Source organism: Lotus japonicus, chromosome 1 (assembly GCF_012489685.1).
Source record: "Lotus japonicus ecotype B-129 chromosome 1, LjGifu_v1.2".
Taxonomy (NCBI): Eukaryota; Viridiplantae; Streptophyta; class Magnoliopsida; order Fabales; family Fabaceae; genus Lotus; species Lotus japonicus.
In genome coordinates this window covers 123,137,649-123,208,351 of record NC_080041.1, presented here as the reverse complement: position 1 = coordinate 123,208,351, position 70,703 = coordinate 123,137,649, and the positions used below count along the sequence as shown (strand labels likewise).

The 70,703-nt window shown below is 37.8% G+C and overlaps 6 protein-coding genes across 8 annotated transcripts in view; 1 reads left to right on the top strand and 5 right to left on the bottom strand.

The window, feature by feature from the left end:
* Window positions 1-6,143, bottom strand: part of LOC130730129 (glycosyltransferase-like At2g41451) — a 6,871-nt gene extending 728 nt beyond the window's left edge. The window contains exons 1-11 of the mRNA XM_057582038.1: window positions 5,578-6,143; window positions 5,227-5,376; window positions 5,081-5,133; window positions 3,798-3,906; window positions 3,547-3,681; window positions 3,372-3,416; window positions 2,389-2,576; window positions 1,438-1,579; window positions 904-950; window positions 150-237; window positions 1-31 (exon numbers count right to left, since the gene is read on the bottom strand). The exon at window positions 1-31 is cut by the window's left edge and continues 728 nt beyond it. Coding sequence (XP_057438021.1) covers window positions 1-31; window positions 150-237; window positions 904-950; window positions 1,438-1,579; window positions 2,389-2,576; window positions 3,372-3,416; window positions 3,547-3,681; window positions 3,798-3,906; window positions 5,081-5,133; window positions 5,227-5,376; window positions 5,578-5,919 — 1,330 coding nt within the window. The 5' untranslated portion in view covers window positions 5,920-6,143. The remainder of the gene's footprint in view (window positions 32-149; window positions 238-903; window positions 951-1,437; window positions 1,580-2,388; window positions 2,577-3,371; window positions 3,417-3,546; window positions 3,682-3,797; window positions 3,907-5,080; window positions 5,134-5,226; window positions 5,377-5,577) is intronic.
* A 17,480-nt stretch (window positions 6,144-23,623) lies between these two features.
* On the bottom strand, window positions 23,624-24,917 carry LOC130723564 (uncharacterized). The gene is made up of 2 exons (XM_057574672.1): window positions 24,029-24,917; window positions 23,624-23,921 (listed from the first exon to the last, which is right to left on the bottom strand). Exons 1-2 carry the CDS (start codon window positions 24,915-24,917, stop codon window positions 23,893-23,895), a joined length of 918 nt encoding a protein of 305 aa, XP_057430655.1. The 3' UTR covers window positions 23,624-23,892.
* Window positions 24,918-33,022: 8,105 nt separating this feature from the next.
* On the bottom strand, window positions 33,023-34,568 carry LOC130723547 (uncharacterized). Its single transcript, XM_057574650.1, has 2 exons — window positions 33,410-34,568; window positions 33,023-33,155 (listed from the first exon to the last, which is right to left on the bottom strand). Exons 1-2 carry the CDS (start codon window positions 34,566-34,568, stop codon window positions 33,130-33,132), a joined length of 1,185 nt encoding a protein of 394 aa, XP_057430633.1. The 3' UTR covers window positions 33,023-33,129.
* Window positions 34,569-35,439: 871 nt separating this feature from the next.
* LOC130730128 (uncharacterized) lies at window positions 35,440-47,859 on the bottom strand. 2 transcript variants are annotated; one of them, XM_057582037.1, is made up of 14 exons: window positions 47,555-47,859; window positions 47,365-47,466; window positions 47,217-47,273; window positions 46,900-46,961; window positions 46,617-46,714; window positions 46,431-46,482; window positions 45,800-45,892; window positions 45,078-45,188; window positions 39,016-39,355; window positions 38,443-38,894; window positions 38,043-38,152; window positions 36,910-36,968; window positions 36,643-36,830; window positions 35,440-35,990 (listed from the first exon to the last, which is right to left on the bottom strand). In XM_057582037.1, exons 1-14 carry the CDS (start codon window positions 47,592-47,594, stop codon window positions 35,802-35,804), a joined length of 1,953 nt encoding a protein of 650 aa, XP_057438020.1. In that variant the 5' UTR covers window positions 47,595-47,859; the 3' UTR covers window positions 35,440-35,801. The 2 variants fall into 2 exon arrangements, with proteins under 2 accessions (XP_057438020.1, XP_057438019.1); XM_057582036.1 differs by having other exon boundaries at window positions 35,441-35,990; window positions 47,211-47,273; window positions 47,555-47,857.
* Window positions 47,860-48,885: 1,026 nt separating this feature from the next.
* On the top strand, window positions 48,886-59,051 carry LOC130730126 (GTP-binding protein BRASSINAZOLE INSENSITIVE PALE GREEN 2, chloroplastic). Of its 2 annotated transcripts, XR_009016250.1 has the most exons (5): window positions 48,886-49,075; window positions 49,181-50,514; window positions 50,830-50,997; window positions 58,094-58,525; window positions 58,710-59,051. XR_009016250.1 is itself a non-coding variant. In XM_057582033.1 (4 exons), exons 1-4 carry the CDS (start codon window positions 48,964-48,966, stop codon window positions 58,457-58,459), a joined length of 1,980 nt encoding a protein of 659 aa, XP_057438016.1. In that variant the 5' UTR covers window positions 48,887-48,963; the 3' UTR covers window positions 58,460-59,051. The 2 variants fall into 2 exon arrangements, 1 of the variants encoding a protein (XP_057438016.1); XM_057582033.1 differs by having other exon boundaries at window positions 48,887-49,075; window positions 58,094-59,051.
* A 364-nt stretch (window positions 59,052-59,415) lies between these two features.
* On the bottom strand, window positions 59,416-61,235 carry LOC130730127 (protein EARLY RESPONSIVE TO DEHYDRATION 15). The gene is made up of 3 exons (XM_057582034.1): window positions 61,005-61,235; window positions 59,872-60,206; window positions 59,416-59,752 (listed from the first exon to the last, which is right to left on the bottom strand). Exons 2-3 carry the CDS (start codon window positions 60,173-60,175, stop codon window positions 59,697-59,699), a joined length of 360 nt encoding a protein of 119 aa, XP_057438017.1. The 5' UTR covers window positions 60,176-60,206; window positions 61,005-61,235; the 3' UTR covers window positions 59,416-59,696.
* Window positions 61,236-70,703: the final 9,468 nt, after the last annotated feature.

The following is a 70,703-nucleotide window of genomic DNA, read 5'->3' as shown; positions in this document are numbered from 1 at the left end:
CACCAGATTCCCTCAAACTTTGAATAATGACCTGCAAAGATAATTTTTTGGTGGTAAAGTTTACAATGTTTTCTCATAACTGTGCTGATGAAAACTAAATAAATTGCTTGGAGAGAAACCAGAAAGCAAATTTAGGCAAGTGAACATACCATGGGAGCATAAATGCGAGACAAAATTCCTTTCCTCATAAGCTTCATGTTAAGTGCTTTGTCACCCCATACAATGCGTTCCCGATACCTAAATGAAACAAAAAGAAACCATTTAAGAAGCAAAATAATTTCAGGTCTCAAGCCAAATGGAACATGCATGTTTGCCATGCTGTGGACTAAACATACAAGAAGAGGTATTATTATGTTCAAAACCAGAAAATAATTTTAGCAGAGTAAGAGCCACATATATGATTAATCTTATAACTTCAATCATAGCATTTTGATAAATATCACATTGCATCATATAGTATCTAATGTTCATTATTTCATGAAAAAATTTGTTATAAGTGTAAAATATTTTATCCATATAAGTATCTCATATACATCCAGTGAGTAACACCTAGTTCCAACATAACTTATCTGTTTTTTTTGTTGCTATATCCAACAAATTCTTACTCAAGAATCTGCCAACGAATCACCCAATAACAAGCAGTGATCTGTATAGATTTCAATTCATTCCCCTCGCGGCTCATGACTAAATTACACCTATGAATTCAGACAATTCCAAATTGTAGCCTTCTTCTGTTTATCGTGCCAAGTGCCAACTACACTATCTATTACTAACATATATTCAACAAAATGTTAAACTGCCCCCGCCCCCAAAAAAAAAAACAAAAAAAAAGGAAAAAATGAATACAAAGATCATTACTTGTAGAAAAAAATTAAATATTTATTTTCATATTCCTGAACTCACCACTGACGCATTTCTTCCTCGGTCGCAGTTGAAGCAATTATGAATGCCTGTCAGACATAGAACAGAGTTGTCAGAAAAAACACCAAAATGTACACACGCACAGCTTCACCTTCTAACATGATAGAAAGTAAAAAACAAAAATAAACTCGAATGTAAAAATCCCACTTGAATCTTTCTTTAGGCTAGCTTAGCTATCAAGAAAATAAAAAGAAGGAAGGGTGTATGAGAACTCAACTACTAGTAAACAAGGAAACTACTAATTATAAATGTAAGAAAGGACAGAAAATTCTGAGGATGGTCATATAACCATCACAGAAAATAACAAAACAAAACAAGACTTCTGCTCTGATTTAACCAGGTAAAGTGGGCACAAGGCCTTAAACACACATCAAATGTCAAACCCGTAGATGTACAAAATCTTTGGAATAGAAGAATGCAATCACAGATAAAACACATTAATCATCACTATGGATGAAACTAGTAATAGTTAGAACTAGAAGCAAAGAGAGCATGCAAAAGACGATAAAAACTTACTTGTCTGTCAAAATCCAACATGAAGCATCTTTTAACATCGTCTTTTGTCGGCTTGCAGCCACAACGATCACGTCTTGAAGTCAAATCAGAAAATTTGGTATAAGTGTAATGCAGAACAGCAACTTCTTCCAACTTGATCTCACTGTTAAAATATTTGGCATACAGATCATTGAATGGAGTCAATGGACAAAAACAATACATTATTCACTGTTAACATTATGGCTTTATACATTTTATTTGAATGGTTTGTATTAGAATTTGAGTTAGGCCTAACTCTACGGCAAAAGCTAGCTTGGTAGTGAGGACTGAGGATTGCTCTACCCAATATATGGACTTATTTGGCCATATCTCTAGTCAATGTGAGACACTGCGACTTCTCAACAACACCCTCAAGCTCAGGACTGGACATCTGGAGCGTAAAGGTCGCAGGACTGGACATTTGCGGGTCTTCCATTTTACAAGTGACACACTAAACAAATCCAGGATAGACTCTAATACCATATTAGAATTTGGGTTAGACCTAACTCTAGCCCAAAAGCTAGCCTAGGGGTGAGGATTGCTCTACCTAATATACAGACTTATTTGACCATAGATCTGGTCAATGTGGGACTTTTTCAACATTTTACAATTAAATGACACCAAGAAGCAGCTAATTACGTGAGAAAATAATCAAAACAGAAAAAGTCAACACATAAGAATAATGGCGGCCTGATCAAGATAGCATAACTTTCTTGCAGATTGGAAAGAATAGTTAATATAAGATCAGCAGTTCTGAACTTCTGATGGTTAGACTCTCAGCAGGTTAAGCGGTCGTACTATTAAACTCAAAATACATGTAGATTCAGTAATATCTCCTCTGAACTATAAATCAATGTTGGTTATAAATAAACATATATGCATGTGTGTTATCATATGCATGCTCATTAATTAAGACACGGAGAATCAACATACTTTGGTGTCTTCATATAGTTGTGCCATCTGTGTGCACCATTAGGACGGAGATGATCTTGAACCCTAGCAGCTGATTTCCCATTTCCATAAGTAAGAAAATAGTTTGGATTGCCACGAGTTGCTTCTCTGTAATTTCCAAAGTATACCTCCTTTGGAAGGTGGTCGAAGTTCTTCTTGAACATTGAAACCTATGACACCATTGCAACTTAAAACTATCAACAAATATACTAGGTTTCATAAAGGTAAAAAGTTGAACCCAGCAACAGAAAACCCACACAACATATAGCATGCTTGGAACTATGAATAGTAACAAGTTTCCCAAAAAGACAATTGGTTATGAAATAAGTATAAAGTGAGAAGCAACTCTTCTTAGCTTCTAGCATGCAGAATCGATTCTAGGTGATATATGAAAATCCAAACATGCTGATAGTAAAAACCTGGATCTGAAACAATGGCATTAACCCCAATAGATTATTTTCACTTTTGATTAAAGTATAAATTAAATTTTTCAAAAAAAAACTTACAACAACCACATTAAAATTTAATGTTTATTTCTAAATGACTGAATACACAATTCTACAAGACTAATCTCTACTTCTTCTCTCTTCAATAGACACAGTAAAAGGGCTCCTTGTAATGAAGGAAGTGTAAATACTAATTGATGCATCTGAGTCGGTCAAAGGTTCGTCGTAAGAAATATACAGAACTCTCTTATAAGATGAATGACTCTGCATGTGTCTGCTTTTGCATGTCTATATAAAATGGTGTACAAAAATATCGATAAGCTTATTTCTTGAAGAGAAAGTTTTAAAAGAAATGTTAGTAATTCATTTCAATGAATATTTTATTTTCCACAAAAAAATACGGCTCAACAAAGACAACAAACAGCTAACGGCCAATAGGACCTAAATCTACAACTATCTCCAGACAACATTAACTGAATCAGCTGTTTGAAAACTAAGAAAACCTATCCAAGCAAATACCTCACTGAAAGGATCCTTGATATCATCGCGCTCAACACTGCTCTCCTGAAACAAATAATATTTAATATTAAGTCAAAATAACAACGAATAGCAAACTCTAGAAGAATAAAACTTCTTGAACTAACTATATCGAATGGTATTAACTTCAGGATGCAAATAAGACTCTTGCACTCACATAATTTGGAAAAATAACCATATCAACATCTCCAGGCACATCAGATAGCAACTGTCTCAAAGAGTACTCTTGTGTTCCTGCTGGATGTATAAGTTCATCAGTGTCCAGATGTAAGATCCAATCCATGCCAGAATCCTGAGTAAAAAGATATTGTAAAGAGAATACTTATGTTCTTAAAATGATAAAACACATGATGAAGATATGCATATAAAGTATTCCAATAAAAAAAATCATAAATTCATAAGCCTTACCCTAGCCATGACAATAGCCATTTCCATGTTCAAAGATTGCTTCACAAACAATTCATAGTTGCATGGTTTGTAGAAGAAGCTCGCCAACCAAGTCTCATTCCATATTCGGCTGGTATATAAAAGAAAGAGAAAAAAGCAAATAAGGTATTAACATTCTATCAAACACTTAGAACAATACGGGGAGGGCCGGGAGGCTACAAAGTTTAGCATACAATTTTAAAATCCAAAAACTCAGTATTTGAGAATATTGAAAAAAAACTACTTAAACCAACACTTCAGGTTATGGAGGTGGGTGGTACATGATCTTAGATGCATAGGTTATAGCACAATTTAATATTCTAAATAAAATAGAGCAATTCATAATACTTGGCAACCACCAATGTGAGGCTGTTTTCGCAACTAGAACCCATGCCCACCAGGTCACAAAGCAGCAAACTTATCACTGCACCAAGGGCCCAAAGCTTACCTCCATATATTTTTTTTATTAATATGTGAATTACTGACAGGGTAGAAATAGCAAAGATCAATGGGTGTTTATGAAAAGAAAGAAAACTTAATGTATGGATAAACTAGAAACATTCATAAAAACAGTCTTATGTCCAGGTGATGATTACAAGACAGTGTATGGTAACTAACAAGAATAAAACATTAGGCTGCTTGCTCAACCAAGCCTTGGCCTAATGTCAAAGAATTATTCGACCAGCCTAGTTTAAGCTATAAAGCAAAGGTTCAATTGTTTAACGTTGGCTTCCATATCAAATAAGAAAAAATAATGAAGTTTTCGGTGAATAATATCTTAAGCACCTCCACACCTTTTTATGACAGTAACACCTTATCAGACTCGCAATTTATCGCATTTATTTTGAATTTCATCATGTCTAATTCCTAATAGGCACTTAGTTAACATTATAACTATTCCAAATACACAGGTTATTTGTTGGAAAGTTTGAACTCAAATCGCTGCCAAAGATCTGTAGTAACAAAGCAGACATAATTTGAATTTTGAACAGTAAACCAAGCCAGATCCAGAACGTGTGTCAAACTTAAAATACAGAAGAGCATGTTAGCATTGCAATATATTTTGAATAGTCCTCAATATACTTAAGTAAATTTTCTCATTGAAATTACAGAAAGATTTCAAATCCATATTCTACAGGTTTGTGTCAATCATCATAGTTAAAGACACTGTCACAATTGTAAACAGTCACCAGCTCAATCAAATCAACAAAAAAGGCTGTCTATTTAAAAGAAGAAAAAAAAAAGATCAAATTGAAAAGAATTACCTTTTAGCTTGCTGTTCTTCTAATTCTCTTGTTCTATATATAACTTTTACCCCCTGAAAGTTTTTAATCCATGATCAAAACTTGGCATAGATAAAACAAACTTGATCAACTGCGAATTCACCGGAATGGATTGGAGTTGGACTCACCGGAATGCTTTCTAAAACTCGCGACACGTTAGGCGATGCAGCCTTCCCCTCCACAAAAAGGAAGAAACTAGAGACTCCCATGACCTTATGATAGAAGATCCATGGCAGAGTCTGCTCCAATCCAGCTGAAGTACTCGTGGTAATACATATCTATCAGAAAAAGAACAAAACGTTTCAAAATTTCAACACAAATCAATAGAATAATCAAAAGGGGTAATCCAAAATCAGTGAAATCACAATTCCCAATTGACTCCAACAAAAAAGGGGGGCAACCATGAATCCATAACATTGCAATTTGAAAACTGAATCACGCAAGGGTTTAAGAATCGGAGACGCAGATCGGAACGTTACCTTGGGGGAGAGAACAAGATCGGAGGAGTAATCAGGTTTCCAGTCACGGAAGTAGGGGAAGGAAGGAGAGTGGGAGTTAGCGATGAGGGAAGCGCAATCGGGATGGGAATGGTGTTGTTGTTGTTGTTGTTGTTGTGGTTGTTGCTGTTGGTTGGAGAGGGACATTCCGGGGAACTGGTGGTGATCGGGTGACCAGCGGGTGAGGGGGTCGTCGGTGACGCCGCCGCGCCATTGGAGGAGGAAGGCGAAGGAGGCGAGGGTGAGGAGGAGGAGGATGAGGAGGTGGTGGAGGCGGGAAGAAGGAGAGCTATTGTGGTGGTGGCGTAAGTGTGCACCCGCCATGTGAGAGATGAAGAAGGTGCATGAAATGAATCAATGGAACAGAGAGATTGGTGATGATCGATGTTGTATATATATATATATATTGAAGAGGATGAAGATGAAGAAGAAGATGAAGAAGAAGACTCGAAACTGAAAAGAAAACGAGTTGAGAACAGAAGAATGCAATGGAGCCGTTTTGTCGTTGGTATTTTCAGTTCATAGATTTCAAGTTTTGGCTGTTTTTTTGTTTTTCTTTTCCTTTAATAAATTGATATATATATATATATATATATATATTGGGTTCTGTGAAATCGAGGTTGGATTGGGTTATGGAACACATGTGATTATGTAATTACTGACACGAGGTTGGAGGCTCCCTGCCTATTTTTGTAAAAATGCGTAGTTGTAATTTTTGAGTGACTGATGAATGTGTTTTATTTTCAAGGGTAACTCTTGACCTCATAGTTAGGATGAAGTGAGGAATCATCATAACATATTTCATGGTTAAATAAATGACTAAGTTAATGAAAGTTAGTTACAAGACAACCTAGCCAATACTTGACGGTCTCAATATTACTAGCATACACTTATTAATCATTATAAATGCAAGTTTGATCATTCTTTAAGCTAATCATTATTCATATTTTTTTCGATTCCTCCATCCTTAGAGAATTCTTTCTATTTTTTTTTTTTTACTTTCGCTTACTTGAGCATCTGAATGTCATTTGCAAATGTCTCCATTCTGTGGACTCACACTACTCTCCTTTGTGTTTTTCGTCTCTCTTACCATCGTTCGCTGCCACATTGGATTGAGGTAGCTCGATCACATTTTCTAGAAGCGAACTTCATGATGTGTGTAGAAATTATCTAAATCAATTCCCATCAACATGGAGAAAACTCCATTTCTCAAGCTATTATATCTTCACATCTTCTAGTAGCGCGATTGAATTTGGTGATCAACATAGAACCCTTGGAGAAACCAAGCTTTAATAAGAATCTAGAGCGGAATACGAGTTTGGTGACATATGAGTAGATTCAAAAATAATTTCTCAAAAGTGTAATTTATTTTTCTAATGTAAAAAAATATATGTCCGGTTGTAAGTGCAAAAGCTTGTGGAATCATGAGTTGCATGAATTTGGCAATTATAGACAATACTAATATAATATGAGGTTGTCTAAATGACCCTTGTTAAAAATTGGGTTAAATCACCCTTTGATGAGGTGTTCCAATGATATTATAACATATGTTTTTAAAAATTCCAACTCATTTTAATATTCTTTTTATTTAATATTTTCATAATAGTTATTTTATTAAATAATCTATTTGCACAATAAACCAATTAATTAGAATAACAACACATAACTCCTTTTTCCAAAAGAAATAATTAAGAACCCTAATCCCAATTCTTCCATGTTTTTAGAATCCGTTTTGATCGCTCTCTTCTGCTTGGCCTCTTTATTGAAGGCATTCACGAGATCTGGCGAAGACAATCAATGAGATCGCCAAAATTAATCTCAAATACAAAACTTAAGCTTGATACCATATTCAATATACCATATTCAATTATTGTTACCGTGCTGGAACAATTGCAAAGCGGTACTGATATGGTCGGATGAGAATTATATTAGACATAACAAATTGAAGTACTATTATTTTCTTAAACTTAAAAAAATTGATTCAATTGTTGTTCCACATGACAATTATTCTTATATTTTAAAACCATTTAGTGAGTTCAAAATAACCATTTAGTGCTGCGACTATGGCAGATTGGCCGCAGGTTAGAAAAAAATGGCAGAGCTTACCAAGCTTCCAAAATGTCGTAAGGGTTCGTAGGGTTTTTCTTTAAAAGGAGTTATGTGTTATTATCTTAATTGATTGGTTTATTGTGTAAATAGATTATTTAATAAAATGAATATTATGAAAATATAAAATAAAAAGAATATTGAAATGTGTTGGAATTTATAAAAACACATGTTACAATACTATTGGAACACTTCATCAAAAGGTGATTTAACCATATTTTTATCAAGGGTCATTTAGACAACCCCAATATAATATAGTTGCGTTTGTTAAAAAGGAAAGGGGAAACGTTAAAGGAAAAATATTTTCTATTATCAAACAGATATAGCTTATGGGTAGTATTTCGTGTATTTGATAATTTGATTTCAAGTTTAGAAAGAAACCAAAAATAAAGGTAAAAAGTATATCCTCCTGAATCATATAAGATGAGTCATCAATATCTAAACTTTATTTAGGTGAGGAAAAGGCCCATATGACTATGTACTCATACAGCTGGAGCATAATGCTGCAAAACTACTACAAATGGCATTGAATAAATGATTCAAAATTTCTTCTAAAAAAGTCCCTCATATATATGATTGATATCTTATGAGAATTTGGAAGACAAATAGCACTCCACTTTATTTGGGCAAACCTTATGTCTTTAGCACAATATGTACACCACACAGATGGATTTAGGAGATTTGAAGAAAGAAAAAATGCACACGTAAAATTGAAAACAACTTCCATATTTAATTTCATCCCCTCATAGATTGAGAGTATACAAACTAAAATCCTTTGCATCTAGTCAAAATTTTAGTTACTTAAAAAAAAAAAAGTCAATTTTAATTGGTTGGTTTTTTTTTTTTAACTTTCCTTAAGGAGATTCTTTGGCGCTTCTATCTAAAAGTGAGTTTTCGACGTTATATCCAATATCACATACATGTAAAATTAGCCGTGTTTTAAAATCTAAATATAGCCGAATTTATTTAGTGAAAAATGATATGTAGGGTGTATTTCATCTACTAATGATTTTGTAGAATTTTGACATACAATAATTTTGTAAGAATGTTTTCCTTTTTGCACATATCGACATAAGATATTACCGCCGGCTGTATATATATGGCAACAATATGTGCTGAAGATGGTGATGAATTCAAAGATGAGTTGTGAACTTTTTTTTTTTCTCGTTGAAGACAAATGTAAAACTTCCCTATTTAATTTGGGCTCGTGATAAGAAAAAAAGAAATGATATATAAGAAGATAGAGACAGAAAATTCCATATTAGATATTAATGTTGAATTGACTCATTGATATTTAATTGAAATAAAAGAAAAAGAAATCCATTTCCCCAATCAAACTGTGATTGTGCTAACTTGGTTAGTGTTCTTCAATCAGGAGGGAATGTGAGCACATTCTGGGATCAGGACGACATTCAGAGGGTGAAAGAGCTGATGGGGAATTTCCAGAGCTGTACGTTGGTTCAAGTAGCGCGGGAGAAGAATAACACGGCTGATACTCTAGCACGGGAAGCGGCTAAAGTTGGATCGCCTTTGCAAGTGTGGAAGAGGCCACCTTCATTTGTTTCTGCATCACTGTATTTAGATGCTTTGATTTAGTTTTTTCTTTGTCGTTAATTTTCCTCTTGTAACAAAAAAAAAAAAACTGGAGAATAATAGTAGCGGTCTACCGGGGTGGGGAGAATAATAGAAATCCATTTTGAGTTGTTAATTTCCCCAATCAAACTCGTATAGGTTTTTAATATAAAAAAGTAAAGTGATTTTTTGGTACATGAAAAAAGTAAAGTGTTTAATTTAAAGCCTTTTAATTTAATATTTTTAAATAAAAAATATTACTTGGAATATAATTTAGTAGTAATATGTAAAGATCTCATTTTTTTAATTTAATATTAATTAAATATAAATAAATAAATTATTCTAAAAATTAATTACTATTAGCTTCTGAATTATACTTAAAAATTAACTTCGGAATAAGTTAGACAACTCAAAATTAAACAACAAACTTAAAATAAATAAAAACTATCATAACACAAATTTTAATTAAATCTGACAAGCTTTAAGACTAGTTGTAGGGGTCCTTCGATTTCTCACATTTTCTTCGCCGATGATATCATGATGTTCTGTCAAGCAACCCTGGGCAGGTGAATCTAGTGGCCAATGCGATGAAGTTGTTCTACGACAGTTCTGGTTTAAAAATTAACACGAATAAAACAAAGGCTCTTGCTTCGAGAGGGGTACAACAGGAGGTGAGGGCTGAAATTTCTAGCATAGCTCCAATCCCCTTTGTTTCTAATTTGGGACGATACCTTAGCTTCCCTCTGCATGGTGGGCGAAACCATGGTGGTAGGTTTAACTTCATGCTAGAGAATGTTCATAAAAAGTTGGTGTCATGGAAAACGAACATGTTGAGTATGGCAGGACGAGTTTATTAATCTAAATTGATGAATTCAGCAATCTCTACCTATTCACTGCAGGCATTCTGGTTACCGAGAGGGATATTGGAGAAAATTGAGAAAATAATGAGAACGTTCATCTGGTCGCATAGAACGAGTCAACGTGGTTGGCATTTATTTGGTTGGGATAAGGTGGCAGAGTGTAAGGAGGTGGGAGGCTTGAGGATTGGGGATACGGTGTCGACAAATACGACCTTGCTCGAAAAACCATATGGCATATGATCCATAATTCGCAGAAACTCCGGGTGCAGGTTCCCACACACTAGTACCTAAGGGCGGGGTAATTTTGTGTTTCAGGTGGACCATCGTTGTTCTAACTCACCAGTTTGGAAGGGGATTCTTAGGGCTAGGGATGAGCTCCGAGAAGGGTTCCTTTATCGATTAGGAATGGAGAGACTTTTGTTTAGTATGAAGACTGGGGTGGGCTAGGTCCAGTGGCTAATTGGGTCCTTTATGTGAACATTTTAGACGCAGCGCTACGCCTGCAGGATTTGGTGAGGGCTAGATTCTGGGAATTGGAGCATCTTTTTCCGTTGGTTCCTAAGGCTCCAAAACAGCTTCTTCTGCAAATTAAACCAGCGACCGGGGGGACATCTTGATTTGGGGGAAAAACACGACAGAGTGTTATGTGAGTGAAGAAGGCTCATCATTGGTTACGGTCCCGAGGTAGTGAGGTTGTGAATACAGAGAACTGATCATAAGTATGGAAGTAACTGTTTCAGGAAATAGTGAGGTTCTTTATTTGGACTATCTTACATGAATCCCTGCAGGTAAATGAGTATCATTTTCCTGTCATATGTCGTCGTCCCCAGCTTGTCCGCATTCTGCGACGTTAGAAACCATCCTCCATTGTCTCCAGGGTTGTCCGCATTCGTTGGAAGTTTGGAGAAGGATGGGCTTTAATGGTTGGTCGGGTTTAGAAACCAAGAGGTTAAGAGGTGGATTATGAGTAGGGCCTAAGGTAGCCCCGAAATTAGGTTTGTTGAAACCTGGAGGTGTGTGAAAGTAGTGTAACAATATGATCTTTGAATCACCATCTTGGTCGATTGATGAAGCTTGTAGGAGAATTCAACATGATCATGATGAGTTTGTTGTTTCTGGATCTTAAAAGGTTGGATCGTGGAGGCAACCTCTTGTTGAGACCTTGGGGACCTCCTGAGTGTGGCAAGTTGAAACTTAATTTGGATGGGACCTATGGAGCCTCTGAGAACTGTATGAGAGGTGGCGATGTGGCACGTGACGAAGGAGGAAGCTGGCTATTCGGGTTTCACTCTTATGAGGTTGGAGGAAGTGATTTTCAGGCTGAAGTAATGGCTCTTAGAGATGGTCTCAAGGTGGCTTGGCTCAAGGGGTTAAACACATCACCTGAGATGTGGATTGCAGAGACTTGTTAGCAGCTTTGGAGGAAGTGGGGAGTGTTCGCTTCATGCCTATCCTCTCGGAGATCCAGGCTTGGCTGCAGAGAAATTGGACGGTGGAGCTCATTGGGATCAATAGAGAGATTAATGCAGTGGAAGATCACCTAGCATTCTTGGGAGCGAGTTGCCCTCATCCTGGGGTCACGATTTTAGAGTTGCATCATCCGGAGATTCACCATCTTCTTTTGAGGGATTCGCTAGGCATTCACTAGTTTGTTTTGTTTTTCTTGTAACTTTCTAGTGCATTTTTTTTTAATAATTATAATAGAAAAAGAAAGCTTCCAAATGATGTGGAGTGATAAGTAATCCGGTATTAAAGCGAAGACTCCTATAAATTTCCATTTTCATTTTGTTCCATCAGAATTGGAATAGAATCCACATAGAAGCAAATGATGTTAAGATTGTTAATTATAATTTCCTTCTCACTTGTTCTGCAGTAACAAAAGTAAAAATAAATTGTTCTCTTTCAGTGTTCCTCCCTAAAATTGGAAAGTAATTTCAAATCTTTTTTAATAATATTTTTAGATAATAAATGAAAAATATTTACTACTATTTATTATGTTTAAGAGATTAATTTCTATGCACCGACGGTGTAAATAAGTTTTACACCATCATTCAATCACATCTTTTCATTTTGTTAGCTCACAATTAATTTTGAATTTAATAATGAGAAAAAGTTTGATGCACCGACGGTGTAAAGTTTTTTTACACCGTCAACCAATCAGATTTCAAGGATGTGAGAAAATCTCTCTTTTCATTTAATTTCTTTAATTGACATGTCACATCCTTGAAATCTGATTAGTTGACGGTGTAAAAAAACTTTACACCATCGGTGCATCAAAATTAAACTCTTTAATAATATCTAAAATAGAAAATGGAAGGGTGTGATTAAATGATGGTGTAAAACTTTTTACACCGTCGGTGCATAGAAATTAATCTATAAGTTTAAAATGTATTTTAGACATTAATTTATATGCACTGATAATGTAAATAAGTTTTACATAGTCATTCAATCACATCATTTCATTTTGTTAGTCCATTATTTTTTTTTGGTACATCGGAAAGATAAATTGCATCAGTCAGGAATCGATCCCGGGACCTCCCCCACCCAACCCTATGTCCCCAGCTCCTACCACTTGAACTATCCTACAAGGACTGTTAGTCCATGATTAATGTTGAGTTTAATAATATTTAAAATAGAAAATAAAAGATTATGATTGAATGACTGTATAATTTTTTTTACACTGTCATTACATATAAATTAATCTCAATATTTATATTTTTATTTAATATTTTCTTTATGAAGTATATTGAAAGATGTATAAGAAGATATAACATCACTAATATTGAGAAGTGAAGTGTCACGTGTTAGGCTACACGTCCTTTACAAAGTTAATTAAATCCTTAAATTTATGTTGCGCGGTTTAGCAATTTACTACTTCATTCGTTCTAAAATTATTTTAGTTTTAGTTTTTTTTTTGTTTTATTCTAAAATTATTATTGTTTTATATATCCAATGCATTTATCACATTCTTTTCCACTCATGTCTTCATTTAATATTGTATCTCCCAACTGCTACATTTTATTTCCACCAATCATAATTCTCATCAATTAGTTGACCAATGATTTTCATTCCCTCTATTTCATATAACTGATCATAGTAAATAAGGGTATTTCAGTCAAATTATAACATTAATTAAAGAACTCTTAAACTTTGTGCATAATCTTAAACTACAATAATTTTGGAAGGGAGTGAGTAAGTTACTTAGTTGTTACTTCAAGATTTATACAAAGAATAAAGTAGACCAATATTTGGTGATTACTTTTTCATGAGTTTAGAGGAGAATGCACACAGTGTGCTGAAAATTAATTAATTGAATACCCAAAATTTGGCTGCTGTCAAAATTTACAAAATCAATTAAGGTGTTCACAAGTTTCTTCTTTTCTTTTCTTCATAGCAACTCTTTAATCAAGTTGCCTTTTTAAAAACTTCAAACTACAACCAGATGAAGTAATCTAGCTTTTCAAAAAAAAAAAAAAACAGATGAAGTAATCTAGTCAAAAAGAGTCTTCATGAACTACAGGAATGTCATCTTGGCATTCATGTCACTATTTGTTCGGCCTCTTGTTGGGAATAGTTCTTGTAACAAAGGGTGATTTAAGTATAAGAAGGCCTTTTAGATTTAAGATTCACAATGAGTCTGTGCGTTTTGGGTTAGTGGGATTTGATTCCTGAATAGTGAATAGCTTTTTGTTTAATTTGTTGCAATGGTTTTGCTGTGTTGGCTCTATATTTATTTTTTTAAAATCTATTTTGTACTATGGGTTGGAGTACTCCTTGTACTCCCTTTAAATACATTTTTACAGTTTTTTCCTATAAAAAAACAACATATGCTGCAAAATAAAGATCAAGCTAGAGGGAAAAAAAGGTAAGGGCTGTGAGCAGAGGATACACATCATTTCTTGTCCCATTAATATCTTCATCAATATATGAAAATTTATGAGTATTAATGTTTTTTTATAGGCAAATGTTAGTTGTTAGTAATGTTAGTAAATTAGCCATCTCTAGTCCAGGGTTCGAATTCTGAACCCTTCACCATTTATCTCACTCAGCCATTGAGTCCCTAAAATCAAAACAATAAACTTTAGATTGAAAAATAACTTGCAATTAGATGTTGGGTTTTCTTGCTAAGCATATAATTTTTTTTTTGAAAAACAGAAAAAGAAAAATTGGTGTGGCTAAAGCCACACCTAGCCTTCAAGTAGATCCTTCCATGCCTTCTAAGTCTGGATTTTCAGCCTATAAACTCTGAGAATCTACATAATGTAGAAAGCAGAACTTATTACAGTATATCTTACATCACCAAGCTAAATAGTGTGTAAAGAAATGGAAGAGCCTCTTAGGCCTTAGTTTAGTTACAGCATATATGTTTGGTAAATACTGCAGGATTGTGTGTATATGACCAAAATGGATGAGCCTTAGCTTTGTTACAACATGTTTGGTAAATAGTGTATATGGGCAAAATGGAAGAGCCTAACCTTAGTTACAGCTTTCGGCATGTTTGGTAAATACTGTAGGATTGTGTTACACCTTGGTGTTGATTTGTTGAAAATTTTGTATAAGAAGGAACAAGTGTTAGGGGAGCGGTGGCTGATTTCACGCTGTGGTGGACGGTGGTTGCAATTTTCCATAAAGGTTTCACAAGAGCATCGCAGGCTTCGAGTTCCAGAGAAAAGGAAAATAAGCAGGAGAAAGAAAAAGGGTGTTAAGTAAATGTACATTTAAAACTAATTATATCTGTGTCGTTTTTTTTTTAATATTATATCGGACGGTTGAAGATAAATTGCAACACGGTCCCACCGAAGCCAACACCTGTTTGGCGAAGTTTTACTTCTGTATGCATGTTCTCATTACTATATAAATACTCAAAAAACTTTTATTGTGGATTCTTATCTCTTACTACATTTTCTTTGCATTAATACCTTTAATAATAAAATTTAAAACTGAATAAAATTTCTTAAGTCATAATCTCTATTCAACTATCTACTAAATTGTAAAAGTCACTTTGAACCTTTGTATTAAATACATTAAATTAAAATATTAAAAATGAATAAAATTGTTTATGTCATTAGCTATTCAACTACCTACTAAATGTAAAACTCACTTGAAAGTTTGTTACAAATACATCATGAAATAAAAAATTAATTTTCTATTATACACATTAAAAAAAAAACAGATCAACAAAATTTCCAACGCAATAAGTTAATTAACTCTCAACTAATTTCAGTGTTTGTTGTATAAGGTAGAACAAAACAGAACACTTTAATTCTTTAAAAAAGTGTGAAATAAAAAAGAATGAGACAGACAATCTAAAAAAAAATTAGACTGATGTTTATCGACCAAAAAAATTACATTGATAAAGTACCCATAATTTACATGTGAACCATTTTAGTTATATAATGATAAAATATATTAAAATACTTTATTTAAATAAATATCTTAATAGAACACTTTATTTAAATATATATATATATATATATATATATTTGTGGATGCTTGATTTCCCTTTTGTATTGTCTCAGGTTCGAATTTTGTGGATGAAAACACCTCGTTGAGAGCGTGAACTGCACCATGATGTGAAAATTCTCAGCTCAAACATGATTGCCTATAAAGGATGATACATGTGAAGGAGGATACATGTAAGCACAAAAAAGAGTTAAAAATTATTTGTTTGTAGTAGGAAATATAACATGAGTTAATATAATGATTTAAAAACATTTTTTAAGAAATTAAAAATAAATTAGTCATAATATTTTTATTTTTTGATTTAATTAACGTGAAAAAATTCATTAAATACATTAAGTAAAAGCGTCCTACATTTGTATTAAAATACATGAAGCAATAGCAAAGATTTTAATTACTTTTTGATAATCTGGTTTTAATTTTCTGGATTTTGAAGAAGAGTGATGAAGAATATCATGAAGATGTGGAAAGAAGTTATGAAGATGATATTTTTCTGGTTTTCTAATTTTTTTATTAGGAATTGGACGGAAGACCAAAGTTGCTAACGGAGAACAACATTGGGTACTCAAATGCAATTAAAATTTGTTAGGGATCAACATTGTGGGAAATGTAAAAGTGAGGGACCAAATGTGCAATTAAGCCTAATAAAATAAAAAATCGAAAAAAAATTCTATAGTCAAAATCTATTCAACTACCTACATTAATTAATAATATTTATAAACTTGAAAATTGACTTAAATTTTGCCTTGGTGTAGAATATCAAGAATTAAACTTGATTTAGAATAAAATAATATTATCAATGAATAATTTAGATAAAATAGTTTAAATTTAAAAATGACACTATAAGGCATTTCTTTTTTGTTACACACTATGTGGCATTTACTATTAACTATAATGTATGTGTGTGTTATTTGAAAAAAAATCTCCATATAATTTTTTGATCTTATTATATATAGGTAAAAACGATTTGGAGGAAGCTTAATAGAGAAAAAAATTATGACCAAATTTGAATAAATTTAGTTAATCAATTTAAGTTATATCTTATTATAGGGGGCGCGTTTATTATGGACCACTTTTTTGTGCTCTATAGTTGCATCACCCTCCTTTTGACCTGCTATTGCAGGTTTTTCGGTTAAAAAAATACATTTTAATTAATCACAAAAATTAAAAACGATAAAATACAAAATTAGAAAAATAAACCCTAATTAGCTTCTTCTTCCCCCTTTCTTCATCTTCTTCCCCATCTCCCAAACTAAACATCATCAGAAAAAAAAAAAAAAAAAGCAAAGAAACAGAGTTAATTAAAAATGATAAAATACAAAATTAGAAAAATAAACCCAAAATTCTGAGTTCATGTTCTTTCACCACTCCTGCCCAAGCTTGAAGATGAGAAAAAATTTGAAAACTTCAAAATCAACACCTCACTTGTATGAAACGTAAACCAGAACTTGCAGGAGAGGAAGAAGGAAGAGCAGAGCAGGAGAGGAAGAAGGAAGAACCACCACATAAGGGTCTATATATGGAGGTGTGGGTTTTCATGGCGGTGATCTAGAATCCAGATCTGAACAATCTTTGATCTCACATTCTCACCCACACCATCAATCGTGAAAACAAATCAAAAAACAATCCTCGATCTCACCCACACCTTTGTTGGAGTTGATTGTCAAGTCCCACATTGCCCAAGTTTCTAAAATAAAGAAGGAGGTTAAAAATTAGCTATTGGAGAAGTCCCACATCGCTTAGTGTGGTGAAGCAAGGGGAAGACCAAGGCTATATATTGGACCTAGGTTCTTTGTTTTTAGATGCACCAGTCAGTAGCACTTTAAGCTTATATCTGACTTAGTTTAATATTTGCTTTGTGAGAGTGTGGTTGTACTGGGGCATTGGGGTGAGAGTGAGAGTGAGAGTGAGAGAAGTCTATGTGTTGTAACAATTTTCACATAGTGATATTTCTCTGGTTGTCGGTTTAGACAACGGTCGTGGTTTTTTCTCCGGTTTTGGAGTTTCCACGTAATTTTCTTGTGTTGTGATTGTGTTTTATTTTTTCTTCAGCTCTGTTGTTTCCCAACAACCTTCAACCGCGAAACCCATTTTTTTCAAATGGGCATTGTTGTTTTGGTTGGACTTTGATTCATGGGGCTGAATTTGGTGCTAAATCTGAGTTTGAAGATGGGTATGTGGATTGGATTGAGTTTCTATTTTGCTCTATGGTCTGAGGGATGGGAAAGCTGCAAGTGTTTGAAGGGTTGTCCACGGTGGAGGAAGGGAGAGGGTGGAGGAGAGTTCGAAGGTTGAGGTGGCTGGGAGGTCGGGGATGAATTCAGAATTTCAGGGTTTTTTATTTTGTGTTGTGTTTAACTAGATTAGATTAGTAGATTAGTAAATTAGTAAAAAATATGTATTGTGATTTTTTTTAAACCTATAGGTAAAAAAGGGGGTGGGGCAACTTTTCACAACTTTTTTGTGGTCCATAATAAATTTTTCCTTATTATAGTTGTAAAAGTTAAAATTACTTTATTGTTCTCGGTTTTGACAAGTGTAAACCAGTTTCGAAAATTGTAATTTACCCTCCCAAAATATGACTTTCTCGATAAAAGGTATACAAATATGTTCATACTCCCTCCGTTCCTAAATAACTTACACTATTTCTAGCTGAATTTTGTTCCTAATTATCTGCCACTTTACAAAGTTCAAGAGAGTATTAATTATACTTTACCAATTGTATCCTTCATTTATTGTTGGTTACTTGAAAAGTTTGGATTAATAAGAGAGATAAAGAGTATAATAGGAAGTTACATAGTAATTTTAATAAAATAAGAACATTAATTGCTTAAAGTGTCAGTTAAATAGGAACGAAGGGAGTACAAGTTATTTGATGGTATTAAAAACTTATTGCTTAATTTTTTTTTACAAATTGACTGAATTATTTTTCATATTATTAAATGAAAAAATCATAATTTTTTAAAATTATTCAATGTTAATTAATAAATATTAATCATTAAATTTGAGTAATATTAATTATTTATACAAAGAGAACTCTAATACTATTTACTAAAATGTTTTTTTTTAATCATTGAAATGTCTCAACACAATTCTTATATTTTATTTTATAATAAAAATATTTTAATATTTATGTATTAATTTAAACTATATTTAATTTTATATCTATTCTTAAAAATATTGTAAGTAAATCCGTGCAGCGTACGGGTATTATATCTAATATATTCTATTACAAAAATGTAACAATTATTTCTTGAATTTAACTACTCATAACTCATAATTGATTTAAAATCAAGCATTCAATCAGTGGACTATATTATTAGGAATCAGAAAAGGCTAAAGGTGGGCTGACATGGAGGGTGTGATCTAGTGAAATGATAATAAATTACTGATTGTCATTCTCAACGGGAAAGAATTTTGCTATTGAATTGAACGGACATCATACACAACAAATACAAAGCTGACCAGTCTGAGGTAAAAGCTACAAGATTAAAGACCATTCTTTTTCATTGAACTCTGTTCAAGAACACATTAAAAATCTAATAATAATATGCACATGATGGACTCAATAGTCAATAACGACATTTCCTCTGGTACAACAAGCAAAAAAAAAAAAATCCTGGTTTAAATATAGGAGTGACATGTACCACTAGGAAAATTACACTTGGATTATTTATTAATTATATAATGGACTTCTCGAAACTCTAGATCAACCCTTTAGATTTATTGTAGTTATAAACTAACCCCATAACCTTTTATTTTTCAAATTCAATCCTTAGATTAGGTGAAAAAATTGGATGTTGGTCTATGGTTTTAGGGTTCTATCTGTTCTTCTGATTTGGCTGCCTCACCTTCTGGGTTCGAATTGACCTCACGGTTCCCTTCGCCTATGGTTTTCCAATTGTGATCAATTCGCCTCACCTTCTGTGCGCAATTTAATGAATCTGCATCGTGTTCGTGGATCAAAGACGTCGTGAGCCGCCGGGTTGAACGACGATATCATCTTCTTCGGGGGGGATTTATTTCCGCAGTCTGCATCGTCGGCACGACGGTGAGGACGAATGAGTCACCCACTGGTGTGGTGGCCATTGGCAGTGGTGGTGTTGTTGATGAGATGGGAAGAGAAATTCTCGTGCGAGGAAAAGGGGGAAAAACTGAAAACCCTTGTGCAGAAAATTCTTTATGCCAATAAATATCAAATTTACCAAAATTCATACATGAATCAGGCATGGGTGGCTCTGATACCACTTGTAGGTTTCTAACAAATAAGGATTTGTTCCTAACCACATGCTTTTCTACCCATATAGAAAATAGGAGCATAATCCTAAACCACACTTTCTTAACCCATACCCGAAAAACATGATGAAGATCTAGAGCGGAAGCGTACCTGAATGAGCCATGGGAATCGCTGAAGGATCTGGGGTTGTGATCTTCCAATTGTAGATCACCCTTAGGGTTTCCTGATGTTCTTCTCTGATGGGGATGAGGAGAAGCTTTTCACGTTGTTGTGTTGTGTCTACAATTGGGGACCATAACCCTATAAGTAACTGCATCAGTTACAATTTTGTTTTCAATATTTCTAATTTGGCCCCCTCATCAAATTAGAATATTGCCTTATGGTATCCGCACAATACCTTTTCATAACACATATGCCCTTAGCCATAAGATCAATATTAAATAGACCACTTTAGTTTTGGCTAATTAAATAATGGCCCTAACACAATTAAAAGTTACATTTGTGACCCAAAATTCTAACAATCTCCCACTGGTCACATATGTAACTCTACACATGTGTTAGACTTTATGAGCTCAAAAATGCCATTATATACCTTAAGCATATCCAAATAATCTCGTCAATTAGCCATGCCAGTACATAGAACCAAAGTGATTTTCGTTATATCAATCATAACTAAACCCATCAATGATTACTAGTACTGACATAACTAAATGACATAGATTCATTATGAAATGTGCAACATGAAAATCACAAGAAGGTGGCCTGTACTTGTCAATTTTCAACTGGTCCTACTTTACTTTAGTGAGATCATTCAATAACCTTATTGTACAAAGCATAAATAACAGAATATCAAACTTTATAATTAACAAAAAAAAAAATATCCAAATACTAGAGTATGCATGCATAATACCAAACATAGAACACAAAATTTATATATGAGTCACTCCCACTAAACTAAGCATTCCTCACACTGCAAAACACCCATGTGAGCAGCGTGCTCATGAAAGACCTTAGGCGGAAGACCTTTTGTAAGAGGATCCGCTATCATGGAGTTTGTCCCTATGTGTTCTATAGAAATCTGTCCACTTTGTACCCTTTCCTTAACAACTAGGAACTTGATGTCAATATGTTTTGACTTGGTCGAGCTCCTATTATTGTTGGAAAATAAGACGGCTGATTTATTGTCACAGTATAACTTAAGCGGTCTTTCAATTCCTTCCACAATTCGCAGCCCAGTGACAAGATTCCTCAGCCAAATCCCATGGTTAGATGCCTCAAAACATGCTACAAATTCTGCTGCCATGGTGGATGAAGCTATGAGAGTTTGCTTGGCACTACGCCAAGAAACTGCACCACCAGCCAACATGTAGATATAGCCTGAAGTGGATCTCTTACTATCTTGGCATCCAGCAAAATCAGAGTCAGAATATCCAATGATCTCCAATTGGTTTGACCTCCTATATGTGAGCATATAATCTTTTGTTCTCTGTAAATACCTCATAACCCTTTTGGCTGCTTTCCAATGATCCATTCCTGGATTGCTCAAATATCTGCCTAACATCCCAACTATGAACGCTATATCTGGACGCGTACAAACTTGGGCATACATAAGACTCCCTACAGCTGATGCATAAGGAATCTTTTACATTTCCTGAATTTCTAAGTTTCCTTTTGGGCATTGACTGAGACTAAATTTGTCTCCCTTAGCAACTGGAGTATCCCCTGATGTACAATTCTGCATGCCAAACCTTTTAAGTACCTTTTCGATATAGCTCCTTTGTGACAATCCCAGAATACGAATCCGTCTCCTGAATTCCTAATACAAAGGAAGCGTCACCAAGATCTTTCATTTCAAATTTTCTTGATAGAAATCTCTTGGTTTCGTGCAACATGCCTATATCATTAGTGGCAAGCAGTATGTCATCAACATACAAAACCAGGAAAATATATTTGCTCCCACTGAATTTGTGATACACACAATCTTCAACAACATTCACCTCAAAACCGAATGAGAGAATTACTTCATGAAATTTGTGGTACCACTGACGAGATGCCTGCTTTAGTCCATAAATGGATTTTGTCAATTTGCAAACCGTATTCTTTGGGTCTCCTGACACAAAGTTTTCTGGTTGCACCATATAGATTGTCTCATCAATGTTTCCATTGAGAAACGCTGTCTTGACATCCATTTGATGGAGTTCCAAATCATAATGTGCAACAAGAGCCATGATTGTCCTAAAAGAGTCTTTCGATGAAACCGGAGAGAAAGTCTCTTTAAAGTCAATCCCTTCCTTTTGAGTATAACCCTTAGCCACAAGACGAGCCTTATACCTCTCCACATTACCATTAGAATCCCGCTTGGTCTTAAATATCCATTTGCAACCAATGGGTTTCACACCTTCCGGTAATGGGACAAGTTCCCAAACCTTATTGTCTTGCATGGACTTATACTCTTCCTTCATTGCTTCAATCCACTTTTCAGAGTTGGAATCCTGCATGGCTTGCTGGAAGTTGATTGGATCAGCTTCCATCATACCATTATTTTCCTCATGTTCTTGGAGAAAGACTATGTAATCATCTGGAATAACATTTCTCTTTTCTCTAGTGGATCTCCGCAAAGGTATTGGTTCTTGTAACACTTGTTCTTGAGGATCTTGAGTTTATTCTTCATGAACCACCATATCATCTTGAGTAGGAGGAGATTCAACAACAATGTCTTGTAGAGGTTCCGTACTTGCTTCATCAGAAGCAACTGCATGAATCAGTTTTGGAATTGTTACCGACTCTTCCTCTAAAGCAAAGTCCCTAATCTTGTTCTCCCCTCCAAACTCAATTTCCTCAAAGAACATGGCTGTTCCCGTCTCAAAAATTGTCTTTAATTTGGGATCATAAAATTTATAGCCCCTGGATCTTTCAGAATAACCAATAAAGTAGCTGCTCACTGTTCGGGATTCCAATTTCTTTTCATTTGGCCTATAAGGCCTTGCCTCAGCTGGACATCCCCATACATGAAAATGTTTCAAACTAGGCTTTCGCCCAGTCCAAAGCTCATAAGGTGTTTTGGCAGCTGCTTTAGTTGGCACTCTATTTAGAATGTAAGCTGCAGTCTTTAGTGCCTCTCCCCAGAGTGACTCTGGCAAAGTAGAATGACAAATCATACTCCTTACCATATCCTTAAGAGTCCGGTTTCGTCTTTCAGCCACACCATTCATGCTAGGTGACCCTGGCATGGTGTATTGTGGGACGATTCCACATTCCTCTAGGTATTTGGCAAAAGGCCCTGGACGTTGTTCACCTGAACCATCATATCTACCGTAATATTCACCACCACGGTCAGATTTGATACTCTTAATTCTTTTGTTGAGTTGGTTCTCAACTTCAGCCTTAAATGATTTGAACACATCCAGTGATTGAGACTTTTCATGTGTAAGAAATAAGTATGCATATCTCGAATAATCATCTATGAATGATATAAAATATTGTTGACCATTCCAAGAAGGTGTTGGAAATGGTCCACAAATATCCGTATGTATCAATTCCAAGACGCCTGTAGCTCTATATGCACCAAATTTCTTTGTTTTGGTATGTTTACCTTTAACGCATTCAACACAAACATCAAAGTTTGTGAAGTCAATGGAATCCAAAATTCCATCTGACACTAGCCGCTCAACTCTATTTTTAGAGATGTGACCTAGGCGCTTGTGCCATAATGCTCATGAATTGTTATTATCAATTTTACGCTTAGTACCACGTGATTCCACATTCAGGGATTCACTCTAGGTGGCTACAGTGCTCAGCAAATACAGATTATCATATCCAATAAGTGAACCGGTTCCAACAATATTTGAATTAAAAGACAACTCGGCTTTACTGTTTCCAAATGAACATGAATAACCTGATTTGTCCAAATTAGAAACTGAAATTAAATTTCGTCTAAATGACGGTACCACAAAAGTGTCTTTCAAATCCAAATAAAATCCAGTACACAATAATAATCTAAAATGCCCTATAGCTTCCACCTCCACCGTCTTGTCATCTCCAACATAGATGTATCTTTCAACATCATTTGGCTTCCGGTAGCTTAGGCAACCCTGCATTGAAACACTGATGTTAGTAGTTGCACCAGAGTCTAACCACCAAGTGTTTCTAGGTACTGAAGCTAAATTGACCTCAGAACAGACCAAAGCAAAAAATGTACCTTTCCTTGCACGCCAAGCGTGATATTTAGTACATTTCTTTTTCATATGCCCAGACACATTGCAAAAGTAACAGGTATCATCCTCTTTCTGTTTCTTTTGTGCTGGAGCATCAGCAGCTTCATTCTTGGGCTCAACAATTTTCTTTCTTTTGGCCTTGTCTTTAGAGGTGCTAACAAAATGAGCACTTTCTTTCCTTTCTTGCTTCAACCTTTCCTCTTCTTGCACACAAAATGAAATGAGCTCGTTAAGAGACCATTTCTCCTTTTGACAATTATAAGATATCTTAAACTGACTGAATTGTGCAGGGAGAGAAAGCAATACTAAATGAATGAGCAAGTCATCCGACAGCTCAAGCTTTAGCGCCTTAAGTTTTGAAGCAATATTTGACATGCCCATAATGTATTCCCTTATATTTCCTTTGCCCTGATATTTCATGGAAATCAAGTTCTGAAGAAGAGTACTTGTTTCCCCCTTATCGCTTTTTGCAAAGCGTTTTTCAATTTCAGCAAGGAAATCTTTGACACCTTTTATCTCTTCCGAGATAGTACCCCTAAAGACCTCAGAAATGCCGCACTTAATGATCGTAAGACTCATGCGATTGGAGCGATCCCACTTCTCATAATCTTTCCTCTGTTCAGAGGTACTAGATTCCGTAGGAGAAGCGGGTTTCTCCACCCTTAGTGCAAGGTCAAGATCCATGCAGCCAAGAACAATTTCCATGTTCTCTTTCCAGTCCTTAATATTTGTTCCATCAAGGACCGGAACCGAATTCAGATTAGCAGATATCGAACCAATAGTTGCTGAAAATAGAACAAAAACAAATGCTATAAATATACTCACATTAATAAAAATTGAATCATTAATATGTCCAAAAATGGCATAACCCATCTCAAGATACCTAGTGCACCATCAATATCATGTCTTTTGACAGTAATACTAATTGCTAGTGGTACTCTTGTTGTAATGATCAAACATTGATAATAAATCATGTCAAATAACAAACCCTTCTTTGGATTGATTTATCATTCACATGTAAACCCTTAAAATTATCACATGTTTATCATCACAGGTGTGTATGAAATCCGGCCAAGCATTAACTTTTCCTTTGGGGTCCATTAATACTCGCATGGATAAACATACACACGCACAAACTTTTAATATTTCTCATGAGCAATTTCCATAAAAAGAGGTCACTTTTGTGACTTTCTTATTTTAATTGACTCATTTAAAATATTAAATAATTGTATAAAAATACAAACCATAGCCAAAATTTGAACACACTGATAATTTTACTTTTCTTTAATTTAGCCTAAAATTCATTCTTAACAAAAGAATGATGGCTTGTATTCAAGTGAAAAGTCTGAATGTGCTTGATTCCAAACCAGCAAGTATATATTCCAAAACTTATATGTCTTCCAAACAAAGTTTTGGATTCATAACCAAAACTAAATGTGTATATATATAATCCATATTATTCAAGTTATACATGTTGAAACCAAGACATCATATATAATACGTGAAATCAAAATAGCATATATACAATCTCCGTCGCTGTACATGTGAAACCAAAATCAACCGATTCTCATAATACCAACAATCACGCATAATAACACAATTAAAAGATGAAATCTTTTAACCGATGGCAAAAGACATGAAATTCAAAACCAATAACACATAATTGAAACCCTAATTTTAAGAATTACCAAAATTCATACATGAATCAGGCATGGGTGGCTCTGATACCACTTGTAGGTTTCTAACAAATAAGGATTTGTTCCTAACCACATGCTTTTCTACCCATATAGAAAATAGGAGCATAATCCTAAACCACACTTTCTTAACCCATACCCGAAAAACATGATGAAGATCTAGAGCGGAAGCGTACCTGAATGAGCCATGGGAATCGCTGAAGGATCTGGGGTTGTGATCTTCCAATTGTAGATCACCCTTAGGGTTTCCTGATGTTCTTCTCTGATGGGGATGAGGAGAAGCTTTTCACGTTGTTGTGTTGTGTCTACAATTGGGGACCATAACCCTATAAGTAACTGCATCAGTTACAATTCTGTTTTCAATATTTCTAATTTGGCCCCCTCATCAAATTAGAATATTGCCTTATGGTATCCGCACAATACCTTTTCATAACACATATGCCCTTAGCCATAAGATCAATATTAAATAGACCACTTTAGTTTTGGCTAATTAAATAATGGCCCTAACACAATTAAAAGTTACATTTATGACCCAAAATTCTAACAATTGGTAGTTGTAAAAAGAACAATCCCATTTCCCAAAATGCACAAGGGATGAAAATTAGGAAAGTATCCAGAAATATATAAACTCATGTAAGGAATCGTCGTGAATTTAGTCCAAGATCTCTTGACTCCATACTCTTTCATCAACCAAAAAACTAAACAACTTTTGGAATCGTTCAACACGATTTGACACATATAAAGGTAGTTATTTAAGACATGCAGCTCGATAAGCCAAGTCTTGTCACCTTCCAATTAAGGAGATAGCGAAACTTCACCATAAGTCTCTTTTTCCACATCAAAGGAAATAATCACCTATACTGGCCAGCCAATGCAAATTACCACTCACAAATGACGGATCATGCATAACCCAACTACGACGACACGGGGGATCCTGAATCGTTGTCCAATCATTTTCACCAAAGGTATAGAGTCTGAACTCTGAACTTGGTTTTACACCCAATATACCCAGATGCGAGCACCTTGTACTTGTTGTTCACTTTATCGTAGCCAAAAAGAGCACGGGTCGGGATGGTAGTATTAGAAAAAGCAGGGGTGATATCTTGGATTTCAATTTGGTACAAGGGTTCCACAGTCTAAAACAATCATTACGATCATGCAAGCATATCAGTCCATTGAGTGAACCTATAGAACTATGCCCAGACTCCATCTCGAAGGTAAGTTTTTCAGTAAGGGTTGGTGGGTTTTCAAAAAATGAATGCAGAGAATATGCTACCAACTTGCTCGAATTGTTCGAATAATCATTAACTACGGCGGCCAAAGGTGACATCAATTAAACATGTTGTGAAGAATGTATATAATTAATTGATGTTATTAATTTAATTAATTGATGTTATTAATAATGTATATGATTATTTTTTTTTTGAATTAAATGAATTCACCGTATATGATTAATTTTTTTTGAAAGTAACATCAATTAATTAAATTAATATAATAAATTTGATTTTCTGAAATCTCTTTTTTTAACCAAAGGTGTTGATAACAATGACTAATCTCCCCGCTGCAAACATCTAGCCACAAAATACGCTAAATTCTCATGCGTGAAAATCGAACTTCTAACTTCATTGTCAAGGGATGAAATAAGCTAACTACTATGCTACATATTCTGATTAGATTTATGTTTGGATGAGTGTGAGTATATAAATCTATATTTTCTCAATTCTAAAATTTTATTCTCAAGAATTTTGAGGAATAAAATATTATTTTATAACGCAAAATAAATTATCATAATTCCTTCACAACTTAACAAATTTTTGTGATTTTATTTTTATCATTTACATTTTTATGAAATTTCTTTTTTTTTTGTTCTTTTTTTTAGGATCTTTTCTTTTTTATTAAAATAAATGAGTTGCACAATAAAAACTTGAGTACTTTCAAATTAGACAAAATTGTTTTTAAACGTCATTTTTTTTTTCCACATGTAACAGTGTGGCCATGGCGGTGCTATGGTGGACATGGCGCTGGAGGAATGCAACATGTTTAATGAGGAAGCTTGGCCGCTGTGCTATGTGTTGAGGCATGTTTTACTCGATGTTACTATGTAGCAGCGAGGTACTTTGGATGCTCCATTGCAGAACCCGCATGCACAACGCGAGCCTCAGCCACGACCCGATTCACTCCGCGTTTACGTTGACGGTAGTTGGAACTTGCAAACGACGCAAATGGGCTGTGGTGTGGTTGTGATGGACATCAGCGGATGCAGGGTATCAGGAGCGTCGTTGAGTCATGGCACAGGTTCAACTTTTTTGGCAGAGGTTCTTGCTTTGGAGCTTGGTCTCACTCATTGTTGGGAGCTGGGTATTCGGAGCATAGTTTGCTACACGAACTGTCCAAATGTGGTGAGTGTTTTTCAGTCTGAGATGGATGCTGGCTACTTCTGGCCGGGCTAGAGAGGAGATAGCAAGGGTGAGGACATTGCTACAGTTGGAATGACAAGTTGTGATCGCACTGGTCTCTCGAGATAAGAACACGACATCAGACATGTTGGCTTGACAAGCGACGAGAGATGGCACTCCACGGCGAGTTTAGAGCCAACCACCCTCGACCTTGATGCCTTTTGCAAGATGCTCTAGTTTAGTTTTGCTGTTTTGTTTATTCCCTTATGTAACAAAAAAGGCTAAAAAGCACTTTTGACCCCTGATGTTTCAAGTTTTTGCAAATTATGCCCCTACTCTATTTTTGTCGATGTTTCTACCCCTCATGTTTTCAAACAGTGCACCGTCTACCCCTCCGTCACTCGGACACGTTAAAAAACTAACGGAATGAGCTGATTTGGCTTTTTTTTATATTATTTGGATCTGTCACATGGAAATTACAAGTGAAATTGGAAAAATTGGGCATGGGAGATTCAAACTCAAGACCTGTAAGTAGCAAAACATGCATTTAAGCAGTTCAGTTACATACATAATTGATATATACATCAAGCAAATTTAATTGATATCATTTCCTTGATCATCATCAACTTCATATACTCCTCTTCATCTCTCAAATCCACTCAGGAACCTCTCCTGAGAAAGCCTGAGTGACGGAGGGGTAGACGGTGCACTGTTTGAAAACATGAGGGGTAGAAACGTCGACAAAAATAGAATAGGGGCATAATTTGCACAAACTTGAAACATCAGGGGCCAAAAGTGCTTTTTAGCCAACAAAAAAATATTGTTTTTTGTTTTCCGAGGAAGGAAAAAAAAATTGTTTTAAACAAAAAGAGGTATCTAATTTAGTTAATTCTCGAAACTTTTTCTTTGAATTCCTTTTGAATTTTCTATCTTATTTATTATGCCATCCAATGAGTTTAATTTGAATTCATATTCAATTCAATCCTCGGTTACAAAAACAGTTGAGGTGTACCACAGGTTTCTTCTTTTCTTTTCTTCACATGAATTCTAAAATCAACATGCCCTATTAAGAACTTCGAACTACAACCAGATGCAGTAATCTAGTCACAAAGAGTCTGCATGAACTACAGGAATGTCATCTTGGCATTCATGTCACTATAGGCTCTGTCTCTGGTTGGGAATAGTTCTTGCAATAAGGGTGATTTAAGTTGAAGAAGGCCTTCTAGATTTTCACACAAGATTCACTTACGCAGCAAAATAAAAATCAAGCTAGAGGGGGAAAAAGTAAGGGCTGTGTACAGAGGATACACAACACTTCTTATCCCATTAATGTCTGCATCAATATATGAACCTTTTTGGTAAGACAGGATAATAAAGAAGATGAAAAAATAATGAAAGGTGAAGTAGAAAATCATTATTCATTTTGAAAAGGTAGTTAAGGGCTCTAATATATTGTCATCAACCAAATTGATAGTTACTGGGAAATTAATGACTTTTATTATTGAGTAACCAAGAAAAGAAAGACAAAGGACTTATGTATACAATTTCTTTTTTTACCAAAATCACATACAATCAATGGGGAAATAGAGAAGACCATAGGTTAGACTAGACATGTGCAAAACCACATATACAATAAATGGTGATACGTAGAAGGCAATGATGTTAAATGAACAAACTAAATCCAACTCATACAAAGACTTCTAGCTAACTTTTTGGAACAATATGGTAGATGTAGAGATGATGTGATGGAGAACTAAATGCTTAAAGCACATCCTAGCAAAAGGAAAGAAAGATAAAGTGAAGTTAAAGCAAAATTTATCTTCACTTACCTAAAAGATAGAGTAGTGGAGAACAAGTGCGAGGTTGGGTATAAAGTCCAACTTAAATATAATTTCATCCGAGTAAACGAATCAAAAAATAAAGAAAAGAGATCCAACCAAAAATTTAAAATAAGATGAAAAATGCATTGGAGTATAGGAGAATATAATAAATTTAAACCCCACTGAGCTCGATATATCCAATTTTAAAGAAAGCTAATGTAAGAAAGGAAGAATATGGAAATAATTTGGTGCTTTTCTCATTGATAGTAATTTAATATATATACAAAAGTGAATAGGTTAAAGTCAAACTAATGCCTAATATGACTAGCATGATTACAGCATAATTACAGGAAGAATAGTCATAACATTCCTATTCTATCACACCCCCGCAGTCGAAGCGGGAGGTTCGCCAACGCTGAGACTGGATCGAAAATCATCAAAGAGAACTCGAGGGAGGCCTTTGGTGAAGATGTCCGCAATCTGGTGACGAGAGGGAACATGAAGAACACGCGCCTGACCACGGGCGACCTTCTCTCGAACAAAGTGAATGTCCATCTCAATATGTTTAGTGCGCTGATGCTGGACTGGATTACCGGATAGGTAGATAGCACTGACATTGTCACAGTACACCAAAGTAGCCTGAGAAAGAGGGAAGTGAAGCTCCAAAAGCAGGTTACGTAGCCAACACGATTCAGAAACCACATTAGCAACGCCCCGGTACTCAGCCTCAGCACTGGACCGGGAAAGAGTGGGTTGTCTCTTGGAGGACCAGGAGATGAGGTTGTCACCCAGAAACACACAGTAGCCAGAAGTAGACCGACGTGTGTCGGGACATCCACCCCAATCAGCATCGGTGTAGGAAATAAGCTTCTCGATAGGAGAAGGATAAAGATGCAATCCAAACTGTAAGGTGCCCTGAACATAACGCAGGATGCGCTTCAGTGCAAGCATATGCTCTGTGCGGGGGGCATGCATGTGAAGGCAAACCTGCTGAACGGCATAAGAGATGTCTGGACGAGTGAATGTGAGATACTGCAAGGCACCAGCAAGACTCCGATATAAAGTAGGATCATCACACGGAGTACCAGCAGAAGTACTGAGTTTCTGCTTGGTATCAACTGGAGTGGCAGAAGGATGGCACGAGGCCATACCAGCGCGAGCAATGATGTCACGTGCATAGGTACTCTGACTGAGAAAAAGTCCACCTGCATGTCTGGTGACGGCAATTCCCAGAAAATAGCTCAACGGTCCCAGATCCTTCATAGCAAACTCGGAGGCGAGAAGAGCCATGATAGATTTGCGAAGGTCATGAGAGGAGCTGATGAGGATGATATCATCAACATAAAGCAGGAGGTAAGCCATGTCAGAGCCTCGTCTGTAAATGAAAAGGGAGTGATCAGAGGTGCTGTGCTGAAAACCAATGGTAGAGACATAGTCTGCAAAACGCTGGTACCATGCCCGAGGCGCTTGCTTCAACCCATAAAGAGATTTCCGCAAGCGGCATACATAGTTAGGATGATTGGGGTCACGGAAACCCAAGGGCTGATGCATGTAGACCGTCTCATGCAGATCACCATGAAGGAAGGCATTCTGAACATCTAACTGGTGAATGGGCCAAGACCTGGAAAGGGCAATGGTGAGAACTGTGCGAATGGTCGCCGGTTTCACCAGAGGACTGAAAGTCTCATCAGAATCCACACCTGCAATCTGTGACCTGCCATCACCTACAAGACGAGCTTTGTAACGCTCAAAACAACCATTAGCTTTCGTCTTATGACGAAAAATCCACATGCAGCGAATAATATTGACATCACAAGGTCGAGGAACCAAATCTCAAGTATTATTTCTAATGAGAGCATCAAATTCAGACTGCATGGCGGATTTCCAATTAGGGTCTGAAAGAGCTAGCTTAGGATTTTTGGGAAGAGGTGAGATGGTGGGATCATCAATGGTAACAGAAAGGTTAAAGAGGTTTCTGGGTTTGTAGATACCACACATACTGCGAGTGGCCATGGTGCGAATAGGAGGGACAGGCTGAGGTGGGGATTGAGGTGGAGAAGATGAGGGGGAGGAATCGGAAGGAGAGGACGAGGAGGCCGTGGATGTGGGTGGGGTAGCCGTGGCTGAAGGGGCTACAGGTGTAGGCTGAAGGTCTGGTGAAGGAGTTTGATTAGTCCAACGGTGGATAACAGAGGGATGAATATCATCCGAGAGCCACTCATAGGTAGAGGAAGGTGTGGGAGTCAGGTTAGCAAAGGGAAACTGAGTCTCATCAAAAATGACATGTCGGGAAATAATGACCTTTCTGTGCGACAAATCAAAACACTTATAACCTCTGTGATGAAGGGGGTACCCTAAGAAGACACACAGGGTGGAACGCGGTTGTAATTTGTTAATGGTAGTGGATGGAACCAATGGATAACAAAGACAACCAAAGACGCGAAGATGTGTGTAAGATGGGTCACGACGATATAGAAGTTGAGTGGGAGAGAGATTGGACAGATTTTTGCGAGGAATAATGTTGAGTAGATAGGTAGCCATTTGAAGAGCATGATGCCAAAAGGACGGAGGAACAGACGCATGAGCGAGAAGAGTGCGAATCATGTTGTTAATAGTGCGTATTTTGCGTTCCGCCTTGCCATTTTGAGATGATGTATGTGGGCAGGAGAAACGGAAAATAAGACCATTAGCAGCACAATAATCATGAAAAGATTTGTTATCAAATTCCCGCCCATTATCACATTGAAGACATTTTATAGTTTGGGAAAAATGCGTGCGGATTTGATTTGACAGAGAGGTGAACATTTCAAAAACCTGAGATTTATTACTTAACGGAAACGTCCACAAGAAATCCGTGAAATCATCCAAGAATAAAACATAAAATCGATGACCAGCGGACGATAAAACAGGAGAAGTCCATAGATCACTGTGTAAAATGTCAAAAGGCATCACAGTAACATTAGTAGAAGAAACAAATGGCAACCTAACATGTTTGCCAAACACACAAGCCTCACAAACTGGACTAGAGTGCAAATGCTCATAACTAATGAACTTATTACTACGTAGAGACTGCAAGGCAGAAGAACTGGGATGACCAAGACGACTGTGCCAGAGACTCTGAGCTAGACCAGCAAACGGAAAAGACGGAGTGACTGGGTATAGGTCGCCAGGACTATTACATCTCATGAGTGGAATCCCCGTCTGAAAATCAATAACCGAAAAACCATATGGGTCAAAACAAACAGAAACATTGTTATCAGTAGTGAGTTGTCGCACAGAAATTAAGTTTTTAACAATTTGTGGTGTGTGCAAGACATGGGAAAGGGACAAAGGCTTGGTTTTATAAGAGGTAGGTAGGGTGGTGTGGCCAGAACCCTGAATTGGAATACCCTGTCCGCTACCAACATACAGTTTCTGATTAAGATGACTCAAATTAGAATAAGACGTGAGATTACCTGGTGATGCTGCTACATGAGATGATGCTCCAGTGTCCATGTACCAGGTGCTATCTGGAGGAGCAAGCGTCATGGTGTGCATGGCAGTGGCAAGATCAGTGGGCACGGAGGAGGCCGAAGCAGCATAAGCCTGAGGACGCGGGCCCAGAATGCCAGGTTGCCGAGGAGGAGCAGAAGGACGAGTCCACTGAGAAGTAGGATATGGGCACGGAGGCATGGCCCATGGAGGTGGAGCCCATCCCCAATGCTGGTAGGGGAAGTACTGTTGCTGAGGAGGCATCGGAGGAGAGGAGCCCTGAGAGGTGCCACTGCGGGATCCTCCACCGTTTCCACGACTCCCACCACGACCCTTAGAGTTGTGGGATCGTGAACGGTTGGAGGCCCGGCGATCAGAACTCTGAGAAGAGGCATCAGAAGAACGCGGCTGAGTAGCAACATAGGCAGCATGAGACTCAGTGGGTTTCATCTTAGCCATACTGGCTTCCTCTAAGGTGAGCATGGAGCGAGCCTGATGAAAGGAGGGGAGCGGATTGCTCTGACGGATCAAAGTAGCAATACCCCTGTATGCATCGGTGAGGCCGGAGATGAGCTGCAGAACCAGACGGTGATTGTTCACAGGAGCACCGACATCACGAAGCTGGTCAGAAAGCGTCTTCAGACGCTGGCAGTAGGCAGCGACGGTCGGGAATGCCTCCATGCGAACAGTAGAGAACTCCTGCTCGAGGGTGACTGCACGAGCGTTCTGATTGTCCTGAAACAGATCCGCTAGATGCGTCCAAGCAGTGAAGGCAGTGGAGCCAGGCTCCATGATGGTAGTCATCAGGTCAACAGAGATGGTGGAATAAATCCACTGAAGGACCGTAGCATCCAAAGTGGCCCACTGCTCATAGGCAGGATCAGTCACTGGTGGAGGTGGTTTGTCCGCAGTAGGGACAATGTGATGCAAAACTCGGTGAGAACGAGCATGAATGCGGAACAGCTCCGCCCAGGTGCCATAGCGGTCAGTCTTCACGTCAAGAATAATAGGAATGTTATTCCTAATATTCGAAACGGCTAGGGCCGGGTGAAAATCTGATTTGGCCGGCGGGGCCGGAGGAGGAGTTGCGGAGGTAACCACCGGAGGAGTGGAGGAAGCATCGATGGAAGTGGAATCAGCCATGAGAATCAGCAGAAAAAATTAATAAGAATGTTTTTTTTTTTTTTTAACTGCTGAAGATGAACCGGGCGGTCTGGCCAAACCGGGCTGAGCGAACCGGTTCGGTCTGGTTCGCTGGAAACAGATCCGGGTCGGGTCGTGAGGGGTGTTTGGACCCGGGTCTGCGTTCAAGTGAAATGCAGATCTGGGTGTGTGTGCTGGCGGCGCGAGAGGCTAGCGACCAGGGGCGGCGGCGGCTGCGGGCAAGGGTGGCGGTCGTCGGTGCGAGGGGCAGGGACGGCGCGGCTGTAGGAGGCGGCGGCGCTGGTATCCTGCGAGGGAGGAACAACTCGCGAAGAGGACGACGGCGCTGGAAACTTGCAGAGGCAGCGGCGACGGAGAAGGAAGGAGGGAGAAAACGCGAAGGCAGTGGGCCGGTCGCGTGGAGAAGGGAAGAATTGGGACGTGCGGCGGAGGCAGTGGGCCAAGCGCGCGCGAGGGAAGAATGAGGGTGAGAGGCACAACGGCGGCGGTGGTGCTTGGAGAGGAAAGCACAGTGGCGGCTAGTGCAGAGGACAGCGGCGGCGGTGCGGAGAGCACGGCGACGGCTGCAGCGGAAGAGTTAGGGTAGGATCTTTAGGAAGCTGATACCATGTAAGAAAGGAAGAATATGGAAATAATTTGGTGCCTTTCTCATTGATAGTAATTCAATATATATACAAAAGTGAATAGGTTAAAGTCAAACTAATGCCTAATATGACTAGCATGATTACAGCATAATTACAGGAAGAATAGTCATAACATTCCTATTCTATCAGCTAACACCGTAAGTGAAAATGTGATTAATGGTAAATTGGTAATGGAAGAGATACGAGTAAAAGAGAGGAGGTAAAAAGCATGTTCGCATTTACATTCCACACTCTAAAGCTCGTTCAATGCCATTCAACATCCATTCAAGTATGTGCATTAGTTGTGTATATATTGGCAAATTGTGCAGTGTCACCTTTGCAAGTAATTCCCAACCCGAACGTAATGCAAAACCTTAAAAATCATCGCAATACATGCCTTATTACGGTATCTTTTGAAACCTTATTTCAGATGCAGTCTTGTATGTCATACTCGTTGCAGAGAACAGATTTGTTAACCTGCTCTTTTTCTAGAAAAACTACTCATACTTATAAAGAAATACCAAATAGTCAAAAAAAAGATAGAAATTGTTATATACCAAATCATTTATCAATGGAAATGTTAACATCCTTATAAGGACTCTGCAAATTGAGGGGCCTCCAAGTCAAGCTCTTGTCTCATGACACAGTTCATAAACCATTCACTACTGAAAGTACGTATACCTTTCTTTGCAGCCATCATTGCTTCTTCTATATCTTCTTCGCATGCCACAAAGATTGTTGTTGATGCATCATTCACTTTTTCAAGCCCGTTAATAACCTAATGAAAAAAATAATTGGATTCGAGAGGTTCAGTTCCAATAATACAGAAAGCAAACAGATGTGTTGCTATTATGTGAAACAAGATGTATCATCAAATGAACATTTTTTATGGCCACGCACATGCTGACACTTCTGAGGATCTTTTTTGGAAGTAGGGTGGAGGGAGAGAAAAAGACACATCCAAGATGCAACTTATATTATTCTTGACATAATTAGTTTCTCATAAATTGAAACATCTCAGAACTAAAATAGAAACATAGAAGCACAAGTTTCCGTGTAAAGAAATAAGAATGTATACAATGCATTTATAAAATTTGACAAGGCCGCCACCCTCTAGGTTCAATATCAGATAACTATCTATGAGGATTAATGCTTAATAAACTATGTGGTTAAGGCTTACGAAAATAACCAAGGTTGACCATTGAAATAAGTAGCATCTTTATTTTGTTACAAGAGGAAAATTAAATAAGTAGCATCTTTGTATAGGCATTGTTATAACTTATAAGCATTTAATCACTGTTTAAATGCTTCATGCTTTTAGCATATTAAGCATATGTTTAAATTATGGGAAATGTCAGATGCAGCAGCGTTTAAGGTTCACTACTTAAATTTAAATTTAAGTTAAAATACAGTAGTAGTTTAGGACTTACATTACCACCAGCAGATCTGACAATAGCAGACAGTGTTTTAGTAGCAGATTGAATATGAGCTGTAATACATATATAATACCCCTTAAACAAAGCATGGGGCCTAGCTTTTGCTCGGAAAACAGCACTTTCTAAATCAAATTTGTACTTCAGCCGATAATCCTTATCATTCAGTATGTGAGGCAATTCATCTGCATATTCAATTTCAAAATTGTGTAAGCTACCTTTGATCATAACTAGATATAGACAAGATAGTTTGGTTCAACTTACCAACAAATCTGCCTTCACGAAAACTTTGTTTCAACCAACTTGAAGAGACCACCCAAGCACTGTGTAGTTAGCAATATCTCCGTGTTATACATTATAAATAATTAACAATATGCGGCATATATATATATATATATATATAAGAATTAGAAGAAGAACTTCATAAGAATAAAACTAAGAAAAATTATAAGCATATTACGATTTGATTATGTTTTAGGCTATAATTTTTTTGTTTTGGATAGCAACTTCAGTAAGATTTCGATTTCGAGTTATTTTGGACAAAAAATAAGCTAATCCTCACTGTATGATATTTTGTTAAGTGCAAAGCCCAAATATTAAACATCACAATTCTTCCCTTAGTTTTTATATGATTTTCCCATAGATGGAGGACCCTTCCCAGTCAATTACAACTAAATTGCTAGACAAAAAAAAATGGATAAAAGCAATTTAGTTGCATTGTGCTCTAAACCCACTGAAATGATCATCCAAAGTATGTTGTTAAGCATTTTTCAGAGAGGGGTACAGTGTCTAATAGGAAATAATTTATTGGTCTGCAATTCCCCCCTTCCAAATAAAAGGGAAAGAAGGAGGGTTCAGTTGAAACTTGAAAGCAACCATCATCATCAGAAATACGCTCAAGCTTTCTTTGAGTATCCTACTTCAGTGGCATATACCCTAGTTCTACATAAATATCTTCCACTAGTTACATATGCACCATCACCACATCCCTGAATAGTTTTTGGCCACTCTCCAAGGGCTACTTCATGGCCTTGAAATTTGATAACTAACCCACAGTTGCCATCCAATGTTGAACCTATAAATTTTATACTTGTTATTTGATTTGGCTGAGAGGAGTAATGTCTAATGGACACCAAAAACTATAAATTGGTGGACATTAATCCCGTGAGATTTGACAGTACAACTAGTTCTTTCACTAGCCTTGTTTCGTGGTGATTAGTCACCGCTGACCTTTAATAGTTGGAATCTGATGTGAAATATTGTCCCAGTTTAAAATAAATCTCATATGACAACAATTATATACTAATAAACTTCTAGGGTTAGTTAGATCGTATACAACTATAATTTGAGAATTAGCTAGGCATGCTGACATTTTGGAATTCTAATTTTGAACCTACCCTGAACAGAGGGCTGTACAGAAATTCAGAGTTTTTCTCACGGCTCCTGTGACAACATGTGTGGTTATGCTTCCATCATAGGAAATAGTTCCACCAAGGCCTTCAATCACCTATATGTAAAACAAATGTCTAATGGCTGTTAAGTTCCAAAAAAAAGCAACCAAAAAAGAAATCTAGACCCCAGCATTTGAATTAATTTCCAGGTTTCTATCCCATTACTAGACAAAAATTAGAGAGCATAACCCCCCCCCCCCCAATCCAGCAAAACGTTAAAAAGAAAGAATGTTAATAAATTCAAGAACAAGAGACCAGAACTCTAAATAAAAGTACAGTTTAAATACCAACTGTTACTTATCAGTTAACTAAAGTATTTATAGAATGCATGGTTAATTAAACAAACCTTTGTAAGCTGTGTTTTCTTAGCATCGTCAGCGATATTCATCAACATGATTCTAAAGCATTGTTTCGTTGGTGGCGGTTCTATGTCTTTGGGAGCTTCTAAATGCATATCATCCCCAGTATACTTTTCAGAATTTTTTGAAATCATAGAATCAAGATGAGAGTCTTCCACAAAGCAAGGAGTAGCCCCATCAGCCTCTGAGACAAAACCCCAGGCAGAATCTGGTTGGAAGTCAACCAGCTGGCTTCCCTTCACTCTTTTTGACTTCAACGAGGATGAAGAGGCTTCCCAGGCCCTCTTAGCACCTTTTGTAGACTGAGAACAATATTTTAAACCAGCATCAAGTCCATCCTGTGAACAATCTGCACAAGTGGTTTGCCTATCATCCTTTTCCCTGGAAAAAGGAACAATGTCACTGCTGCAGCAGTTCTGACGGTTGCAACTGTCAAAACCTGTTCACAATACAACAAATATATAGTAAAACACCAAATAGTCATTACAAAATATATTTTAGGTTACTTCTTTGTAATTCCAAAGAAAAAAATTGAGAATAATCACAACCACTGAGTTTACCATATTCTCTTGAAGATCCATCTTTCACTAAAGCTTCATCTTGATTTTGATCAGTTTGTATTTTACGGGAAGACCGTTTTGAAAATTTCAAATCAGTGAGTAATTCCCTTGAAAATTCAATCCGTTCATTCTCAACAGTTGCAGGTGTAAAGGAATTCTGATTAAGCTGTGAGGGGAGACACTTCACAGGGTTAGTATCAGCAGCTAAGAGATCCTTCCTTAGGTGGCAAACCATGAGAGTCGAACCACCAGGAAAGCATAATGATTTGCGAATATCAGCTTTTACAGGTAATCTCCGAGCTCTTCCTTTAGCATCCACCTGTGCTATTGATAGAAAACCCTGCACTTGCAATTAATATTGTAGCATCAGAACTCAGAACTAAAGTAGCATCTTTTACTATGAAATTATGGTTTTAATTAAGGCAAACTGTATTAATACCATTAAATATTTATCTTAATATATAAACTGGCTTCTTAAGTTAGATGTAAACTTTTTCTTTCGATACAATACATAAATATGTAACTAGATAACAGACAAAATGGAATCATTAGCTGTCTATCATGTATGATAGACTGTCTATTGATAGGTCTAGGGCTAAGCCAGCCCTTAAACATGTGTATGTTAGGAAAAGGACTAGAGCTACGTGAAAACATAGTCTAGGGACTAAAGTGTAATAAATCAATTAGCCAGCTAGTTTACAGCTGGCGGTTGGAGTTTGTTAGATTTGTTAGCTGGCAGTTAGAGCTGTTAGTTCAATGGGCTATAAATAGCTGAAACTTGTAGTAGAAGTCATCTTTTGGGAAAGTAGAATTTGGAACTGGTTGTGGAACCAGGAACTGATCATTGGGAAATCAGATGTAAACCCTAATTGTTCTTCCCCAATTTCTATCAATACAATTCATCTCTAGCCTGGAATCTCAGTGATTCTTGGTTAGCATTCAGTTTCTACATTTGTCCTCTTCACTGTTGATTCCAGTGTTTATCACTGGTATCAGAGCACCGATTCGGTGCCCTGTGAAGCTGCGAAACTCGATTCCTGTACATGGTGGAGACGCGAAGCATGGCTAGGAGCGTGGATCAGCAAGATCTAGGTGAAGATGGTTGGAGGCACGAGAGTGAAGCGATGCGACTGCGGATGGAGATGTTTGAAGCTCGCGCAAAGCACATGGAAGATCGCACCATGCGAGCAGAGGAGCAAGCACGCAGAGCGGAAGAACAGGTTCAACGTTCTGAAGAACGTTTGAACACGCTTCAGGCGAATTTGCGAACCAGAAGGGAGAGGATTCGCGAGGAAGGTGAAGGAGAGTGGGATGGAATTCGCGAGGTGCATGAGGAGAGGAGAAACAGGGTTCCATGGAGGAAATTGGAAATTCCTGGGTTCTCAGGGGAAGATGCTTATGGCTGGACCCAGAAATTGGAGAGATACTTTCAGTTACGTGAAGTGCCAATGGAGGAGCGTATGCAAGCTTCCATGGTGGCTGTGGAAGGCAGAGCATTGAGTTGGTACCAGTGGTGGGAAAAATGCAATCCCAACCCAACTTGGGAGAGTTTCAAACTAGCTGTGGTTAGAAGGTTCCAGCCTTCTATGATTCAGAACCCATTCGAGGTTCTCCTAGCTTTGAAGCAAGAAGGAACAGTTGAGGAGTATGTTGAGCAGTTTGAGAAATATGCAGGGGCTTTGACAGAAATTGATCAAGATTTTGTCAGGGGAGTTTTCTTGAATGGACTCAAAGAAGAGATCAAGGTGGAACTAAGATTGTTTGAGTTACAAACCTTGGTGGAGGTGATTCAGAAAGCTATTTTGCTGGAACAAAAGCACTTGGTGCAGAACAAGCAAGGAAGTGGTAATCAGCAGAAATCCACAGGTACTTTCAGAAGCAACTCTTATAGTAGAACCTACAATAGAGACTCAACTTTATTTGGTGATAAGAAAGTAGAAACTACTTCTGCTGGTAGTGTAGCTAATAGCAACAAAGTTTTGCAAGTTGGAGAGAGTTCTAAGACTAGAGGGGGGGAGTATAAACACCTGACCTCAGCAGAAATGAGGGAGAAGAGAGAAAAGAATTTATGCTTTAGATGTGATGAACCCTATACAAGGGATCACAAATGCAAGAATAGACAATTGAGGATGATAATTTTAGAGGAAGAGGTTGAGGATTCTGTAGAAATTGAGGACTTAGATCCAGGAGAATTTAACTCCTTGCAACTGTCTTTGAGATCCATGGCTGGTTTAACTTCTGCCAAGTCTTGGAAAGTGGAAGGGGATGTGAACAATGATGCTGTGGTGATCTTGTTAGATTGTGGAGCCTCACACAACTTCATTTCTCAGAAGTTGGTGGACAGGTTGGGCTTGAAGGTGAATGAAGATACTGCTTTTACAATTGAGGTGGGAGATGGGCACAAAATCAGATGCAGAGGAAAATGCTCTAGGCTGAAGATGACTATTCAGAAGTTGGAGATTGTTCAGGATTTTTACTTGTTTGGATTGAAGGGAATAGATGATGTTTTAGGCCTGGACTGGCTTGCTAGTTTGGGAGAAGTTAAGGCAGATTTTGGCAAGCTGGAATTGACCTTAAAGAAGGATGGTGTGCAGTACACTATCACTGGAAATCCCTCTCTAACCAAGTCAGAACTTTCCAGTAGGGCACTCATGAGCCTTTTAAAAACAGAAGGGTCAGGGCTCCTTGTTCATTGTAACACCCTGACTGAAGAAGGAAAAAAAGAATCTGCCATTCCGGAAGACATACAGGGTCTGCTACAGGAATTTGAGGAAATTTTCAGTGACCCTCAAGGGCTACCTCCCAAAAGGAAGCATGACCATGCAATTCACTTAAAAGAAGGGGCAGAAATTCCCAATCTTAGGCCATATAAATGTCCTCATTACCAGAAAACTGAGGTGGAGAAGTTAGTAGCAGAAATGTTAGAAGCTGGTGTCATAAGGCCTAGCATTAGTCCCTATTCCAACCCCATCATTTTGGTCAAAAAGAAGGATGGAGGGTGGAGGTTCTGTGTTGACTATAGGGCGCTCAATAAAATCACAGTTCCTAACAAATTCCCTATTCCTATCATTGAAGAGTTGTTAGATGAACTAGGTGGGGCTCAAGTGTTTTCTAAGCTAGATCTAAAATCTGGCTATCACCAAATCAGAATGGTAGAAGAGGATATTCCCAAGACAGCCTTCAGAACTCATGAAGGGCATTATGAGTTTCTTGTGATGCCTTTTGGCCTCACTAATGCCCCCTCAACATTTCAGGCCCTCATGAATGAGGTATTGAAACCATATTTGAGGAAGTTCGCATTGGTATTTTTTGATGATATTCTAGTATTCAGTCCAGACATAGCTACTCATGTTCAACACTTGAAATTAGTCTTGGAGTTACTAGCCCAGAATTCCTTGAAGGCTAACCAGAAAAAGTGCAGTTTTGGTCAAACCAGTTTAGGATATCTTGGCCACATCATTTCGGGAAATGGAGTAGCAGCAGATCACACTAAGGTAGAATCCATGAGCTCTTGGCCTCAGCCTAGGGATGTGAAGGGTTTGAGGGGTTTTTTGGGCCTCACTGGTTATTATAGGAGATTTGTGAGGGACTATGGAAAAATTGCTAAACCACTGACTGATTTATTAAAAAAAAAGAGTTTTCAGTGGAGTGACCAAGCTCAAAAGGCTTTCTTGCAGTTGAAGGAATCCATGGTTAACTTACCTTTGCTGGCTGTTCCTGATTTTTCTAAGGGGTTTGTGATTGAAACTGATGCTTCCAACAAGGGGTTAGGAGCAGTCCTAATGCAAGAAGGAAGACCATTGGCCTTTTGGAGTCAAGGACTTTCAGCTAGGGCTCAACAAAAATCAGTATATGAGAGAGTTGATGGCTTTAGTCCAAGCTGTGCAGAGGTGGCGCCATTACTTGATTGGGAATCATTTTATAGTTAGAACTGATCAAAAAAGCCTCAAATTTCTCACTGATCAAAGGCTTTTCACTGATGAGCAGTTCAAATGGGCTGTCAAGTTGATTGGGATGGATTTTGAGATTCAATATAAACCTGGGGCTGAAAACTCAGTGGCAGATGCTCTCTCTAGGAAGGGAATGTATTCAGCTATTTCAATGATATCCATGGAGGATTATGAAGCTTGGATCCAGGAAGTTCAACAAGACCCTAAGTGGTTGCAGGTCATACCGGATTTGACAGTTTCTCCTACTGCCCATGCTGGTTTTGAATTAAAAAAAAGGAGTTCTATACTACAAGAACAGGCTGGTTTTGTCTAGTAATTCCAACAGAATCCCTGTCATCCTTGCTGAGTGTCATGACACTCCTGCTGGAGGGCATTCTGGATATTTCAGAACATATAAGAGGATTTCTAGCTTCCTCTATTGGGAAGGCATGAAGAAACACATTCAGCAGTATGTGCAGGATTGTGACATATGTCAAAGAAGTAAATACTCTACTTTGGCCCCGGGAGGATTGTTGCAACCTTTACCTATTCCAACACAAGTTTGGCCTGAAATTTCTATGGATTTTGTGGGTGGACTGCCTAGAGTCAAGGGAAAGGACACAGTGCTGGTTGTGGTGGATCGTCTCACTAAGTATGCACACTTTATTCCACTAGGGCATCCTTATACAGCCAAGGAGGTTGCTTCTGTGTTTCTCAGAGAAGTAGTCAAACTCCATGGTTTCCCTACTTCCATTGTTTCTGATAGAGATCCAGTGTTTCTCAGTCAGTTTTGGAGGGATTTGTTCAAGCTTTCGGGTACCAAACTGAAGCTGAGTACCTCTTATCATCCCCAGACAGATGGGCAAACAGAGGTGACTAATAGGACATTGGAAACTTACTTGAGGTGCTTTGTGGGCCCTAAGCCAAGGGATTGGTTAGATTGGATTCCTTGGGCAGAATTCTGGTTCAATTCCAATTTTAACAGTTCAGCTGGAATGACACCCTTTAGGGCTTTGTATGGAAGAGATCCACCAACCTTGGCCAAAGCCAGCCTTATTCCCTCCAAAGTAGAAGAAGTGAATCTTCTTTTTCAGCAAAGAGATAAGATTCTGGAGGAATTGAAGCATAATTTGAATAAAGCTCAGGGTTACATGAAGACTCAAGCTGACAAGCATAGGAGGGATCTGGAATTTCAGATTGGAGATTGGGTCTACTTGAAGCTGCAGCCCTACAAACTGAAATCTTTGGCTTCCAGACCTTGTGCTAAATTGGCCCCTCGATTCTATGGTCCCTATCAGATTTCTGACAAGGCTGGACCAGTGGCTTACAAGCTTCTTCTGCCAGATCATGCTAAGATACACCCTGTCTTCCATGTGTCCTTGTTGAAGAAGGCTCTCAAGCCCAATCAGCAACCTCAACCTTTGCCTCCCATGTTGAATGAGGAACTTGAGCTGCAAGTTCAACCTGAAGATCTCTTAGATTTGAGGGAAGATTTGCATGGTAATGTGGAGGTTTTGGTCAAGTGGCTGGACCTCCCTTCTTGTGACAATTCCTGGGAACAAGCTGCTATGTTACAGGACAAGTTTCCTGGTTTTCCCCTTGAGGACAAGGTTAAACTTTTAGGGGGGGCTATTGATAGGTCTAGGGCTAAGTCAGCCCTTAAACATGTGTATGTTAGGAAAAGGACTAGAGCTATGTGAAAGCATAGTCTAGGGACTAAAGTGTAATAAATCAATTAGCCAGCTAGTTTACAGCTGGCGGTTGGAGTTTGTTAGATTTGTTAGCTGGCAGTTAGAGCTGTTAGTTCAATGGGCTATAAATAGCTGAAACTTGTAGTAGAAGTCATCTTTTGGGAAAGTAGAATTTGGAACTGGTTGTGGAACCAGGAACTGATCATTGGGAAATCAGTTGTAAACCCTAATTGTTCTTCCCCAATTTCTATCAATACAATTCATCTCTAGCCTGGAATCTCAGTGATTCTTGGTTAGCATTCAGTTTCTACATTTGTCTTCTTCACTGTTGATTCCAGTGTTTATCATCTATCAAGTATGATATAGACTTTAAAGAACTAGCTATCCTGAACAAAAATTGACTCTATCAACTGTTCATGTGAGAATTTTCATTTTAAATTACCTGTTTTAGCCAAAATCCTTCAGATTCTTTGTCTCCCCAACAGAAAATAGTGCGAATGCCAACATCTTGAAGTCTCTTCAATAGCTCTAGAAACAATAGGTGACCAAAACCCTGCAGGGTATTAACAAGTAATTAACTGCAAAAGACAACTTATTTGAAGCCATACATTTATACTGTTGTTTACTGTGAGCACCTAACCATATAAGCACAGACCACAGATGACAGGAGAAGGAAAACTAGGGAAAGGCTTAACTTGCCATTTAAATTGCTACAGATGAAACTAATTGAGATGAACAGAAATGGCATGGGAACAAACATCCAAATGCAGACTCAGTATCCCATAAGCCCATAAGACTTCTTTAAGAAGAAGAATCTTGGCATTGGCATGAAAAATCAAAGAAGTTTCAAAACATCCAAAGCCATTGTAACAAGATCATGATCATGTAAGTTTTCAATATGTAGTTACTAGTTAGTATTAACCTTGTTTACTAAGAAGAATTATCATCAAAATATCTACTTAACTTCAGTATAGGATAGAAAAAAAAGCAAACTACAGTTGGGACTAAAGCAGAAGCTAAATATAATATCTTGTATCAGAAAAGAATGTTTTTTTGTGATTAACCATTGCAGGTTATTTCTTTGAAATTGTCACCAGATGTGACATATTCAACAAAACAGCTTAAAACTGGAGCTAAGAAGAAAATATAAAAATCAGAACAGACCTTCCGTTGATAGATTGCACTAACAGCTGCAAGCGGGATCTCTGCATATTCTGTATCTGCAGGGATGATTTGAAATGTAATTGCAGCTATAACCTGTAAAGTGACATGAGTTAATCATATGCTAAGATGTTATTACATATTAGGCTGTACTAATTTTCACTGCTAAGCATTGTTGTCTAGCTCACATTAGAAGATAGCACAAAAGATTATTTCCCAAAGGTTTCTAAGGCGAGAAATGAGAGTATCATCATATATCAACCAGGGCCATTGTTTTGACAATGTCAAGCTGCTTGGAGAACCGACCACTCCACCAATGCAAAATAAACGCATTATGTAATCTGATAACAATTGAACAGACTCTAAAGAATTTAAGGGCTAGAAGTGTTGACTTGTTAAGTTTTATCTTCAAGAAATAGACATAGATGCATGGCATCTATTGTCCTTAAGGGCTATAGATTGTAAATGCACTTGGACCAAAAGTATTGTCCTTAACTTTAATTTATATGATAGTTTAGCATGAGTTACTCATGCCTTCACCCCAGAAGGCTAAAAAATGAAGGCTCAAAAATAAACATGGATGCATGACATGCCTCCAATTCGTGACAGAAGTGAAGTTATTGAGCAAATATACCTTTCCTGAATTTCCAACAGAACTGAACTTCAGAAGTAGGGTCCGATATTTCCTGCAGGAATTAAAAAAATTAACAAATGAATGTTGCTTACGCCTTTTAAGTTAATGAACTAGAACACTATTACACTACCATGGAAGAAATATTAACACGCAAGAGAAGCAGAGACAATGAGAGGTATTCAATACCCATTAGTCACACATCTCTCAAGAAACTTCGATTGCTTTCCGGTATTCGCAGCATAATTCATTCCAGGTAGCTCTGTCATGTACATCTGCAATACTTCCTACAAGATAGTTTGGATGTGAAAAGATAGGAAGGTTAAATTTTTATCTCTAAATTCATGTAAACATAAAACATTCACAAAATTGAACAAGCCATAAATGGAATTTCACATAAAAATGTCCCCTTTCATTCCTCACATTTTCATATCCCTGATGTTACACAAGCACACCAACAGAAAAGTGTTACCTGAAGGTAGGATTTGCCTATACCATCACCATCTTTAGGATTAACGAGCACGAACTCGTGTTCTGCAAATGTAAAAACAAAGGAACTGTTATTATAATCACATTGATGAATACTATTTACCAGTGATTTCACATTTACATCAGGCTTGTTAATAGCGCGTTATAGCAGCCCAGTAGCACTATAGCATAGCGCCCTGGGGGTTCACCGCTACTCCACTATTCACCGCTATTTGATAGCGCTCGAAATAGCGTTTTTTGTGCTTGCCGCTACGCTAGTATTACAACGAATCAATTTTCACTGTAGCATCTCACCTTTACCTTCGGACCTGAAACCCTCAGAATCATTTCTCTGGTTCTCGGCAGCATCTTGTGCCACTGCTCAAATGGATGAAAAAGGGAAAAAATTTACAATCATTACGCAGTAACCAAATCAAATGAACTCGAATTGAAGTGTTATCGAGGGTACCTGATACTTTGATCTTTCCGCTTCGGGGGAGAGAGATTGAGAGACCGTTTGAATCGGAGTTGCAGGTGAAGCGGCTGGCATCGACGGTGACCTCGCAGTTGCCTGTGAAATGGGAAGGTGAAAATCGATGTTAGAGATTGAACGTTGAGGTGAAGTTGCATGGATTGGATTCTAGGGTTTGAAGATTCACCTATGGAGATTGGAGACGAAGGTTTTCGTTTTGGCGCCATTTTGTGTTTCGTGTTTGAAGTTTGTGGAGGAGTTTGAGAAGCTTTATAGGTCTGAAGGGAGTGGTGGTTTGGAGAATAGTGTCGGATTAAAGTGGCATTTTTGTCAACATCAAAACATACAAGATAAAACGCAGATTTTATATTTTTTTATAAAACTAATCCCCCTCGAATTTAGAATGATAAATTTTAGAGTGGAGTAACACGTACAGAACTTGCCCTATTGATGGCCGTAAAAGAAAGTTTGAGATATAGAGGATGCTCTAGCTAGAAGGATCAAGACAGCTTTTGAAGGAGATCAGTCAATCCTTAATTCCGCTCATGATTTAACAAGTATGCAATTTATCTTGTTCTATTGGGGTTGTCTAAATGACCCATGATAAAGTTTGGGTTAAATAACTCATCATCCAATCACATTGGAGATAGGTGAGTTGGAATTTCCATATTTTATTTATTAATTTATTTCCAACTCATTTATCTTCAATGTGATTGGATGATGAGTTATTTAACCCAAACTTTATCATGGGTCATTTAGACAACCCCTAACATATTTGGTGTTCTATAATTATGTATGAATTCCAATTAAGACTTACCTGTGTAAAGATAAAATGAAATTATAAACAAATTAGAATATAAAAAGTTAACATTTCACATTTCATTAGCACATTTACTCCTCGATCACCTTAGTCCAAAAGCTATATGACTTTTACGTGCCTCTACTTATTTGTTGTGATAATTTTTCAAAGAGTTAACTAAACTTAAGCTTTTGATCCCTATATAATAAATGAAATTTGAATATCATCTATAGTCTATAGTCAGAGTAAAGTTTAAATCTAATCTCAGTATTTGATAAATACCCCAGTTTTGATTCTCGTTTTTTTGTATTTCGGAAAAATAAATTGCACCCGCCAGGAATTGATCATTAAACCTCCCCCTACCCAACTCATATGTCCCACAACTTCTACCACTTGAGTTATCCTACACGACAGTTTTGATTCTTGTTGAAGGTAGTGATCCGCCAACCTTGCCAAATGTCCGATAGAGCTTATGAGCCATGTTGATTATTATTTAAGGAAAAAAATCAAAATATTCAAATTTAATAGGAACCAAATTTAGACATGTAATTGTTAATTTAATATTACTAATCTATAATCTTTAATCCATCATCTTCATCTTCATATTTCACATATTTCATTAAAGTCGGAGATTTTTTCAATTTTTCCTATAAGAATTTTTTAGGGACCTACTTCAATTTATCCCTATTTTAGACGGACTAAAAACATATTTAACCATAAAACTAAGCCTTAGCCTTTTCCCTCTCCCCAGTCTCTGTGCTCTGCTGCTCCAAAATCTCTCTCAACACCTCGAAGCCATGGCTATCTTGTTATCTTCAATTGTACTTCCTTCCACCAAGCTCAGCTCCAAGCTACCCATCTTCAACAACACGCAGGAGCACGCACTTCCAACTCTTCGCCATTTCACAGGTAACCCCTTTTTCCATCACTCCTCTTCTCTCTGTTTCACTCTTCAGCACTTCCCTTGTTCCTTTTTTCTGATACCCATTTGCGTTTTTCCATGAACGAGTGTAGATTCTAGTAAGCGCTTCGAGAAAGTTTCGAACTTGGTTGCTCTAGCAGTAAATGGTCAGAGAAATCCTGTTAACACTACGCCCAGGAGAGATGGTAGAAACCCGTTTTTGAGTGAGGGGAGGGATGAAGATGAAGCTCGTGGACCCATTTGCCCTGGTTGTGGAGTGTTTATGCAGGATAGAGATCAGAACCTTCCTGGGTTTTACCAACAAAGGGAGGTGAAAGTGGAGGAGTTTTCTGAAGAGGATGATGGGTTTGATGATATTGATGATGATGATGATGGTGGTGTGGGGGAAGAAGTGGAAGAAGATGATGGTGAAGTGGGGGTTTTGGATAGTAGTGAGAGTAAGCATGAAGAAGATACTGAGGAGTTGGCTGACGAGTTTGATTGGGATTCTGATGATTGGGAAGCTAAGTTATTGGGGGAAGATGATGATAATAAGCTGGAATTGGAATTGGAGGCGTTTGCACCAGCTGGGGTTGGTTATGGTAACGTTACCGAGGAGGTGCTGGAGAGGGCGAAGAAGAAGAAGGTGTCGAAGGCTGAGAAGAAGAAGATGGCTAGGGAGGCTGAGAAGGTGAAAGAGGAGGTTACTGTGTGTGCTAGGTGTCATTCCTTGAGGAATTACGGGCAGGTGAAGAACCAGTCAGCTGAGAATTTGATACCTGATTTCGATTTCGATAGGCTGATTTCTACTAGGTTGATGAATCCTTCTGGTAGTGGCAGTTCTACTGTTGTTGTTATGGTTGTGGATTGTGTTGATTTTGATGGTTCTTTTCCTAGAACTGCGGTGAAATCGCTGTTTAAGGCGTTGGAGAAAACCCAGGTTAACTCGAAGCGGGGAAATAAACTGCCAAAGCTTGTTCTCGTGGCGACGAAGGTTGATCTCCTTCCGTCCCAGGTTTCTCCTACAAGGTTAGATAGATGGGTTCGACACCGTGCAAGTGCTGAAGGAGCGCCTAAGTTAAGTGCGGTTTATTTGGTCAGTTCTAGAAAGGATTTAGGCATAAGGAATTTGTTGTCCTTCGTAAAAGATTTGGCTGGTCCTCGCGGGAATGTGTGGGTAATTGGGGCTCAGAATGCAGGGAAGTCTACTCTGATCAATGCATTTGCAAAGAAACAAGGAGCCAAAGTTTCAAAGCTCACAGAAGCTCCAGTTCCGGGGACGACACTCGGCATCTTGAGAATTGGAGGAATTTTGCCAGCTAAGACTAAGATGTTTGACACTCCAGGGCTCTTGCATCCGTATTTAATGTCAATGAGATTAAATCGGGAGGAACAAAAGATGGTTGAGATACGGAAGGAACTTCGGCCTCGGACATATAGAATTAAGGCAAGTTACTTATTGTCATTGTCATTCTCTATGGTAGATGTATATTGTAAGGGGTGCTTTTATTTGTTTGCATAGGTTATATGTGTGCCTTTTGCATGTTCATAAGTTAAAAGCTAACAGAAATGAGAAAAAGTTCTTATTTGAGCATCATCTTTTCATTTACTATATATCAATCTGGAGATGATTTGGTTTGTGAAGTCATAACGATGAATACGTGTACAGAATTGAGATCGCAAGGTTTTTGTATATATTATTAGTATGTGTGTTTCAAAAGGAGATGCAGTTAGAATCATACATTCTGGTTTTAATTTTCAGGTAGGACAGTCTATACATGTTGGTGGCTTGACCAGACTCGACCTTATTGAAGCCTCTGTTGAAACAATATATGTCACAGTTTGGGCATCACCAAATGTTTCTCTGCACATGGGGAAAATAGAAAATGCTGATGAGGTTTGGAAAAATCATGTTGGTGTCAGGCTGCAGGTAAGCCATTTCCTTTATCTCCTACCAAATTAAATGTCTCTGATCAATAATATGAGTATATACACTTAAACTTTGTTTTACTGTGTAGGTCTGAGGCTGTATTTTTCCATAGCTTGATCATCTTTATTCATTTGATTAATTTGCTTATACCTAATTACATCTTAATGAATTCAAATGACCCTTATAATCTTCATAAGCTAATTATGAGCCATCAGTTAAGTTTCTAAAGAAAGAGATTTCCTACATGAAACAAGTTCAAAGATTAACCTCATTTTATGTTTGTATTGATGGTATTGCATGGCTGACTTAACCTTGATAGAAAAGAAGATTTTGCAATGTTGTAGGTTATACTTTAATACATAATCATATACCGAGAATCTAACAAGAAGTCTATTGATAAGATAGGGGAATAGAATAATGGATAATTATTATTGATACTGCAGAGATGAAGAATCTCTACTGGGAATAGTACAATACAGCAGGAGTTCGAGAGCCTGTTCTCTCCATACTACCAAACTTATAATTTCCTGGATGATCATCTAATAGGCTACATCTATTATTTATACAACTGCATAGTGCAGTTTCTATTTTGAATTCAAACTGACATACACACATAATAACTGCTAACTCCTAATAACTACAGACTGGTAACTGCCCCTATCCATCTGCCAAATTCGTATTTCCCCTCTCTCCTCCTCAAGGTGAAAGTCTGGAAAGGCTTCATGAATGCGGGCCACCGATTCCCAACTATTCTCACAAGAAGGAAGATTCTGCCAGGAAATCAGAACCTCAACATTACCAGGAGAATCTTCACGAACATTGAGAACCGATTCGGGATAAACTTGCAACTCGTGATCTTCAGATAGCATGGGAGGCAAGGGCTGAGATTGAAACGAATCGCCAATGGCTTTCTTAAGAAGAGAGACATGGAACACCGGATGAATTCTGCTATGGGAAGGAAGGTCCAATTTATAAGCTACAGCTCCAACTTTGGCTAGCACTTGGAATGGCCCATAGAATCGTGGACTGAGTTTCTGATTAACTCGTTGAGCCAACGATCGCCTTCTATAAGGCTGCAACTTCAAGAAGACCCAATCGCCAGCTTCAAATTCCACTTGTCTTCTGTGTTTGTTGGCATATGTACGCATGATATCCTGAGACTTAAGCAAGTTGTCTCGCAAATCTGCCAACAATTCGTCCCGGTCCTTAGAAAGTTTATTAACCTCATCTAACTTGGAAGGAATGGTCGAACCTTTGAAAAGAAGAGGAGGATCCTGCCCATACAAGGCTTGAAAAGGTGACATTTTGCTGGAAGCATTATAATTAGTATTAAACCAGAATTCAGCCCATGGAAGACAAGAAACCCATTTTTTGGGTTTGGAACCTGTAAGACAGCGCAAGTACACCTCCAAGCACCGGTTGACAACTTCGGTTTGGCCATCAGTTTGGGGATGATAAGCAGAACTAAATTTCAATTGAGTACCTGCTGCTCGGAAAAGTGCCTTCCAAAAATTGCTCAAGAAAAGGGGATCTCGATCAGATACAATGGAGGAAGGAAAACCATGGAGCCTGACAATTTCTTGAAGGAATACTGCAGCAACCTCAGTAGCTGTATAGGGATGACCCAAGGCCAAGAAATGTGCATATTTTGTAAGACGATCAACTACTACCAGAATGGTGTCTTTCCCCATGGATTTAGGTAAACCAGTGACAAAATCCATGGAAATATCTGTCCAAACTTGAGTAGGAACGGGTAAAGGTTGCAATAAGCCAGCCGGAGTTAAAGTATCACTTTTGTTCCTTTGGCAAACATCGCAAGCAGCCACATAGTTCTTGATGTCAGATTTCATGCCGTCCCAATAAACCAAGTTGGCCACCCTTTTGTATGTTCTGAAGATTCCGGAATGCCCTCCCATCAATGAAGAATGAAACTCTTTCAAGATGACTGGTATACGGGAGGAAGTCTTTGATAAAACCAATCTACCTTTAAAGAATAGTTTCTGATCACGCAAGACATATCCGGAATGAGAAGTAGGGTCCAGAATCAAGTCTTGTATAATTTTCTGCAACTTGTCATCTTTATTGACTTCTTCCACCCATTCTTCAAAATCATGAATTTGTAAGATAGAAATGGCGCAATAAGAACTCCGCCGGGATAAGGCATCAGCAGCAGAATTGTCTTTACCCGGTTTGTACTGAATATCAAAGTCAAACCCAGCCAACTTAGAAACCCACTTGAATTGTTCTTCACCCAACATGCGTTGATCTGCCAAAAACTTCAAACTTTTATGATCAGTTCGGATTATAAAATGATGACCCAACAAGTAATGGCGCCATTTCTGGACAGCTTTGACAACCGCCATCAGTTCGCGATCATAGACTGATTTCCTTTGATTCCGATCAGATAAAGTTGTACTCCAAAAAGCCAAAGGGCGACCTTCCTGCAATAAAACAGCACCCAAACCTGTACCTGAAGCGTCAGTCTCTAAAACAAAAGGCTTGGTAAAATCAGGAACAGCCAGCATAGGAAGAGTAGTCATGGCATTCTTTAATTGTTCAAAAGCAGCATGAGCATCAGAACTCCATTGAAAGGCATCTTTCTTCAATAAATTAGTCAAAGGTTTCGCAATCTTCCCATAATTCTGTACAAAACGGCGGTAATAACCTGTTAGCCCAAGAAAACCCCTTAAACTTTTGATGTCCTTGGGAGTAGGCCACAACCACATAGCCTCTAATTTCTTTGGATCAGCAGAAACTCCACCTGCAGAAATGATGTGACCCAAATACTCCAAAGTCTCTTGGCCAAAAGTGCATTTCTTCCCATTGACTTTCAAATCATGTTGTTGTAATAGAGATAAAACAGTGTGCAAATGTTGGATATGATCTTCCATGGAGAGGCTATATATCAAAATATCATCGAAGAAAACTAATACAAACTTGCGGAGAAAGGGCCTCAAAACTTCATTCATTAAAGATTGGAAAGAAGAGGGTGCATTAGTGAGACCAAAAGAAAGTACCAGAAATTCGTAATGACCTTCATGAGTTCTGAATGCAGTTTTTTCAATGTCACCTTCCTTCATTCTGATTTGGTGATAACCGGAACGCAAATCCAGCTTTGAAAAGATCCGTGCCCCTCCTATTTCATCCAACAATTCATCAATGACTGGAATTGGAAATTTGTCTGGCACGGTGATCTTGTTTAAGGCCCGGTAATCAACACAAAACCGCCAACTACCATCTTTCTTTCGAACCAGAATTATGGGGCTGGAGAAGGGACTTGTAGATGGACGAATAATGCCGGCATCTAACATTTCAGCAACCAATTTCTCAATTTCGTTTTTCTGGTAATGAGGATATCTATAAGGTCTTAAGTTAGGAATTTGCGCCCCTTCCTTGAGATGAATCGCATGATCTTGCCGACGGTAAGGTGGTAATCCTTCCGGCGGTTCAAAGATGGAAGGAAATTGGTGGAGAATGGAAACTAAATCTGCTGGAACATTAGCCCTCCAATCTGTTTCCGCTCGAATTTGTTGAAAATCAATGAGAAATCCCTCACCATGTTGCAAAGCCTTGAGTAAGGAATTTAAAGAAGCATCCTTCTTGCATAATTCAGGATCCCCTTGGAGTGATAACTTCTGGCCATTCATAGTAAACCGCAAAGTCAACTGTTCAAAGTTAGCTCTAATGTCACCAAGACTTGCTAACCATTCTAGGCCCAATACAATGTCCACTCCGCCAAGGCCAAACAAATAAAATTGCTGATTGACCGGCACATTGTGTAACAGCAAAGACACGTCCTTACAAACACCCTTGCATGGTATCTTATGACCATCCCCTACTTCAACTACATAAGATGGAGTATCCTCAACCTTCAAGTGCAATTCCTGTACTAACGCCTTGGAAATGAAATTATGAGTTGCTCCACAATCAACTAACACCACAACTTTGTGATCTTCAATAGTTCCCCAAACCTTGAAAGACCTTCTGGAAGTGAATCCAACAATACTATTCAGGGATAAATGTGGGACAGGTTCCGTTTCGGGGTGACAATCTGGATCATCTTCTGGTTCAGAATCGCCAGTCTCTTCCATCAGCATAACTCGAAATTGTTTGTTCTTGCACACATGGTTAGGCCCAAATTTTTCATCACAGCGAAAACATTCTCCTTTCCGGATCTTCTCCTGGTAATCAGCATCAGAAAGTCTACGGTAATTACCCGGTCGATTTCTTTGAAATGGTTTATCCACTGAGACACTACCAGAATAAGATGAAGATGGTGTGTAACTTTTGCCTCCACTCTTCTGTGTAGTATCAACTGTGACAGTTCGAGAAATGGATGGAGACTTATAAGAATTACTAAACCTTGAACCAGAAGTGGAATTTGGATGAACCTTACTAACTGCAAGATTTTTCTGCTCAATCATTAAAACCTTTTGGACCATGATGGATAAGGTTGTTGGTTCATAAAGTTTAATTTCTGCACCTATGTCCTCCTTCAAACCATTCACAAAGATATCCATTAAGTGTGTTTCATCAATGTCTTTCAACATGCCGGCAAATTTCTCAAATTGTTCCACAAATTCCGCCACCGAATCTTCTTGCTTAAGGGCTAGTAAAGCAGCAAAGGGATTGAGAGTACTTGAAACTTGGAACCTCTTCAGAATTGCCAACTTAAAAGTGTCCCAGTCTGCGTGAGGATGACAACCTTCCCACCATTGAAAACATGATAGAGCTTTTCCATCCAGTGCCACCAGAACCGCCTGCAATCTCCCCTCCTCTGGAACTCCACGAATTTGGAAGAACCTTTCCAACTTATGAACCCAACCATAGGCATCAGCAACACCATCAAAAACTGGAACCTCCAACTTCCGCCAACGTGCAGAAGTGTTATCACAGTTAGACTCTTCTTCCTGTCCTGGGCGCTTAATGCTCTGTTCATGATTGTCTCTTTGAGAGCCAAGGTCGTCCCGATGCATGAACGTCTCCATCATATTTTCCAAACGTTGAATTCGTTGATCAGTTTGTTGACGGTCAATCTGTGCTTGTTGACGATCAGCCTGTGCTTGTTGACGATCAATCTGCAACATTTCCATAATTTCTTGCATCCGCTCCATTGGATCTTGACTGGCTTCAGAACGAGTTTTTCCCATTTATAAAGTGAACCACTTAAGTACCACAGCAGCTGGATGGTGCTCTGATACCAAAATGATAAGATAGGGGAATAGAATAATGGATAATTATTATTGATACTGCAGAGATGAAGAATCTCTACTGGGAATAGTACAATACAGCAGGAGTTCGAGAGCCTGTTCTCTCCATACTACCAAACTTATAATTTCCTGGATGATCATCTAATAGGCTACATCTATTATTTATACAACTGCATAGTGCAGTTTCTATTTTGAATTCAAACTGACATACACACATAATAACTGCTAACTCCTAATAACTACAGACTGGTAACTGCCCCTATCCATCTGCCAAATTCGTATTTCCCCTCTCTCCTTGCTGTTTTGGCTGCTCAGCAGTCTCCATGGCCACAGTAGTGGCTGCGCCACCCCCCATGGTGGTTCCAGACCTGAAATTCTTCTTTTTCCGGCGATAAACTTGGATCAAAGGAGGTTTAATCTTATCATCTATCCTTTAGTGTACATATTTTTTCTGAGTTTTGAGCACCATAGGCCATTGTTCTTCTGGGCAATGTGAAAGTTGTTGAAAGGATCTGTGCTTTGCTAATCTAACTTAACCAATATTTCTCAAGGCTTCCTAAATCTACTATATGCAAACAAAATGCTATTCTAATGTACAGAAATTTAAAGCAGTATAGAAAAATTTACTAGTAAGTAAATAAACTTTGAAGCTCATTTAGCATTCTGAAAATGGCAGCTTATTCAGCTTATCTTTGTCTTTGTTGTTGATTGTTGTTTCCACACACAGATTGAATATACTGGTTATTTATGTTTTTTTTATATGTCTACATACTTAGGGTTAAGAATTGTTTTTCTTAAAAAAAACTATTTAGTCCTGCAAGATGCACTCTTGAATTTTTAGGTTTGGTTTGTTCTTATAACTTATAAGTATTATGAAAGTTCCATATCAGTGGGGTGTAAGCCGGGCTTGCGAGTTGTGGTTTGTTTAGAAGCTTTTTATTTGTAAGTTAAATTCAGGCAATTAATGCCATAAATATTCTTTTACTTTTTAGATGTCTCGGAGTTATCTTAAAATCCCTTGTGGAACCAAGGGAGTTAGCTGATTCATGCCAACTGTTCTGCATCTAGGAGTAAACTGATAAGATATAACCCAAACGATTTTTTAGTCGACAGTCTATGAAGAAATAAGTTATACACTGTCTTTTAAGAAATTACTAATTTAAATTATTGATGAGAAGGATTATATTTATCTTTTGATAGTCCTCTGTTATCTAAAACTTACAGAGAGCTATATCAGGATAAATGATAATTCTGGTAATCCTCACATTGAAGCGTAGATTTTGGGATTTGTTTTTGTGCAACATGTGTAGTTTTACTTCAATGTAACAAAGATACTGACTATATGGGGAGGAGGGTAGGCTGGCCTGGTTTCAGGTTTTTATATATACAGCTTGCTTAGTATAATTCAAAGTTGTGCTCTATTTCGGCTCCATTTTGAAAAGCTTATTTGAGTTTATCTTCTAGCGTAAGTGTTTATGCAATTGTTTAGGAGAGATGTTAATAGCTTATGATCTACCAATAAGCTGCCCAGATTAGCTTAGCAGTAAGTGCTTATATGGTTATACCTACTTATAGGCACCGTATGTAAGAACTTATTTGAGCTTATAGCATAAGTACTTCTGTAGCTTATGACACATACCTATAAGTTGTTTTGAGCTTATTTTCATAAGTTGTTCAGATTAGTTTATGAATAAGAGCTTGTACTTATCCATTACTTATTTTGAGCTAATTCCAATAAGCTTCTCAAATTAGCTTATGAATAAGCATTTATGCAATACACGCTTAATTAAGTTGTTTACACAAACGCACCCTTCACCTTTCTTGTAATATGCAAGTTGTCTATGTTTTGTTTTCCCTAATCCTTTTTCACTATGTTCTTATTCCAGCCTCCCATTAGTAGTGACCGTGCTGCTGAATTAGGCACATGGCAAGAAAAAGAAGTGAAAGCATCTGGATCTAGCTGGGATGTCAACAGCATTGATGTGGCAATAGCTGGTTTAGGGTGGTTCTCTTTAGGTCTCAAAGGAGAAGCAACCCTGAAATTATGGACCTTTGATGGAGTTGATGTTACTTTCAGAGAGCCTTTGGTGCTTGACCGGGCCCCAGTCCTTGAGAAACCAGGTTTTTGGTTACCAAAAGCTATCTCTGATGCAATCGGCAACCAAACTAAACTTGAGGCTCAAAGAAGGAAAAAACTTGAAGAAGAAGAGGATATGGAATATGTGGGGGCAGGGGCAGAGATATCTGCATGAAAAGAAGTCAATTGCTTTATTAAGGATGAGGATAAGAGTTTGTAACTGAACTGACGTGTTGCAAAGGTAATACCGTAGTTAATATGTTTGCAACTGAAGCTTTTGTGCCCCATTTTTTCCTACTAGTTGGTGTGATAGCCTCCACCAACTTATAGAAAGAGAAATGAGATAAATCCACTCCTTGCTGTTTAGGTGTCACAGTGGCTGAGTATTAGCATGTTTGCATTAATTTGTTTTTCCTCTGAATCAGTTATGGCCTCTAGAAGCTACTCACAGAAGCTCCTCCAGAATTGATTTTGGCTTCATAATCAATTGTAGAAGAATTTTCAGACATGCGCTATGTAGTTTTGAGATGAGTCGTAAGGCTATGTAGTTTTGAGATGAGTCGTAAGGCTCGTGTCTTTCGTGTATATATAGTGCCACATTTTGGGAGGTAGTTTTTCAAATTCTGTGTATTAATATCCTTTGCACAAGGCATAAAAATGAGATTGTCTCAAGAAAAGTGAAGTATCTGAATACATTTATTCTTGGCTAATTTATTCTAAAGTGAAGTATCAGATTGTCTCATGAGGGTTCTGGCCTCTTGTATTTATGAGTTCAAATTTCTCTTGAGTTTAAGTTGTGTTTGGATTCTTGCTTCTTCAGTAGACCCTCAGTCTATCAATTTCATCCTTTAAGATTTTGCATAATGGAAATTCAAATTTCACTTTGGGACGCCCTGCCATAGCATTTTAATTGTCAACCAAACTCACGCGGTGAAATGTTTTAGAATCATTTCTTGTTAGAAGTTAAAGAGTTTTAACTTCTAAGTAAAGGTGTGCAAATCATAACACCAAACATGAAAGCATACAACAACTACTGTGAATGCTATTTTCACATATAACTACATATAGGGTAGAATGCGTCTATTTTAATGTTTAGGTAAAAGTCATGAGGAAACAACAACTCATTGAACATGAGATAACAAATAGTGAGATTTTTTTACATTTTTGTAATTAGAAAATTTGTAGAAGCTCTTACAACATAAGTACATAGAAATATTTTCATTTTTCTTGTCCTTCCTTCCTTCCATCCTTAACACAGATTTTGGTAAACCCAGAAAAGGATTGATCGAAAGTTGAAACCTTGCCTATACAGGAGTTAAAGAAAGTTAAAGCCGACATGGTACAAGTAGCTAAAAATGAAGGTAAGCTAAGGCGTAGAAGATAATGTTGGTTGAAAGCTCCATCTCTCTGGCTCACGCAGTTAATGTCTTTGATCCAAGCTCTGGTTCCACAACATTGTTGTAGGGTCCTGAAGAATTGAATCCCCTCATTAGTCAACGAAAGCCAAGCCGAAGAAGCACTATACCGAATTCGAATTTCAACTCCTGAATCCTAATTATTCCCATCACAGTCCCACAAATCATTTACCTTGGGTTTCACACGATCGAATAAACTCTTCAAGCTGAGCTTCCATGACGGAAAGATCTTCACCGGCATCAAGATCGAAAGAATCAGGAAGCAAATCAAGCACATCATCCTCACCAACAACATTGTTGCCATAGAAGGCACCATCATCATGTTGCTGGCTGAGCCAGAAGTCATGGTACCATGTTAGTGTGGTCACCAGCTGCCACCATTCCGGAGAAAAATCCTCCACTTGGCGGAACGCAGCCGGAATGTAAAGAGGTGCATTAGGGTTTAGTGTTGACCTTGCTCCAGAAACTAATGCCATCTTGCTAAATCCTTGTTCTTCTTGTTTTTGCCTGTTCCATAAATCAAACAACCACAAAACACCACCATTGTTAACAAAATCATGAAACAAAATACACCAAGCAGTAAATCATGAATGCAAAATTTCAAAAACTATAAACATGCTATAATTGCTGCATAAAATTAGGATTATTCAACACTTAGTTCTCAAATCAAAATTTTGTATAGATAACACAAATTCTGTCAATTTCACAAATATTTATGATTTTAACCAAAAAAAAATCCATAAAATTATGAAAGCCTTAGAGAAAAAAAATTATGTGATGATTCACAAATCATCATGTGAAAAATTGTGTGAAGATCAAGCATAAAAAATATTTTCCTACATAAAAAAAAGATCAAGCATAAAAAAATTAAAAATTAAAGAAAAAAGGCTAGATCTCAGATCGAGAATTCAAAACCGTTTCTCTGTTGACTCCTTTGGAGTGAAGATCGGTTGATCGCAACTTTACCAAAAATTCAAACAAAGAAGAAGAAAATGAAATAGAATCGTTGACTGATTACAATTCAAGAACCTAAAAATTGAAACGAGTTGAATTAAACAAGAAAATCGTTGAATTCTTCACGAATTTCCGCGTAATTTACAGGTACGAAAACCGATCTCAGAAAATTTTCTATTCTAAGCACCCAAAAAAAAAAAAAGAAAATTTTCTATTCCTGATTTTCCTTCACTTTCTCGAGAACCAAACAGAAAATAAAAATCAAACAAAGTTGAAATTTCAGTTTATCAACGCAATTATTCAGAATCGCGAAAAAGCGAATAAGGATAAGGAAGAAGAATTTTCAATTACCTGAGAAATTTTCGTTTGATCGAGGAGGGTTGGTTCACGCGTTTGAAGCGAGTGGTGGTTAGCGAGCGCGTATTTATAGGGGGTGGTTAAAAGGGATCACCGAACCTGATCTGGTTCGGGTGGTGGTGGTGGGGCCCGTTGAAAGCACCGTCCAGTGTGCGTCTTGGTTCGGAGCGACGCAACGCTGAGAGGGGTCAAATTGTCAACTGTGGTGTTCGCGTATTGGAATTGTTGACCTGTTTGACTGGATTTAATTTAATATATAATGTGTTATTTCCAATTTTCCATCATTTTTCTCGTTTTCATTTCTGGTTTCTACGGTTGTGAATTGTTTTCCCAGTTAGATTTTGTGCCACAACCATCCAAAATTTACTAAACTGGTACTTTTAATCATGCTCTGCACGTTGTTAACATTGGCTATATTAAACGTTGAGGGATTATTAATGGTGTATATTATAGTAACATTGACAACTCAAGACCTAGGTAGATAGATGAGTGTTGAATCATGCATGTCATCCAAGGGTGAGTTGAATGATATATCTGATGTTTTGATCTTCAGTAAGTAAGAAGCCTTATTATAGATTATATTACTTTTTTTTTAACGAGATTATAGTACTTAAACGCTGAGGGATTGGCGTATATTATATAGTAACATTGACAACTCAAATGACTTTCCATCTAAAAAGAGAGTTGAATGATATAGGATATCTTTTGAATTGAATGGTTAAATTCGTCCATGAAGTAAAGTGTTGAGCGCTGGTATGTTTATCTATTGACTTAGGAAATACTTTCTGCATGTGGTTTTTGACTGTGTGAAATGTCGGTCAAGTTAGTTTCTATGGTCAAATAAAACGTTGATTAAGTCGGTCCTTGACTGCAAAAGATGTTTTCTTCTTCTATAGACGAACTTGTCAGCGTCTAACATTTTCAGAGACCAATTTAGTCATTCAAACATTCATTAAGTAAGAAGCCTTATTATACATCTACTTAAATTATGAGATTAATTTTCTTTTCTTTTGAGTTGATTAAGCTCTTTCAAGATTGTAGAGTGGGCTCAACCTAGAAGGTCAAACAACTTGATCCGTCCGTCAGGCATGCATGACGAGCTGGGTTGGAAGATTCAACTCACCAACCCGCCTTATATTTGAGCCAAATGCAAGTCGGGGGCATAACTTATGCTTTTTTTTTCTTCGAAAAAGAACTTTTTAATGATTTTTCTTAATTTTTTGTATGAGCTTTAGCAGGTCAACCTGTCAACTCCATATTTTGTACATCACACCTTTTTTTTCCCGTTTTTTGACGGGCCAACCCGTTAATCCGCTCTTAAGTAGGATAGATTGGATATCCAAATTCACTCTTGTTGGCGGGTTAACTTGCCCGTTTTCCGCTTAATGCAGTGGCCCACTTTTCCACAATTGCTTCATATGAAGTTTTGGTTAAATCCTTACTTTTTGCAAGTTTCAAGCCTAAGACTGATTGATATTTGAAGAATGTCCAAACCAACAAGTCTCAAAGAAACCGACTGCTTTCTATGAAGTTGAGTTGCGATGATTAGTTCATATTTTTAAGAGAAATTAATTTAGGTTATAAAGATGGTTTACCATGTATAGAGGGGCGAATGAATTGTGCTAGCATGCTTGAAATGACCGAAGAATGTGGAGGTCCAAAATAAGAAAGTTTTATCTATAGAGAAAGCAAAGTTAAAAAAAATGAGAATGTAATAAAAAATAAACGTTTTTTTAAATAATAATTAAGGGCTCTTAAGTAGGTAGATTGGATATCCAAACTCACTCTTGTTGGCGGATCAACTTGCCCTTTTTTTTCGCTTAATGCATGTTGAAAGTGAATTAGGGTGAGTGGCCCACTTTTCCACAAGTGTTTTCTATGAAATTTTGGTTAAATCTATATTTTCTGTCAGTTTCAAACCTGTGATTGAAGAATATATAAACCAACAAGCCACCCATAAACCAACAGCTTCCTATGAATTTGAGGTGTGATATGATTAGTTAATATCTTTAAGTGAAATTAAGTTAGGTTATGAAGATGGTTTACCATGCATAGAGGGGCGAATGAATTGTGCTAGCATGCTTGGAATAGTTGAATAATGTGGAGGTTCAATATAAGAAAGTTTTAAATATAGGGAAAGCAAAGTTAAAAACAATTTGGAATGAAAATGTAATGATCGAAAGGCAAATATTTTATTGAAAATAATAAGTAAGGGCTCCCCACCCACAGGCATATTGGATTTAAAGTCACAGCCTAATTAAAGTATTCGTCTGAAGTTCACTAAAGCACATTTGTCTGAGACTTTATTACTTTAATGCTTAGTTGGTTAAGGGGAAAAGAAAGAAGACAAAATATGAATAGCTAGAAAGAAAATAAGAGAAACAAAATAAATTAGTTTTATACATTATTTGATATAATAAAAAAAAGAGAAAGAGTGAGATGTACATTGTTTCATCTCATTTGTATGGAAGTATAAGGGTACTCTATCAGAATGTTCCTCGATTGATTCCTTGAAAATAAAATATCTTGAAGATGATATTTATTCATATCGCTCTAATCTCCAAAATTGTGAATTTTTCTATTCACCGTTTGCATGATAATTAATTAATTGATAGACGTGGTTGTTGGGGTTGATTGCAATGTAAGTCTCACATTACTAATGAAGGAGGAAAAAGATCAAGTTATGCATCTTGGAAAAGTCCCACATCGCTTATATTAGTGAGGGGTGGGAGGGTTCAAGACTATATATAGGGATCTCAGACTCCTTGTTTCAACAGACCAAAACACCAAAGACGTAGCACCTGAAAACACTTTAAGTTTATATTTGTGTTTTCTTTTTCTCTCATGCTCTTGTTTTAGAGTATTGTGAGATATAGTTCAAATATTTACTTTGGAGAGTGTGGGTGTACTGGGGTTATGGAGTGGTTGAGAGTGAAGTCTATGTGTTGTAATAATTTTCACATAGTGTTTATTCTCTGGTTGTCGGTTTTGACAACGGCCGTGGTTTTTTATCCGGTTTTGTAGTTTCCACGTTATATTATTGTGTTGTTGATTGCGCTCCTGATTTATTTTACTTCTTCAGCTCTGTTATTTCCTAACAGTGGTATCAGAGCTTCCGGTTCGATGGATATCATTTTGTGTGATATTGCGAAGGTGCTAAAGAAGTGTGACATTGTGAAGTGCTGTTTTGGGAGGTTATGGAAAGACACCTCTCTTTTCTGTGAACCAACCTGGTGCACGGTTTACAGTCGGTTTGCAGCTGCGATGCTGTGATGGAGGAGTTGATGCAATCATGATTACACAAGGCGTTCTGAGCATGAGATTGTCCAGGTGGCACACGGGCATTGGTTGATATAGATGCAAGGTGTGTGATGATAGCGTGCGGGCATTGGTTGGCGTTGATGCAAGGTACGTGGCTATGTCGATGGCTGATGAACTTTCGGGGAAAGCCAACAAGGAAGTTGCACCATAAATTTTCAGCAAGGTTTCGGCATGTGGAAATTCTTGGAATGGTTTAGTTCCAAGTGAAGAAAATTATTGGGATGGTTTAGTTCCAAGTGTAGTGTACTCTTTTATGGTGGAGTATGATAATTTAATTTGTCAGTATATAGACAATGAGAATTATGTTTGTCGGTGAAGACAATGATTGTCGGTATAGACAATGAAGACTAAAGACCATTACAATCAAGGTGGAGATTGTTGGGGTTGATTGCAATGTAAGTCTCACATTGCTAATGAAGGAGGAAAAAGATCAAGTTATGCATCTTGGAGAAGTCCCACATCGCTTAGATTAGTGAGGGGTGGGAGGGTTCAAGACTATATATAGGGATCTCAGGCTCCTTGTTTCAACACACCAAAACACCAAAGATGTAGCACCTGAAAACACTTTAAGTTTATATTTGTGTTTTCTTTTTCTCTCATGCTCTTGTTTTAGAGTATTGTGAGATGTAGTTCAAATATTTACTTTGGAGAGTGTGGGTGTACTGGGGTTATGGGGTGGTTGAGAGTGAAGTTTATGTGTTGTAATAATTTTAACATAGTGTTTATTCTCTGGTTGTCGGTTTTGACAACGGCCGTGGTTTTTTCTCCGGTTTTGGAGTTTCCACGTTGTATTCTTGTGTTGTTAATTGCGCTCCTAGTTTATTTTATTTCTTCAGCTGTGTTATTTTCTAACAGTTGTTACCGATCTGTTTATGCCATGTTGATCAATTCAATTTGATGTCATGCGCGCGTGCTTGATCGAGTTAGCTTCGTGTCTGATGATATGGGAGCAACCGAGAAGCATCGATGCAAAATCACCTAATAATTTGGTTATTGCACATGGCTTACTTCGTTTAGACACGCCAAAGAATAGTTAGATGATATACACAAAAACAAATCCAAACCACTAAAGTCTGTCGAAGCAAAAATTATATTATTGCATCATCTACATGATCTTACATGTCATTCTCATCAATTGTATCTTAAATGGGAAAAAAGAAAAGCATCCCCCCACTCACATAAATCATAATGCCATGCATGTGGTTCAATTATTAATCTTTTGAATTTTAATATAAAGTTATTTCATTTGTCTTTAAATTAGTAAGAAAATATAATAGTGATTTTATTAATTCCTAAATTGTATATGATCATGATAGGTTTAGACTAGGGTACTGCATCTTTTTAAAATTGATTCAACTGTGAACTCATATCTATCAGAGTGATAAATTGCTCCTCAACCAAAAAAACCTCAGAGTATCTTAAATAAAAACTCACTTCTATCTATCCTAAGTCTTTTCTAAATCAAGCTCAATACTCATAAATCTCTGCCTTTCTCTTAGAAATCTAAAGGAGTGAACAAGAAAAATGAAGATGATGTCCATGTTTTATCTTCCTTTTAACAAAACTAGCATGAAAATGGAGATTAGCTTAGGAAGATGTTGTCCATTGAATCATATTCTTTGAATCTGTTATATCCACACCGATACATATGCCATGCTTCCTTTTATAGCATTAAATATTAATAGACATTGCCAATATATGCAATCGTAATAGACCTACATAAGTTTCCTAAACGATGCCAACATGTACGTGCAATCATGGCAAAATACAAACAAGGGAAAAAATTGTGTAATACTGGTCTGGTATGGGCGGAGTAATTGGGCTGATCAAATCATGTATCAAATGGGCCGGGAAACCCATGATCCAACCGGATCAAAACCCAAGCTATAAATAAAAGAGGACCGCCCAAGCGGCAGGGACCTATCATTTCACGCATTTTTACTCACTTTGTTTACTTTCGCTTACTCTCTAAACTGGTTAGCCTTAGTCTGTGGTTCTATACCGGAACATTGGCGCCCACCGTGGGGCCGAAGGATACTTTCCTAGGCTTCGTTTTACACCGCGATGGTGACTCGATCCGGGGCGAACGGAGAGAGGAATCATGTTCAACAAAATGATGTTCCTCCCGATGCTCTTCAGCGGATCATGGACGATCTCAATGAACTTCGTCAACATAATTAACAGTTGCAAAATCAACTTACTGATCTCAATCAGACTCAGGGTTTACGAGAGGGCGATCGAAGAATGGCTGAGACGGTGGTGGACTTTCAACCTTTTACAGAAGAAATAGCGAACACCGCCGTCCCAGACAATTTGAAGACGTTGAAGCTTGATTCTTACTATGGCGACTCAGATCCAAAGGACCATTTAGTGTATTTCAACACGAAAATGGTCATTGTAGGCGCATCAGACGCGTTGAAGTGCAAAATGTTACCATCAACTTTTAAGAAGTCGGCGATGATTTGGTTTACAACTCTACCGTCAAGGTCAATTGTCAATTTCACGGAATTATCTACAAAAATTTTGTCTCAGTTTTCTACCAGTCGTGCACAAAAAGTAACTCCGGCGACATTATTCAATGTTCGTCAAGGATCAAATGAGACTTTACAGTCTTACATGGGGCGGTTCAATCAATTATCTGTCCATTTGGAGGATAAAATGCCGGAAATTTGCATTGCAGCTTTTGAATTGGGCTTGAAGCCGGGTGGTTTGAACAGTAACTTGAGTAGAAAACCTGTGGAGACGATGGCGCATTTACGCGAAAGGGTACAAGGATACATCAGGGAGGAGCAGAGCGATCAGATCAAGAACAACCGCCCGAATGCAGCGGTTACAGGGCAGAGGCAGCAGTTTGAGGCGAAGAAGGGAGCGGTTGCAGATCAATATTCGAAGGGATGGACCGAACGTGGCAACGCAGGGTATAACAATCGCAACCGTTATGACAGTCGATTTGATAACCGTTCTAATTTCAAAAATCGTGCTCAGCCGTATGGGATGCGTGGGCCAGGACATTCAATGACGTGGACCCGGAATCAAAATGATCGTGCAGTGCCGTTGGCGGTTAATTTGACTGAAGCTTTACACGCGTGTTTGGAGGCGAACGTTATCCGTTTCCCGCGACAGCCAAAGCCGTCAACGGGTTATGTGGATAAGAAGAAGTGGTGTGAATATCATAGGATCTCGGGACATAATACTGATGATTGTTTTACTTTGAAGAAGGAGATTGATAAGTTGATAAAGGCTGGGTATATGAAACAGCTTGAAGGGCGAAGCAATTCAGATGAAGCAGGAACTTCAACCAGGCGCACCGAAGACGGAAAAGAGATTGAGAGTGAAGGACAAAACAGACAATCAGAAGGGAAAGCGAAGGGGCGGATTCATTCCATCTTTGGTGGATTCCGCGGTGGAGGAATGACTAACTCAGCTCGTAAGAGGTACGTCCATTCCATTAATGTTGTTTATTCTAACGATTGGGAAGTTGGGCAACCAATCAACCCGATATAACTTTTACTGTGCGAGATTTTGAGGGGGTCCAACCTCATGAAGACGATCCAATTGTTGTAATGCTGAGAATTGCTGATTACGAAATTGAGAGGGTACTTCTGGATCAAGGAAGCTCGGCGGACTTGATTTATGGTGATGCTTTTGAAAAGTTGGGGCTAAATGAATCTGATTGTTGCCTTATGATGGTTCTTTGGTGGGTTTTTCTGGAGAAAGAGTATTTGTTCGAGGGTATGTGGAATTGAAGAATGTCTTTGGAGAAGGGAAGAATGCAGAGACATTTGCTATTAAGTTTTTGGTAGTAAAATGTACTTCGCCGTACAATGTACTCATTGGGAGACCATCACTGAACAGATTGGGAGCGATCATTTCTACAAGACACTTAACAGCGAAGTATCCATTGAGCAAAGGAGGAGTTGGAGTTTTAAAGGCTGATCAAATGGTTGCTCGAAAATGTTATTCAGAAAGTTTCAAGCAGTATGGGCACATGGGAAAGAAGGCAGTGAAAGAGGGGCATCGAGTTTATGAGGTGGAAAAGGCAGAGGCAGTAAAGGTGGAAACAAATAAGTTACTGGAAGCTGGATTCATTAGGGAGGTTAAGTATCCAACTTGGTTGGCGAATGTTGTAATGGTGAAGAAGGCTAATGGAAAGTGGCGAATGTGCACGGATTATACAGATTTGAACAAGCATTGTCCTAAGGATTCTTATCCTTTACCGAATATTGATAAGCTTGTTGATAGGGCGTCAGGATTTGGAATGCTTAGCCTCATGGATGCATATTCAGGGTATCATCAGATAAGAATGTATCAGCCCGATGAAGAGAAGACAGCTTTTATGACAAATCAGGCGAACTATTGTTATCAGACTATGCCATTTGGGCTGAAGAATGCGGGAGCAACATACCAAAGGCTGATGGATAAGGTGTTTGACAAGCAGGTGGGGCGGAACATGGAGATTTATGTAGATGACATGGTGGTCAAATCAGAGGAAATGATAGCACATTGTTCTGATCTCGAAGAGGCGTTTGGCGAGCTAAGAAAGCATAACATGAGACTTAATCCAGAAAAGTGTTCGTTTGGAATTCAAAGTGGAAAGTTTTTGGGTTTCATGATCACAAGGAGAGGAATTGAGGCGAATCCTGATAAGTGTAAGGCGATACTTGATATGCAGAGTCCAACCTCAGTTAAAGATGTGCAGAAATTAACAGGAAGGATAGCAGCTTTATCTAGGTTTCTTCCGTGTTCTGGGGAAAAATCAGCACCATTCTTTCAATGCTTAAGGAAGAACAAAACTTTTCAGTGGTCTGAAGAATGTGAAAGGGCGTTCCAAAGTTTGAAGGATCATTTATCCAGGCCACCAATTTTAGCCAAACCAATTCCAGGTATTTCATTATCAATGTTTATTTCCATATCTGATAATGCAGTTAGTTCAGTCTTGTTGCAAGAGAATAAAGATGATATGAGGATCATATATTTTGTGAGTCATGCTCTTCAAGGAGCCGAAGTTAGATACCAGAAAATTGAAAAGGCTGCATTAGCTTTAATTATATCCGCCAGGAAATTAAGACCTTATTTTCAAGGCTTTCCAATTGTGGTAAAAACTGATTTGTCACTTCGCCAAGTTTTGCAAAAGCCTGATCTGGCTGGAAGAATGGTTTCCTGGGCTGTTGAGTTGTCAGAATTTGAAATCACTTTTGACAGGAAAGGTCTGGTTAAAGCACAGGTATTGGTGGATTTTGTCAATGAAATGTCTTCTAGTGAGAAAACTATGGAAGTTGGCGAATGGAGTTTGTGTGTAGATGGTTCATCTAATGTTAAGGGAAGTGGAGCCGGAATAATCCTAGAAGGACCAGGTGGCGTGACAGTTGAGCAGTCACTCAAGTTTGACTTCAAAGCAAGCAATAATCAGGCAGAATATGAAGCTATAATTGCAGGTTTGAAGTTGGCGATCGAGATGGGGGTTAAGAGCATAATGATTAAAACAGAATCTTAAATAGTTTCCAGGCAAATTCAGGGTGAATATCAGGCGAGGGATGCACAGCTGGCTAAGTATTTATTGAAAGCTCAGGGATTGATAAAGCAGATAGGCACGGTGCAGGTCAATTATGTTCCGCGGGAGGAAAATACAAGGGCGGATATTCTGTCAAAGTTAGCAAGCACCAAGAAGCCGGGAAACAATAAGTCAGTCATCCAGGAAGTTTTAGGCAGCCCGAGTATCGAAGAGGACGAGACAATGATGGTGTTAACTTTAGCAGATTCAGATTGGATGGGGCGTATTAAAAAGTGTTTGGCGGCAGAGGGCTCAAATGTGTTGACATTTTCTAAGGATCAAATTCGTGAGGCAAGTCGTTACACATTGCTGGGAGATCAATTGTACATAAGAGGGATTGGAGTGCCTTTATTGAGATGTGTCTCTAAAGATGAGGCGGAAAGAATCATGTTTGAGGTTCATGAAGGTGTGTGTGCAAGTCATGTGGGGGGCAGATCTTTGGCGGCGAAAGTGCTCAGAGCAGGGTTCTATTGGCCAACTTTACGAGGGGACTGTATGGAATATGTGAAGAAGTGTAATAAATGTCAAATTTATGCAGATTTACATAAGGCGCCGCCTGAAACTCTTAGCTCAATGAGTTCATCGTGGCCATTTGCAATGTGGGGAGTGGATATTTTGGGACCGTTCACTCCAGCAGGTTCTCAGATCAGATTTATTTTGGTTGCGGTAGACTATTTTACTAAGTGGATTGAGGCGAAATCAATGGCGAAAATAACAGCAGAAAAAGTTAAAAAGTTTTATTGGATAAAATTGGTTTGCAGATTTGGCGTTCCAGCAACTATCGTCTCAGACAATGGAACACAGTTCACTAGCAGGAGTGT

What these genes read in the sequence shown, in the direction of transcription:
- LOC130723564 (XM_057574672.1), bottom strand. Translation starts at nt 24,917, where the DNA reads ATGGGTTATGCCATTTTTGGACATATTAATGATTCAATTTTTATTAAT. An exon ending in CGCTTGGCGTGCAAGGAAAG is followed by an intron (nt 23,922 to 24,028) that starts GTACATTTTTTG and finishes GTTTCAATGCAG; the next exon opens with GGTTGCCTAAGCTACCGGAA.
- LOC130723547 (XM_057574650.1), bottom strand. Translation starts at nt 34,568, where the DNA reads ATGGCTGATTCCACTTCCATCGATGCTTCCTCCACTCCTCCGGTGGTT. An exon ending in TCATGTAGCAGCATCACCAG is followed by an intron (nt 33,156 to 33,409) that starts GTAATCTCACGT and finishes ATTGATTTTCAG; the next exon opens with ACGGGGATTCCACTCATGAG.
- LOC130730127 (XM_057582034.1), bottom strand. Translation starts at nt 60,175, where the DNA reads ATGGCATTAGTTTCTGGAGCAAGGTCAACACTAAACCCTAATGCACCT. An exon ending in TCGATCGTGTGAAACCCAAG is followed by an intron (nt 59,753 to 59,871) that starts GTAAATGATTTG and finishes TCAATTCTTCAG; the next exon opens with GACCCTACAACAATGTTGTG.
- LOC130730126 (XM_057582033.1), top strand. Translation starts at nt 48,964, where the DNA reads ATGGCTATCTTGTTATCTTCAATTGTACTTCCTTCCACCAAGCTCAGC. An exon ending in CTCGGACATATAGAATTAAG is followed by an intron (nt 50,515 to 50,829) that starts GCAAGTTACTTA and finishes TTTAATTTTCAG; the next exon opens with GTAGGACAGTCTATACATGT. An exon ending in ATGTTGGTGTCAGGCTGCAG is followed by an intron (nt 50,998 to 58,093) that starts GTAAGCCATTTC and finishes TTCTTATTCCAG; the next exon opens with CCTCCCATTAGTAGTGACCG.
- LOC130730128 (XM_057582036.1), bottom strand. Translation starts at nt 47,594, where the DNA reads ATGGCGCCAAAACGAAAACCTTCGTCTCCAATCTCCATAG. An exon ending in TTTCAGGTCCGAAGGTAAAG is followed by an intron (nt 46,962 to 47,210) that starts GTGAGATGCTAC and finishes TTACATTTGCAG; the next exon opens with AACACGAGTTCGTGCTCGTT. An exon ending in TAGGCAAATCCTACCTTCAG is followed by an intron (nt 46,715 to 46,899) that starts GTAACACTTTTC and finishes ACTATCTTGTAG; the next exon opens with GAAGTATTGCAGATGTACAT.